The sequence below is a fragment of the Syzygium oleosum genome, unplaced genomic scaffold (genome assembly GCF_021117445.2).
Source record: "Syzygium oleosum isolate NSW1041296 unplaced genomic scaffold, Sole_v2.1 Sole_v2.02, whole genome shotgun sequence".
In the NCBI taxonomy this organism is placed as follows: Eukaryota; Viridiplantae; Streptophyta; class Magnoliopsida; order Myrtales; family Myrtaceae; genus Syzygium; species Syzygium oleosum.
In genome coordinates this window covers 8,460,859-8,521,431 of record NW_026607486.1, presented here as the reverse complement: position 1 = coordinate 8,521,431, position 60,573 = coordinate 8,460,859, and the positions used below count along the sequence as shown (strand labels likewise).

Genomic DNA, 60,573 nt, shown 5'->3' with positions numbered 1-60,573 from the left:
AAAAACCTCAAATTAATACACTTGAAACAAATTTACCTCAAACTAATTTTTTGACCATAAAAATCCCTAAACTGGTATTCTTGTGACAAATTTACTCTCCATTAGTTTCTATTAAATTTTACCGTCGAAGCTGGATGACATGTAGTAGTTGACAGGTGTACCAGTTTGGATTTTTACCTTCCATTTGTCACAGATGTACTGGTTTGTGATTTTTCATAGTATTAATTCAATTTAACAGAAACTAACAGAAAGTAAATTTGTCATAAGTATACCAGTTTGGGGTTTTTTGTGGTAAAAAATTAGTTTGGGATAAAATTATCACAAGTGTACCAATTTGAGGTTTTTTGTGGTATTAACCCTAAAGAGTATCAACTTTTGTTGTATTCAACAATGTAATAATCATTGCAACAATCTTCACATGGTCTATTTACATTTGCGAATCTATTCATGGAGGTAATTCATTTATTTCTTTTATACAGAGGCATGAGTATAGAAGCTTGACTATTTGAAGGTTAATGGAATACCCTGCAATTTCCATGAACCGATTAAGATCATACCATAACCCAAAACAATTTGCACGTAATTGATGAGATTTGACACCTTAATCGACAGTGCCAATCCTAAGAGGTTAATAAACCCATTGCATGCGTTGGCACTAGGATTCGATACGCGATTCTAACGCACGTTGGCTATGAACCAAGGCCCAACTCCACTGGGCTATTTTGTCATATTTGGTAATTCATGTTTTTAGCTAAAGTATAATTTGAATTCTCGTTATTTTTGGATAATTCAAAGGTACGAAAACTTTGAAAGTCTTATCTAGCGATTGCGATTTTGGTTCTCTTTTGGCTAGAGATAAAAAGAAAGAAAGATTCCACAAGAAGAAAAATGTTGGCATGGCAACCTAATGGAGTCGCCTAATAAATTAGCCCGGATGGACTAATTTGGTACCAATGTGAAAATGTTTACGATTAAATTGGCTCAATTGAAAGATTTAGGACTAAATTGATATCAATGTGATAGATTTAAGATTTTTTTCGGTAATTTTTCCACTTTCAAGACTGTCAACTGTACCGTTAGTTATTTGGTGTCCCCGAGACTTCTTCGAGGAATGTAGTGCGGTTTGGTTTTAAGTAATGGCCAGAATTGCAGGTTTGTGGATTTGTTATCGAAGAAAGTTTTCACGCGACTTCATCTTTAGTTTTAGGGAACTTACACTTTGGTGTTTTATATAATTCGAATATTTATTTATTTTTTTCAAAAATTTCAAATAGTAAGATAGAGAGTTGTATAAGGCATGCCCGTGTGAGCTTTATCCAGCAATTCACTTTTCGTGGTCATTTTAGCAAATTTATAATTTTCATCTCTAATTTTTTGCATTTTTTTGGTAATAAATCATTAATATATATTGTAGTAATAAATCTCTAATCGATGTACAAGAAATAATAAGATTATGATATTCTGATAAGAATCTTTAAATGTAATTGTTGAGTAATATGTACATTCTATTTTTTATTGACTTATATAATTGTTTCACAAAAAATCGTTTATGACGAGCTTTTGAAAAAATTTAACAATGTGGGGCTTTCTATTTCATATATCCATAAAATAATAATTATCAAGTAAATGAAAGAACAATCATTACTTTTTATAGTTTATTTAGGGGCCATATCACCTGATTGTACAAGTCCATGAATAATTATGGCTAAAAATATAATTACTGGTGACACTTATGATTAAATCCATCATTTTTTTTCAAGAGTTGAATAATAAGTGGATATATAATACAAATATATGTTTTCACAATTAAGCGACGTTAAACTACCATTAAAAAAATATAAAATTTATAGCCGATATATGGCGAATAAAGGATATTAGAGGATTATATAGATATATTACACCTCGATTCAAAATATAAATAAATGAAAATATTTTTGCAAATATAGAAACAACAATTACCTAATATTCTAGAAGGGATTTTTTTTTTTATATATCTTATAAATTTCCCATATTATATAAATTAATATGACAAACTGCATAATTAGAGATAATTTCCTATTGTTGAATGGATAATTATAGCTAACTCTAATAAGATAATTTTTTGAGATCATTATATTTGAAAAATACACGTCGACAAGTACGTAAAATAAAATAAATTACCATTACTTTAAATTTTTTAATGAATCAGATATGATCAAATGAATCACTAAAGATAATTTCTATTGCCTTGTGGGTCCTTAGGACCTTTTCTAATCTTAGGTTAGTGGCAATATATGAAAGTTGATTTTTGAGTTTTAAAAACAAACGTGTAGCCTGCTAATTGGACCCAGAATCCTAGATAGTATTAGGGAAGATGAACTATACAGGTGCACTTGTGAAGGTGACTTGTCCATCTGCAAAACAATCACTAATCTATGGTCTAAGGGTTCAGTTACATTTGGAGAAGGGTTAGCACCCCCAAGGCGCTTTTTCGATACCACATTTTTTATTGAATCATTTTGAAATTCTTTTCTCATTTAATTTCCTAAAATAAGAATACGATTCTATTTTGTTGAGACGTAATCAGGCAGAAGGTTAGGATCACTTTACGCCTACATATATGTGTTGTGTGTCTTGAAAACATGCATTCATGATAGCGATGTGGCAAAATATGACGTGTCATGTGGTGATATGTATGCATAAGTCCTAATATAATGTGTATGCATGTGTTACGAACTGTGATTCTCTCGTACTCCTATACCCTTGTGAGTGGAGTTTGGGGTTATTGAGTGAAGAGTGAGTGATGCAAAATGGATGAATACAACTTGGTTGTGGGAGTGGTGTTAGGACGGTTGGTACTAGGAGTTCTAAGATGGAACAAATATACATTTAAGAGCTTTGAAGGCGGGGTTGACCTCCCATGCACAAACTGGTCAGGAGCTTATACCGCTCTCCTAGTGAAGCCATGGCAGGCCAAAACCAGTTGTGGTGCCTAAAGTATTATACGTGTTTCGCTCAATGGACTAGACGCCCAAGCTTAGCTGTACATGGTACGATCCGATACAAGGAAGCTGTTCGCTGTATTATTCTTTAGAATAACTACAGAACAAGGGCTGATTTGGTGTGAACGACTCGCCAGGAGCTATATGGGCTATTCCGTGGCAAAAGAACTACCGAGCCGTGATAGATGGTATCAGAGTAGGATCCCTCCAGTAAGTAAGTTGAGTCGGATAAAACTTGTTGATGCGGGAGCATCTAACTTAAGTCCATCAACAAAGTCAGCACCATCGATGCTCATTCAACCTAAAGTAGAATTCGATTATAACTTGCTTCGATAGATCATCGATAAGGAGGCCATCAATTAAAGGGGTTATCAATTCTTCTTCGATCTTATTGGTGAGACTTTTGTTTATCGATAAGACTCTTGTCGATAAACTGACAAAGCCAAAGATGAGGCTTTTCTCTTATTGATCTTATCGGTAAGACTCTTGTCGATATATCTATCTTGCCATTTAGAAATCTAATATCTTCTCGACAAGATTAGTAACAGATTTCAATACAGATTAATAATATATCGATGGGAGGTTGTTTTAAGCAAGTTCCTATGACATATACTGACTTAATGAGGTAGTTATCATCTCATCAAAGCTGGAGCACAAATTTTGGGAGATCAGGTGCAAGGCTTAAGATTTCAAGTCTCCATATGCCATTAGTGCATTTTTAAGTTCCTCAATCTTAATTGTTTTGTAAGTCTCAAGAGTCAAAGTTCTTAGTTCCTAGGTATTTAATGCTTTATAGTTCCTAAGTCCTTAAATGGTTGGGTAATTCCCATGTCTTTTAATGTTCGATTATTTCTTAGTTCCTTTATAAATAGAGGAGAGTCCTCCAATGTAAACAGACTAGACTTTGATGAATGAGAATACAAAGAGATTTTCCTCTGATTGAGCGATTATCTTTGGAGAGTGGATAACTCCCAAATCAGTTTCTTTATCCTTGGAGAGTGGATTACTCCTCAGTTGTGAGCTAAGAAGCACTTTATCCTTGGCTGGTAGATTCCCTTTAGGCCCTAGTGGTGAGCTTCTCCTATCTTGAAGTCCTTTAACCTTGGTGGGTGGCTTGTCCTTTAAGCCTCGGTGGTGAACTTCGTCGATCCCGATCCTCATCCTCGGTTGGTGATGCGTCCTTTATACCTTGGTGTCGATCGTAACCTATCCTTCGGTTTCCTTTTACCCTTCGATAACTATCCCGCAAATACACACCCATCCATACACATAAATTAGAAAACCCCATTTCCGGAATCACTCGCCCATGCACGCATCACATGTGGTCTACCTGGTTCTACGAGGGCAGAGAGTAAATCGTCGGGGCCAAAAGTGCTCGAATAAAGAGCTGCTATCAATCAGCTTCTAGGATGACAATGGGGGCACAGCAAAAGAACCGATTCCTCACTGAATAGGAAAAATATTCCTATATCAATTTAGCAAATCTCAAGATGGGTCTGCTACCATGTTATCAACAAGGAGAGAAACTTCCATTGGTCTGCCGAGATCCAAAGAAACTTGAAGTAGGCAAAGAATGGTGCTGCCAAAATGGTGCAGTTGGCGAAAAATACCACACTTGTCAGGGAAAGCACAAGTGACCGAGGGTGTCGAATGACTCTCATCGAGAAAAGCCACTAGTGAAGTGAAGAGAAGTTGTTTTGTTGGGCGAACGTCCACCACTCGTGTAAGTCCCAAAAAAGTGGCAATAATGGTCAAGAAGTGGCGCAGGGAAGCGACAAAATAGCCTGCAATGAGGGCGTTACGGAATTGAGTGGGGGAGAATATCATGGACCATGATTCTCTCGTGTGCTTGTACCCTTATGAATGGAGCTTGGGGTTATCGAGTGAAGAATGAGTGATGCAAAAGGAATGAATACAAATGGGTCGTGAAAGTGATGTCAGGACGGTTGGTGTTAAATTCTAGGATTGAACGAATATACCTTTAAGAGCTCTAAAAGTGGGGTTGGCCTCCCGTGCATAAACTGATCGGGAGCTGATACCTATCTCCTGATGAGGCAATGGCAGGCGAAATCAGTTGTGGTGCCTAAAGTATTATGCATGTTTCGCTCAATGGACTAGACGTCCGAGCTTAACTAGATGTGGTACGATCTAATACGAGGAAACCGTTCATCGTATTATTCTTTAGAACAACTGTAGAACGAGGGCTGGCCTAGTGTAAATGACCCGCCAGGCGCCGCACGGGCTATTCTGCGGCCAAAGAACCGCCGGGCCGTGACAGATGGTATTAGAGCAAGATTCCTCTAGTAAATGAGTTGAGTTGGATAAAACCTGTGGTCTACCTAGTTCTACGAGGGCAGAGAGTAAATCGATGGGGCCAAAAGTTCTCGGACAAAGAGTATCTCTCAACCATCTTCTAGGATGACAATGGGGGCACAACAAAAGAATCAATTCCTCATTGAATTAGGAACACATTCTTATATCAGTTTGGCAAATCTCAAGATGGGTCTACTATCATGTTATTAACATGGAGAGAAACTTCCATTGGTCTACTGATATCATAAGAAACTGGAAGTAGGCAAAAATTGTGTTGCCAAAATGGTGTAGTTGGCGAAAAATGCCACACTTGTTAGGGAAAGCACAAGTGATCAAGAGTGCCGAGCGGCTTTGATTGAGAAAAGCCACCAGTGAAGTGAAGAGAAGTTGTTTTGTTGGGCGAGCATCCACCACTCATGTAAGTCTCGAAAAAGTGGCATTGATGGTCAAGAAATGGTGCAGGGAAGCGACACAATAGCCCGCAACGAGGACATTGCGAAATCGTGTGGGAAAAAATATTACGAACCGTGATTCTCTTGTACGCCTGTATCCTTGTGAATGGAGATTTAGGTTATCGAGTGAAGAGTGAGTGATGCAGAAGGGATGAATACAACTGGGTCGTTGGAGTGGTGTCAGGATGGTTGGTGCTAGGAGTTCTAGGATGATACGAATATACCCTTAGGAGCTTTGAAGGCGGTGTTGGCTTCTTGTGCACAAACTGATCGGGAGTTGATGCCGCTCACCTGATGAGGCCATGACAGGCTGAAACCAGTTATGCCTAAAGTATTCTGCGTGTTTCACTCAATGGATTAGATGCTCGAGCTTAGATGGACGTGGTACAATTCAATATGAGGAAGCTATTCGCTGTATTGTTCTTTGGAACAACTACAGAACGAGGGTTGGCCTGGTGTGAGTGACTCGCTAGGCGCTGCACGGGCTAATCAGCGGCCAAGGAATTACCAGCCCATGACACATGTATAGATGACTATATGCTTTGGTTGTCTATTTGATCATAAATATATGCATGTTCTGAAGATGAGGAAGCCATTCTCTGACTTGGCTTATTTGGGTGCCTAAACCATTATTAAGGATGCGTGTTATCAGCCTGATTTTCTATAATACATGTCTAAAATAATTTTTATGAAAATATTTATGATTTGAAAGTAATTCTATGGAAAGTATGAGCATAGATGGGTCGAGACAAGCAACTAAGCGGGTTCAACTCAGGAATCAAACTTACCCAACTAGTTCTAGACCACTTCACACGGTGATTGGGTAGGCTCCTAAAAAAAAATAATTTGGGGAACCGACCATAACCAATTTGGATCCTTAAAAGTCTGGTTCTCTAGTTTTAAACATTTTTGAGCTTTTTTCATGTGCTTTTGTTTTTTTTTTAACCCGGTTTTTACTTTGTTTTAGAAGAAAAGATAGATTTGTTGGAGATGTGTTTCTAACCTGGAAGAAAGTCTAAGGAATTATCCCATAAATTTTTGCATGGTATGTCTTACTAATTGTATGATTCTATTGCATCAATTGATTTGATTATAATCTCACCTTTTGTAAAATTTGTACGTTAATCTTTATTTAGATCAAATCACAATATTTGTATTTAATTCTTTTATACTTTCTAAACATTCGATTGTCTCTTCTTGTCATTTTCTCATTTAGAATAGATACATGTCGTGTGGCAATTCCATTGACAAACGTGTGTGTCAAATTTTCTTTTGCCAAACTAATAATCACCTGCCCTCAAAGGACTTGGCAAGATGTCAAAGACTATTGCAGGATTCAAAATCATTCACTTTAAAAAGTAGGGGTGAGCATGGAGAACCGCTTGAATCAGCCAATTTAGACGATTCCAAGGGGTGCCGATTCAATTATCGATTCTATAAAAATGGAACCAGTGATTTTCGGTACTGTTCTTGATTTTAGGGTGAGAATCGGACTGATAAGATCGGAATAATTATATGTATTTTTTATTTTTTTAATTTCTTAAAGAACATAACCTGAAGTTTAGGTCTTTCCTCTCCCTCTTGCCTTTTGAGTCATCTCCTCTCACTCCTCGCTTATTCTAGATGACGAAGCAAATCTTTGTTTCATTCATATTGCTGCATCGATTCATCTAACTTGCTCCTTTTGTTTCTTGCTTCTTTCTTTATTTTACTTTCTTTCTTTAATCTCGACTTTACCTCTCTCGCTCGCTTGCACCTTCCTTAATTTTGTGAGTCCGTCGTTCATGGAAAAGAATCCATAGAATCCTCCTCCTTTTTTCGAGCGTACCCCTAAAATCACGACCCCATCATCTCTCAGTCTTCTTCGTAAATCTTGGACGAAATCCCAGTTTCGAATTGCGACATGGATTGGCAATTCAATTAATCCAAAACTTTCGGCCAAGATACGTGAATCCACCGGTTCCATTGGACCGCTAGGCAACCGAACCGGACGAGTCCCAAGACTAGGTGGTTTCGATGCCCATTTCCATAAACTATAAAACGGTCCTCCTAATCCGATTCTCGATTCTTGGATGAGACCGGACCGGACCAGGAATCGATGACCCCCGTTAAAAAGAAGATTAGATAAAATATCAGATTAGGACTAGCCGAAGCTCAGATCACATGACTCGGTCCGAGATAGGCCGGATCCGAGCCCAATATCCGGACGGACAAGCCCTCCTACAAATTAGGCTGACCATTGTCGCCCAAACGAAAATCAGACCTTTGACTCCGCTTGACTCCAAAAGAATCAAATAACCATATAAACACACGGGAGAAAAGAGCGCAAAACGCATCGAACCCTAGGACTCACCCATCACAGTCTCTCTCTCCCTCGCGGACCTTCACTCATCCCCCGACGATGGCCGCTCTTCCGATCTCCCGCCTCCTCTCAGGCCCCAAAACCCTGACGAACCACCCTCTCTCCCAAAACCCACCTGCCAAAATCACCGTCTTCCCTTTCAAAGCAGCCGCAAGACCCGCGAACGGCCTCCAGGTGCGGGCCGTCATCTCCCAGAACCCGGCGAAGCCCGCCGCCCAGGACCCACAAACGACGACGTTCAAGCACTGCTTCTCCAAGTCCCGGGATGGGTTCCTATATTGCGAGGACGTCAAGGTCCAGGACATCATGGACACCGTCGAGAGAAGGCCGTTTTACCTCTACAGTAAGAAGCAGATCACGAGGAATGTGGATGCTTATAGGGACGCTTTGGAGGGTTTGGAGGGCGCGGTCATCGGGTACGCGATCAAGGCGAACAATAACTTGAAGATTTTGGAGCACTTGAGAGGGTTGGGTTGTGGGGCGGTGTTGGTCAGCGGGAATGAGCTGAGGCTGGCGCTTCGTGCTGGGTTCGATCCCACCAGGTGAAATAGAGTTTTTTGCGCATGCTGTTCTTGGAGCGGTGTTTTGTATTTGCAAGTGGGTATTTGAAATGTGGTTTATTAGATGAGTGGAGAATGGATTTGCGTGTGCTTGTTGGTTTTTTCTTAGTTTTGAGTGTAATGTGGTTAGCGTTAGTCCCAGCACAGGCAAATTTTTGAGAGAGAAATGATTAGGAAGCTGGTGTCTAGTTGGAAATGAGATGAGAGTAATGCTTTGTTCCCCTGAATTTTTGCTGGTCGGAAAAAGTTTTATGCAGTATTATTGAAAATCTTTTGGCTGGTGATCATACCCAAACTTGTAAAGCGAAAATAATACATTAGGCTTAGTATTTGTGGTGCTTTTGTTTCTTTGATATAGGGAGCTGATATGTGGGATCAGCTACAATGTGAGAACGGGATGATTCAATGGGTATCGTTGAGGATGTCAAATGTTAGATGAGTTACTGGGGATGAATCGCAGAAGGGACATTTGATTTTGGATCGTATTGAAGTGACTAATGTGTTAGAGGATTATGTATCAGCTGATAGTGGAGATGATAAAGTCCCTCCAGTGGAAATATCTAATGCTTAAACAACATGTCTGTCTGATCAGTCATGGTCTTTCATTGCAGATTCAACAGGAATGGCTGAATACCTTTTTATCAAAGTTTAGGGCAGTAATATTGCATTGGCTTTTCAAAAAGGTGGATTGTTAAGAAAGGTCTAACATGTGTTCAGGTTGCTATTTCATATTTGTCAAATTTTCTGCTGGATTACCTCGTAAGGGTAAGTAGTTTTATCCATCAGTTTTGAACTACGTATTATTGATGCACTCGGCGTGCAAGTGTGTTTTGACTTTGTGTCTGAATGCTTGCCTTTTCATTTATCAACAACGATCCTTTGAAGAAGAAAATTGTGGGATAGGTTTGCTTAAATTGTGTTTCTGTGAAATTGTTTGCAATTTTTGGACGACAAAGTGAATTAATCTATTTGATTTTTGGAATTGATGATAGATGCATTTTTAATGGGAACGGGAAACTCTTGGAAGATTTGGTTCTAGCAGCACAAGAAGGTGTCTTTGTCAACGTTGACAGCGAATTTGACTTGGAGAACATAGTTGCAGCTGCAAGGATAGCAGGCAAGAAGGTTAATGTCCTACTTCGTATTAATCCAGACGTGGATCCTCAGGTAATTTTTGGTTCTTCCACTCATAAGGCCTTTACATTTCACACCTTACATGCTATTCTCTGTCCAGCTCATTATTTCACAGCATTTGTGTGCAATTCATATGAATAATGGCTGGTGCGTCATTGGTTCTTTCCTTCTCCTGAAAATCTCACGCTAATTCTTTGCGGATTTTCAATTCAGGTCCATCCATATGTTGCCACGGGAAACAAGAACTCTAAGTTTGGTATTAGGAATGAGAAGCTGCAGTGGTTTCTTGATGCTGTAAAATCACATCCAAACGAGCTGAAGCTTGTGGGAGCCCATTGCCATCTTGGTTCCACAATTACCAAGGTATGGTCTTAATCTTGTCTAGAATCATATTAAAGATTACAGCAGTTGTTGTCTAATTATTAGTTTACCTTTGATTGGTTGTACCTAATTGAGTATGAGGATCATAGGAATCTCTTTGTACTTCATGTGTTTGCCCATCTACCCCTCAATTCTAATTTACTTGGCAATCGGCACACTTGTGATATTGAGAGGTTCCTTGTTCTTGTACTTCTCAGGTTGACATATTCAGAGATGCTGCAGTGCTCATGGTAAATTATATTGACCTCATTCGTGAGCAAGGATTTGGGGTTAATTATTTGAATATTGGAGGTGGTCTTGGAATAGATTATTACCACACTGGTGCTGTCCTTCCTACGCCCAGAGATCTTATTGACACAGTGAGGATCCTACCTTTAAATCTTCATGTCATGTGTTGTTTTTCAGAAACAATTCATAATGCTATTGCAGCCCCAATGATTAATTTTTGTTGAGGCAACAAAATTTTGTTGTATTTGATTTGAAAGACAATTATATTTGCAATTATTATTTTTGAACTTGTAATAATTTGCTCATGCTACTTTTTTTATAATCCCAACATTTTTAGGTGTTTCCAACACTTTTAGGTGTCTTTACTGGGATTTATGTTTAGTTTCTGGGCAATCAGATTACTTACTAGAATAAAATTGTTCGGAATCTCTTATTTAAAAGGGTTTCTACTTTATGGCAGTAAAACAAATGTGCTGATTGTTGATTGTACTGCCATCTCATTGCACTGAATTTACATTTGTTTCTGGTTGAATGCAGGTCCGTGAACTAGTCCTTTCACGGAATCTCAAACTCATTATTGAACCCGGACGATCGCTAATCGCAAATACTTGCTGTTTGGTTAATCGCGTAACTGGAGTTAAAACTAATGGAACAAAGAATTTCATTGTGATTGATGGTAGCATGGCAGAACTTATCCGTCCGAGTCTTTATGGTGCATATCAGGTTAGCGTATCTTCATGCATGATTCTCAACCATATTTTAACGGCTCAGCTAATGTTTTGAGTTTTATTTGATGCTGTTTATTCATATAAGAATAAGAATATCAAGTTTGAGTAGATTAGTCTGTCATCATCATACATCACTTTTGCCTCTGTTTGATGTTTGAAAGCCTGGTTTGAGCCTCAGTCCTTATATTTTCACCATTAATTTGTTTAGGTTTTAGCAAAAAAACTTAACTTGTAATTGTTCAGAGGAAAATTTTCTGTGATTATTGTGCATATTTACATGGGATTGCAATAGCGGCGGAGCTTAGCTGGTCCGGGCATTATTGTTGCTGGGACAATGAAATATGTTACTTAAATTATGGTTTAACTTCTCATTTCTTTGTTTAGATCATTTTTAAAATATGTTTTCATTATTTTTATTTGGGTTTTGGGGTGAGAGCGGCTTAGTGAAGTAGAAAACCCATATATTTGCTTTTGTTTTTGTCATTGTGTAGGTGACAGAAAGTAACAATGCTATTTGCTCCCTTAGTTGCAAGATTGACCTTTAATAATGGTTGCAGCACATTGAGTTGATCTCTCCTACACCACCTGATGCCGATGCTTCGACCTTCGATGTGGTGGGTCCTGTGTGCGAATCTGCAGATTTCTTGGGGAAGGACAGAGAACTTCCAACACCCACTAAGGTAACGTTTTTAGTTTTTACCTGCTTTATGATCTGTTCAATGAATGTCATCAGGTTCCTGAGCAAGACTAGCGTTGTTGTGTAGGGAGCGGGCCTCGTTGTCCATGATGCAGGTGCATACTGCATGAGCATGGCCTCAACTTACAATCTCAAGATGCGCCCCCCTGAGTACTGGGTATGGGCCCCTTGCTCATTCATGCTTTGGAACATTATTGTCGTTATCCTGTTTCTCCTCGACTTTGCTTGAAAAAATTTACGTGGACACCCTTTCAGTTTCTTAACATTTGCTAATCAACCCAGTAAAAGAGTTAGTCTGATTAACTTTACATTGCTTTTACCTGTAAAAACAAAATAAAATGAAGTGGCTTTCAATGGAGTACTGTCTTCTTACAGAAATCATTTAATAGTAGTATCCAGTAAATCTAACGTAAAAGCTTTTCCTATCTCATGGGGCGACTAAAGAAAAAAAAGGAAAGGCAACTGGTGGGGAAAAGAGAAGCATCGCGGGTGAAAGACCAGAAGAAATGCACTTTTGTCGAAGATTTTGTCTGACGTGATTTTTTTCCACTGATAAAGAAATCTTAGTTGGACAGAACTATTTTGTACGTCAGAAAAAACAAATAAATTTGATAAATAACTAAACCCAAAACTGGCAAGACAACACTGCGAAGAAGAGATTGGAGCATGAAACCATAAGTGCTTAAAAGCGACTAAAAGTGAAGATGGCAATTCAGATCCTTCAAGTAGTCTTTCATTGTTTTGTATCCTAAATGCACTAACCAAAGACTTGGGTTATAGCAGTTAGCACGCATGGATTTTTGGTTTATGTGATTATGGGAAGCAGTAGTGTTTGTTCTCAAGCCATGTGGAAGTGCTATCTTCTCAAAACGAAGAAGGTCGAAAAATCAATTGATCAAATAACTTTGACCCTTGACTAGGCTTCTAGGTTTGCAAGTATCGACTTGAAACTGTAGCATGGTTCTCTTATCATGGATGATGTCACCATCTTTTCCTCATTGTTATTCTCATTTTCACCTATACAATGATTCTTCTTTTCTTTTGGCCAAAGCTTTTTCGTCGCATCTTTTGTTAGTAGTCACTCTTTAGTGACTTACATAATAGTTGGAGATTGCCTCTGAAGTCATCTCTATTTTGGATTGGCATTTTATCGATGAGCTAAAAACTTTGGAAACTGCTTTGCATTGCAGGTTGAAGAAGATGGGTCGATCCGCAAAATCCGTCATGCCGAGACTTTTGAAGACCATTTGCGGTTCTTTGAAGACCTCTGAGCATGAATGTGCATGTAAGTGGAAGTCCTGCGGCCTTTAATTCACACTGCATGGAGGATCGGTTTGTGTGATTATGGGAAGCAGTAATATTTGTTCTCAAGCCATGTAGAAGTCCTATGTTTTCAAAATGAAGAAGGTCGAAGAATCAATTGATCGAATAACTTTGACCCTTGACTGGGCTTCTAGGTTTGCAAGTATCGACTTGAAACTGTAACATGGTTCTCTTATCATGGATGGTGTCACTTCTTTTTCTTAACATTAATCTCATTTTCACCTATACAATGGTTCTTCTTTTCTTTTGGCCAAAGCTTTTTTGTCGGATCTTTTTTTAGTAATCACTCTTTAGTGATTCACATGACACGGTTGGAGATTGCCTCTGAAGTCATCCCTACTTTGGTTTGGCATTTTGGTTTGGCATTTTATTGATGAGCTAAAACCTTTGGAAACTGCAGTTTGCATTGCAGGTTGAAGAAGATGGGTCGTTCTGCAAAATCCGTCGTGCCGAGACTTTCGAAGACCATTTGCGGTTCTTTAAGGACCTTTGAGCATGAATGTGCATGTAAGTGGAAGTCCCATGGCCTCTAAATCCACACTGCTTGGATGATCGGCATTTCTTTGTGTAGATTGTCTTTTTTTTCTTAGTTTAATTTTACTGTTGCTTCTTTGTAGATTTTTTTTTTTATAGGTTTTAGTGATGGTTTCTTGATTCTTGAAGGAAGACGACTTGTTCTTTCTATCTATTTACTTAATGTTTTGGTAGGAGGAAAAATGCGTTTGCGGGAGGCACCTATGAATCTAAGCCAAACTGCTCGGGAGGATTCAAACTTAATTCGATGATTATTCGAGATCGGCTTTTTCGATTTTGAATTGAGCTTGAGCTCATACTTCTCAAATAAACTCACGCTCATAAATAACCAACTCACAAGCCCAATCGAGCTTTTATTAATTCTTCGTAAATGTTCAATAGTCATAAAAAAAAACCCATATTCGATATATTTTTGTTTTTTCAGATCAAGCTCGAGATCAAATTCCTTTATTAATCTAACGTAGTTTAATTGAGTCAAGTTTGAGTGTCTAGATCTTCTGTTTGAGTCGAGCTCTCTAGCATGAAGTCTTTTACTCGATCAAGACCATGTCGAATTTTGAGCCTTGAGTACTTGAGTCGAGTTGATATCTAGTTTACGATGGTGTCGGCTCAATTTGGCCTGATTTTACATACCCAACGGAAGTTTCTTCCTGGAAGTTCGCGATTATGCTTTGAGATGGGGTAAACATCAATGGCAAGTGGCAAAAAACCATAGAGAAAGACCATGTCTCACGCAACAGCCAGGTAAATAAGAGCGACTATACTAATAGGATCATTTTCGTTGAACATCTTAATTGGCAAATAACAAGAAAAAGAGTGGCGGCGGCGGCGGCATGCTTGATGTTGAAAGCGTTCGATTTTAGAAACTTTGATTACACTTATCCTAAGAGAAATTAATGTAGAAGAATGTTTACGTGACTGTCCTGAATTTATTGTGAAAATAATAGCTTGTTTTGGGCAAAAAATAATAATAATTAAAAATTATTGTGGGGTTCATTCCTTTAAAAATTTGTGGTTAACAACACTCTATAAGAATAACAGTAACCCTAAAACTGTTATTCTAGCAAAGTTCATTAATGTATCAAGGCTAATGAACAATTGTCTATATGAAGACATTTGTTGACAAAGTTTATATTTGGTTGTTTTGGTCTAGCTCAAAATATTTGAAATTGCACAACATGAGAAAAAAAGTAAAGAAATAAATCGATCTAAGAGTGCTCGACTCCGAGGATGTGGCATGTGTGGCCTAATTTTTTTTTTTGGGTCGAGTCATGTGGTCTATTTACAAACTCACAATTTGTTAGTTTTATCAATATAGCTAATTTATTTATTTCTTTTTGTATTTTAGTGCCACGAGCGCAAATGCTCGGCTGCCTAAAAGTCAATGGTACACTTTGCAACTTTCATGAACAGATTGAGACCGGGCCAGCTTGACTTAGATAAGTTTGTACATAATTAGTGGGATTTGATATGGTGACCCCCAATTTTAGATCTAAAAATTCCTAGACACCTGGACCAACCGCGCTAGCCTTGAGATGTTATACAGGTTCAAGGATTCGATTAGTGATTCTAGCGCCAGTAGGATATGGACCAAGGCCCAATTCCTATGGGCTATTGTCATAAAGGGTAATTCATATTTTTAACTAAACTATAATTTAAATTCTTATGATTTTTTTATAATTTAAGGGTACGAGTCCAGAGATATGATTATCTGAAAGTTCATAAAATAACCTACAAGTCCCATGATTTGTTAAGTCCATACTTTTGGCTTGTATAATTTAATTCTTATTTAGTGACTTCAATTTTGATTTTCTGCTTTTTTTTTTCCAAAATATTGTTCAACCTACTTCAACTCTACTGTTCATATTACTATAATGTTACATTATTGGGACTTTCATAAAAAAATTTAAATAATTTATTTTTATAATTTTAATTTTCAGCCTGATTTGTGGAATTGTTTTCATGCCTTTAAAATGTTAGATTATTTTTTCTTGCATTTTCTCATTTAAAATTGATGCATGTCATGTGGGAAACCCTCACTTGACAAGCTTGTGTCAAATTTTTATTTGCCAAACTAATCACATGCCCCTCAAAGAACGTGGCAACATGTCAGAGGCGAATGCAAAATTCACAACCATCCACATTAAAAAGTAAAGAAGATAAGATATGAGATCTGGACTAACCTAAGCTTAGATCATATGACTTGGCCAAGATAGGCCTGACCCGAGCCCAATATCCGGGCGGACGAGCCGAGATAGGCTTGATTCAAGCCCAATAAGTTATGAGATAGGCCCGACCCAGGTTCGTTGACTCCAAAAACTAAGTGTGAACGGTTTTAAGTTCTATTTAGGTTTCACTTGGAACATGAAACCTATCTTTCGGAATAGGTTCCTCATTTTTGGAAACCTAGAACTTATCCTACATACACTGAAACCTCAAATCTTACCCTGTCACAAGTTCTAGGGACCCAGGAACCGGCCATTTTTCTTTTTTCTCTTTTCTGTTTCATTTTTGTTAAGCAAAATGAAGGTGAATGTAACAACAAAAATGAAAGTTTCCCATTTGTCAATAGCAACAATCCATAAAAGACGAACCTGTAAAATAAAATAAACAATAAAAAGTTCAGAACACGTACCATAAAACTTAAATTATTGAACTTCAGACCTCAATCATCCATGAGAAATTGCCCCAAATTATAATCACCCGAAATCAAAAGAAACAATAAACATAGTTAATCACTCAACAATAGTTTTAAATTAAAATTACTATTAATTAAATTAAAATAATTATTACAAAGCCTTACCACATATATTCATTCCACTTCAACTCGTAAACTCTATTTACTAGCAATAATCTCCTCACTAAGTCAATCCTTATTATAAAAAGAGGAGATTAAATAAAACATTAACTTATTAGATATACAAAGGAATTACGTATAGAAAGATATAAACATCACTTATGTCACGCCCCGAACCCCGCGAGCGCACCAACATCCCTCTGAGGTCGTCAAGTATGCAACATCCTAGGATTTGTCGCCGACCCAAACCGAACGCTAACGAATAGCATAAGCAGAAGCAAAACGAACTCTCCATACAACATGTAATCCAACGGGATAATAGAGAGACAATCGAAACACATCAACAAATACATTTTATAAACATAGCGTTAAACACAAATAAGCAATTACAAGCCTTACTAGAGGCCACTATCTAGACACCACTCATAACAAAAAGGATTGGGTGGTGGGTAAGCTTAACTCCTCTACAAAAGGGGTACTTCAAAAAGAGACGAGGAGAATAATCCCATCCTTAGATCATCACGGTACCCTAGTGGCATCACGGTACCCTAGTGGCATCTCCGGATCAGTCATGGTCGTGGGTCTGAAATGTTTATAAATCAACAAAGAGAATAAATCTCAATAAACAACTACCTAAGCCTCGCTTAGGCTAACACGTACCTCCGAACAATCCTAAACGTGCAATTCTAACAAACAACGTGCCATAGACAATCACAGGCGTCCTTACCTCGCCTTGGCACATGCACACGCCCTGCACGTTAGAATACCGCCATAACATGGCAATTCGTTCCTCGAGCACATAATACAACCACATAACGTAAACGTGCATAAAACGGTTATTAATCCAGACATGCTCAACAGCAACACAAGCACATTGCATTCCCTAATGCATAACACACGATTATAAATGTCTAGATTATTAACGGCCCCTCGGGCCACCAAACCCCCGCCGGTCTTCTGGCGTAACCAGGCATCGTCCCGCTACTTCGGCGACGGCAACGTCCGGAACCCCCGCCCAGACGGCATTCCATAAAGGAGCATCGATCCGGCCTCCACCGCGATCGGCAACGTCTAGAACCCCCCGCCTAGACGGCATCCAAACCCCCTTCGGGCATCATCTAGAACCCCCGCCTAGATGGAACGTGTCGTGACCATGCACACACTCAACAACCATTACCGATTCTTATCTTTATGAATTAACCAAATGCCAACTAGGTCTGTACTCATCAATTAAAAAGCCTCGCCTTTCTTTTATAACAAAATCTCCGAAAAGTCCCCAAGAGAGAGAAAAACCGAGTATGCACAGAATCGGGGCCAAATTGGGCAGTTGTGCAGTGACCAAAATCCGCTTGAAATAAATAGTAAATCAACTCCAAAAATTTTGAAATTTGGATATATTGTATAAAACATCTTGATAAACATTTTTTTATGAATGACACAAAATCCAATTCTAACTGTAAATGCCTCGTTTTGACACTCAAATCCGGACAGAATCCGGTTCGCTCGGACAGCCCCTCAGACCATCAAAATACAACTCATTCAGTACCCAAATCACTTTGGAAAGCTTTTAAATTTTTATATGTCATAGAAACAAGTGTTTTTAACAATTTTTGTGAAGGAATTTTGTTGAAATAAGGTCTGGAAAATTTTATAAAAATTTGGAAAGACAAGAAGGTCGGGTGAACAGTAACTCCGGCAGCCCTGAGACGGTCCGAAAACCGACTTCCGAATGACCCCAAACAGCTTCCAAAAATTCTGAATTTAAATTATATTATACTTAAAGATGTTGGGAAAAAATTCCATGTGGAAAACTTCCTTAGATTCGGCCCACAATGATCACCAAAAAAATAACAAAGCGCAGAGGTACAGTAACAACCAGAAATCCGAGAATCATTAAACTTGCACCATTAAGCAAATCAAGCTTATACAACCACTAAACCAACTATCCACAGCCCCTAATCCATCCCTAGACATGCCATTAGTAACCCACTAGCCTAACCAAGGATTAGGAAGTCACTTACTAAGGGTTTAAGCAAGAAAACCGGTGAATAGGCAAACTGAGCTTCGGCGGTGAACAGGGCTGGATGGGAAGCTCCGGCGACTTTCCGGCGACCAGGCTGGGATGGTTGGAACGAGAACAAGATGGTGGTGGTCGGGGTACTAGGAGTGAGGCCTAAAGAGAGAGATAAAGAGGGGAAAATGGGTGTTTTCCAGTTGGTTTCTGGGCTTGTTCAGGCTTTTGCGAACAGTCGGCACTCCGGCGGCCGGACGGGTGGATGGATGGCGATTCAAACGGCGAGTCCGGTGGCGTTTGAACCGGAGAAGTAAGGTGGAGGTGATGGTGCTTGGAGCTTCGGCCGATTCCAAGGAGGGGGCGAGAGAAAGTTCCGGGAAGGAGAAGAGAGAGAGAGAGAGAGAGGGAGAGAGAGAGAGAGAGAATTCCGGGAATGAGAAGAGAGAGAGAGAGAGTGACAAGGGTGAGGGTGAGAGTGATAGACAGATATGAGATGACTTCTAAAAGCCTATCAATGGCCAAGATTGAACTACAATCAAATCAAGACATCCAAGGGCCACAATTGAGTCTTCTAATGCAAGATGGGGAAAATATCCTAGGGCAATTAAGGAATAAGCAAAAAGGAGAGAGGGCATTCTTGTCCAAATTTTCGCTTATGGAGGGAAATGCAATTGTCCGAATTGCCCTTCAATATTTCAAAAGTGCTCAATTAACCGAGGGGCAAAATGGTCTTTTTCCACTCCCGGTCCAAATTTTGATTTTTCGATAATTCTAATCGATCCGATAGTTGGCCACGCTAAATGAGACGACGTCCGATAAATTAGTCGTGGAAATCTTGAATATTCGACATCCCAATTAGATTCTAATTAATGGCCAAAATCCAACAATCGCGACTTTAGTGTATTTCAAACTAACGGGCGTCTTTTAGGAGTTACGCGTATTGACACATGGCCGATGACATCGAGCCACATCCAAGTTTACTTGAGTCATGGCGACCTCGGTTGTCATGTAATTGCGAGGGTCAATCACTAGTTCCGAAGGACACGATCTTTCGGATTAGGTTTAGGATTGTTTGAAACTCATACAATGGTTAAGCGAAATCACCCGCGTTCCAATCGTATAAGATTTGCGAATCGTTCCATAGCCATCCTTGGATCGGTCTATAATGGCACAAAATATTTCCTCGTCAATTCTTATGGTCGAAGTGCCAATCCATGATCAAGTTCTTAGGTCCATGTACTTAATTCCTAGCTAGCCTTTCCCTAACGGTTAGTATCTCGAGAGTGATCAATTTTCGAGTGAGATTTTACTGAAAGTGCATTGAAGAAATATTCATTTCATAAATCCCGAAAATGGGTCGAATTTCAGAATGTCACAACTTACCCAACTCAAACTTTTTTGCATTTTTTATGCACTCTTCAATATCATGGCTCTTAACCAATCTTAAGTGTAAATCAAAACTTTTGTTACTTTAGGAGTCAAAAAACTTCGAACCCGGTCCGGTCTGGTTCAGTTGGTACTAACCTAAAAAGGTACACCCACTTCATTTATAGTTTGACCTCTTCCGGTTGGTCTTTCTTCTTTTGCAACCATTAAATTTAGTTGACTTTGTTTTTTTGGAACAAAGTCAACTTGAATCGTTCTTTTTTTCGCTTAAAAAGTTTAGTTGAGTTTGTATTGCAGCATCAATACGCCACAATGAAGTAGTTGGCAGGCACGTACAGCTTGTATAATATAATATATTCATATTGAATTTGTTTTTTCTTTCGCTCAAAAAATTTAGTTGACTTTGAACACTGAAGTAGCCATTAGGCATGTAGAGCTTGTATAAAAATGACAAACAATCACTGAATTTTGATTTAATGTGCAAAATGGTCCCTGAATTTTCAATCTGTTCAATGTTATTCCTGAATTTTTTGTACATATTCAATTTAGTCCCTGAGCTATATGAAAATGTCCAATGTAGTCCTTCCATTAATTTAGAGTAGGGACAATGTTGAATATTTTTATATAGTTCAGGAACTACATTAAACATATACCAAAAGTTCATGGACTATATTGAATAAATGAAAAGTTTAGGGACCACATTGAATTAGGCTAAAGATCATGGACTACATTAGACAAATTAAAAGTTCAGGGACTACATTGCACATTGAGACAAAGTTTAGAGGTTATTATTTTTTTTTGTTTTTGGTAACCCAGGGAACCCCCGCACGGCCGACAGCCGGGAGGTAAACCCTGGGGGCGACACGTGCTAGCCACCACACACGTGCACCGGTTAAGTCACCCTGCGGCGCCCGGGATTCGAACACCCAACCTTTTTGCGAGAGGAAGAGTGCCCTTTCCAGCAGCGCCACCCAGGCGGGTGGTAAGTTTAGAGATTGTTTGTGTCACTATTCCTAATAAAATCTATCTATATAAAGCGATGATCTTGCTGGCCAACAGTCAACTAAGACAAGATCACATTGAATTGTTTCAATAAATAGAAGTGAGCAGACCAACACTAATGGGGAGGTGGGGAATTCCCCACCTTCTTAGGGGAGCTAGGAGTTGGGACGTTGGTTTGACTCCCACGCATTGCAAAAAGACAGAGCAAAAGTCTGAGAGTGAGAAGAGAGTTAGAGTAGGACAGACAAAAAGCAAAAGGAACACTCCACGTTCAAGCACTGCTTCTCCAAATCCCGGGATGGGGTCCTCTATTGTGAGGATGGCAAGGTATATCATGGACATGCCGGAGGGTTTGGAGGCCGCTGTCATCAGGAATGCGATCAAGGCAAGCAATAACTTGAAGATTATGGAGCATTTGAGAGGGTTGGGTTGTGGGGCGGTTTTGGTCAGTGGGATGAGCTGAGGTCGGCTCTTCGTGCTGGGTTCGACCCGACCAGGTGAAATATAGCTTTCGTTACTGGTCTTTTGTGTTTGCAAGTAGTTTAGGAGATGAGTAGATAATGAATTTGCTTGTGTTTGGAGTTGTATTATAGTTGTATTTTCCGATTATTTTCTTAGTTTTGACAGTAATTTGGTTAGCGCTTGTTGCTGCACAAGCAAATTTTTGAGAGAGTGAATGATTAGGAAGCTGTTGTCGAGTCGGAAATTAAATAAGAGTAATGCTTTATTTCCCTGAATTTCCGCTGGTCAAAAGCAGGCGCTCCATGGTTTTATGGAAAATCTTTTGGCTGGTGATCATGTCCGAACTTGTAAATGTTGAAAGGAAAAGGGAAAAAAATACATTAGGCTTAGTGTTTGTGGTGCTTTTGTTTCTTTAATATGGGGAGGTTATATATGGGATCAGCTTAAAAGTGAGAACTGGAATGATTGAATTACATGCTTGTGTTAAAACTCTTTAACATTAAATGCATGTTCGCTATGGATGGTGGTACGTACTTCACTTACATAATAGAAAAAAAGAAAATACAGATAAGAAGGTGGGTGAAAAGAGTAAGATTGAGGATGCAAACCGTTAGATGAGTTACTATGGATGAGTCGCAGAGGGGTCATTCTGATTTTGGATCATATTGGAGTGACTAATGTGGCAGAGGATTAGGTTTATGCTGATAATGGATCTGAGGATGGTCCTCCAGTGAAAACATTTGCTTAAACATGTCTGTCTTAACAAACATGGTCTTTCATCAAAGATTCAACAGGAAGGTTGAATACCTTTTTATCAAAGTTGACCTTTCCAAAAGTAGATCCTTAAGAAAGGTCTAAAAGGTGTTCAGGTTGCTATTCCACATTTGTTACGTTTTCTGCTGGATTAGCTTATAAGGACATGCAATTTTGTCCATCGGTGATTTTGAGCTTTGTATTATTGATGTGCTGAACGTGTAAGTGTGTTCAGACTTTGTATTCGAATGCTGGCCTTTTTATTTATCAATGATGGTCCTGTGCAGATGAAAGTTGTTGGATAGTTTTGTTTAAATTGTGTTTTTGTGCAATTGTGTGCAATTTCTTTTATATCTTGGACAACAGAGTGAATTTATTTGTTTATTTATTCTTGGAACTGATGATGGCTGCATTTTTTTATGGGAATGGGAAACTCTTAGAAGAGTTGGTTCTAGTAGGACGTGAAGGTGTCTTTGTCAATACAGCAAATTTCACTTGGAGAACATAGTTGCAGCTGCAAGGATATCAGGCAAAGAGGTTAATGTCTTACTTGGTATTAATCCAGATGTGTCCTCAGGTAAGTTTTAGTTTTTCCACTGCAATTTGAATGTCATTGTTACCTGATAAGGCCTTTACATTTCCTACCTTACATGTCATTCTCTGTTCAGCTCATTTTTTTCACATTGTTTGTTCTACGCAATCATATGAATTATGGCTATTGTGTCATTAATAGTTCGTTCCTTCTGCTGAAAAATATCACACTAATTTTGTGGGGATTGTCAATTCAGGTCCATCTATATGTTGCCACAGGAAACAAGAACTCTAAGTTTGGTATGAGGAATGGGAAGCTGAAGTGGCTTCTTGATGCTGTGAAATGATATCCAAATGAGCTGAAGCTTGTGGGAGCCCATTGCCACCTTGGTTGCACAATTACCAAGGTGCGGCCTTGTCTTGAGTCATATTAAAGGTTACAACTGTTTATAGAGATACATTCAGTCAAAACTTTTCTTGTCTAACTCTTAATTTACCTTTGACTGGTTGTACCTAACTGAATATGAGGATCATATGAATCTCTCTGTAATTCGTCTGTTTTGCGCATCTGCCACTCAATTCTAATTTACCCCGTCAATTGGCACACTTCTCATATCTCGAGGTTCCTTGTTCTTGTACTTCTTTGGTCGGAATATTCAGAGATGCTGCAGTGCTTATGGTAAATTATATTAACCTAATTTGTGAGCAAGGATTTGAGGTTAATCACTTGAATCTTGGAGGTGCTGGGATAGATTATTACCACACTGGTGCTATCCTTCCTACACCCAGTGGTCTCATTGTCATTGTGAGGATCATACCTTTAATTCTTCACGTCATGTGTGGTTTTTTAGAGGCAATTTGTAATGCTATTGCAGTCCCAATGTGGATTAATTTTTGTTGAGGCAACAAAACTATGACGTATTTGATTTGAAAGACAAGGATATTTACAATTATTATTTTTGAACTGGTAATAATTTGCTTGTGACATTCCGAATTTCGACCCATTTTTGGGATTTATTAAACGTGTATTTCGTCGGTGCGCTTATAGTTAAATCTCGCCCAAAACTGATCACTCTCGGGTTATTTTTAAATTTGAGATTTTGCTAAAATCGCACTCGATCGAATTTGGCCGTTATTTAGAGCCCGAACTTGGATGTCGAATTTTTCGGAGTTTCGTGACGAATTTAATTGGACGGTGTCGATATTATTGTGGCCAGCGTTGATATGGCCAGGAATTATCGAAAAGCGAAATTTCGACCGGGTGCGGATTTGGACTAGTAGACCTCCCTCGTAGTGTGTTTTATTTGGTGTCTGTTGGTCTTTTCTTTATTTTGAATTGAGATTTTTGGGACCGTTAGATCAATCAACGAGATCAATTTATGGCCGTTGGATCACACTCATTGTTTGACTTTTCTCTCTCTCTCTCTCTCTCTCTCTCTCTCTCTCTCTCTCTCTCACTCACTCACTCACGCTCACGTCCCCTCCCCCTTTGCCCCATGTAGACTGTCCTTCTCTCTCTCTCTTTCTTTTCTTTTCTTTCTTCTTTTCTTCTCTTCTTCTTCTTCCTTTCTCCTTCCTTCCCGCCGTTGCTCCTGCTTCCCTGTTCTTGTTGCCTGACGCCGCCCGCCGCTCGCCGAGACCAGCCCAGCCACTGCTTGCCGTCTGCCTTATGCTGCCGTTGCCCCGACAGATTTGCGCCGCCGATCGTCGCCCGCGATCCGCTGCCGGCTTGCCCATGCCGCACGCGAGCAAGAAAGCCTTGTCGCCTGCGGTTCGGCTGGGCGCCTGGCCAGCCGCGGTTCGGGCGCCGCCTGGCCGCCGCCGACCCGCCCTCCGTTGCCCCCGCCACCCGCGACGCCGCCGTGTCGCCTCCGACCGCCGCGCCACCTCCCCTCCCCCTGTTTCTCTCTTTCCCGGCTTCTCCCTTGTTTTGGCTCCCCGACTTCGCCGCCGCCGTGCGCCACTGTTCCGGCCGCCGCCGCTCCGCCTTCGCCACCCAGCCTCTCCCCTCAGCCACCTCCGCCACCCAGCTGCCCCCCTTGGCCGCCACCACCTCCCTCCTCTTGTTTTTCCTCTTCCCCGACGCTTCCTCCGTTTTGAGCTCTCCCTGGCTCCGCCTCGTCCAGCCGCCGCGCGCCGCCGTTCCAACTGTCGCCACTGCTCCGTCCGCCCCCACCAAGCTGCTTCTCTCTCCCCCTCCTCCTCCCTGGTTCAGCCGAGCTTCTTATTCCAGCCCTTGTTCCAGCCGCCGATTCGTCGCCGCCGTGAGTCGCCGTGCGTCTGCCGGAGACGCTGCTGTGCCGACGCAACTGCTGGTCCATTTCGACGACCTTGCTGCCACGTGCTGGCCCCCTGCTGCTGCTCCTTTCCCCTGTTCCTCTCTCTCGCCGCCCTTGTCGCCATTTTCGTCGCCGTTGCTGCCCAGCTGCCGCTGGAGCTGCTGCTGTTCCGGTGAGGCCCCTGCTGCCACCTCAGCCGGAGCTCCCTTGCCGTCCCTGTCGCCCGGCTGTGGCCGAGAGCCTCATTGATCGCCGTTGTTGCTGCTGTTCCGGCGAGTCCCCGCTGCCCTTGCCCGTTTCTTGCTCAAGTCGAGGTAAGCGACTTCTTAATCCCGACTTAGGATGATGGGTATTGCTAGGCTTGTTTAGGGGTTCAGGTGTGGGCTGAGTGTAGTGGATATAGGGGCTGTTCGGGGCGGATTTGGCGACCGTTCAGCGAAATTTGGTGGCTGAATTGTGGGCTGGTTCGGGGTGAACAAATGGGTCGGAATATGGGCTGAATCAAGGTGGTTTATTGCTGATTTTATGGCTGGTTTGGAGGTCGTATAATGCTGGAAATTTATGTCAAAGTTTATTAGTTGTTCGCTTGTGATTCAATGTTCGATTGTTGATTGTTCGTGTTGGTTTGTTTGGGCCGACCTAATGAGAAAGTGTAGGCTGAGTTGTGGCTGTCTAAGGACCAGCTTGGTGTGATTGAATGAGGAGCTGGGAGTGTTTGAATGGCAGGTTAACTTGTGATGGTCCACGTGCGATTTAATGCTTGAATGTGAATTTGGTGGATTTACTTTGGCGTGTGACTGAGTATTATATGAGTTGAGTTGGCGGATGATTGAGATTTGTCTAGTGGCGATGGTATGTACTCAATGGAATGTGGCGTATGTGCTTGTCTAAATGGCCTGAGGCGTGTTTACGCGGGTCTGTGGAAGAAAAGTTGGGCCTGAGGCGTGTTTACGTGGGTCATTGGAAAGAAAGTTGAGCCTGAGGCGTGTTGACGCGGGCTGTGAGAATGGGCCTGAGGCGTGTTGACGCGGGCTGTAAGAATGGACCTGAGGCGTGTTGATGCGGGCTGTGGGAAAGAACCTGAGGCGTGTTTACGCGGGTCATGAATAGTTGGATGAACATGCATGTGGAATGTGCTTAATTGAATTGGGTGAACGCACGTGTGTATGACGCTCAAGTGATTGTGATGTGTTCTTGGAATATTATTGCTTATAGTGATTTGACTAATATGCATAGTTGGCGCATGATTAGAAGCGAGGTAAGTATGTTTATGTGATTTCTAATACGTCGATGGTTAGATTGCATGTTGAGACTTGTCTGGGTACCCATTGGCCTAGGTGGGGTTTAGGTTGTCTGCTTATTGAGATTTATCCCATTCCCGTTGTTAAACATTTTTCAGGCTTGAAGTGGCGAACAGTCGTCATATGCGGTTCGGAGACCGGAAGTGGTAGTGGACATCGATGTTGCTTCCCTTCTTGTATGCCCCCTTTTTATATAGTGTAGTAGACTATCCAACCACCGTCCCCTTTTGCCGAACGTGATTTATTCATTAGTAGCCTGGGTTGTTATGGCGTAAATGAAATTATTGTTTTGCGCTATCCCTCTGTCATTATCTTTTGTCTGGGTTGTTTTATTTCCGCTTCCGCTTGCGTTTGTTTTCGCATGTTTTGTTTGGGTCGGCGACGTGTCCTGGGACGTCGTGTTCAATACGACCTTCGAGGGATGTCGCGAGTCCGTTGGGGTTCGGGGCGTGACATTGTTCATGCTATTTTGTTGATAATCCCACCATTGTTAGGTGTTCCCAACACTTTTAGGTGTCCTTACCCGGTTTTATGTCTAGTTTCTGGGCAATCATGACTTGCTTGAATAAAATTGTTCAGAATCTCTTACCTACAAGGTTTGCTAGCTTATTGTAGTTAAACAAATATGTGCTCATTGTTGATTGTACTGTCATCTAATTGGACTGAACTTGCATCCGTTTGTGGTTAAACGCAGGTCCACGAGCTGGTCCTTTCTCGTAATCTTAAGCTCATTATTGAATCAGGACGATTAAACAATGAAATTCTTTGTTCCATTAGTTTTAACTCCAATTACGCGATTGACCAAAGAGAAACCGGTGTTAAGACTAGTGGAACAAAGAATTTCATTGTTATTTATGGTAGCTTGGTAGAACTTATCTATGCGAGTCTTCATGGTGCATATCAGGTTAGTCTATCTTCACTCATGCCTCTGAAACATATTTAATGGCTCAGCTAATGTTTTTTTCTTTGATGTTGTTTATCCAAACAATAAGAATATCAAGTTTGAGTCGATTCGTCTCTCGTCATCAGACATCACTTTTGCCTCTATTTGATATTTGGAAGCCTGGTTTAAGCCTTGATCCTTATATTTTCACCATCAATTTGTTTAGGTTATAGCAGAATATTTTCACTTATAGTTGTTCAAAGGAAGAGTCTCAGTCATTATTGTGCATACCACATGGATTGCAATAGCAACGGAGCATAGCTAGTCTTGGCATTTTTGTTGCCAGGAAGATGAAATATATGTTACCGCAATTATGGTTAAACATCTCATTCCTTCCTATAGATCCTTTTTTGAGAAGTTTTTTTCATTATTTTTATTGGGATTTGGGGTTTGAGGGGCTTACTTTTTGGAAGTGAAGAAAATTTGACACTAGTTTGTCAAATGAGGGTTTGCCACACGACATGTATCGATTTAAAATGAGAAAATGATAAGAAGAGACAATTTATCGTTTAAAAGATATAAATCAATAAGATAAAAAATATTGTAATTTGAGACAAATAAAGATTAATGTACAAATTTTACAAAAGGCATGATTACAATCAAATCAACTAATGCAATAGAGTGATGCGATTAGTAAGACATACCATGTGAAAATTAATGGCATAGTGATCAAGACATAATTTCCTACACTTTCCAAGTTGGAAACACATCTCCAACAAATTTATCTTTTTTTAAACAAAATAAAAAGAGCTAAAAACTGGTTTAAAACCGGTTCTACCTGAGAACCAGCGTATTAAGGATCTAAACCGGTTCCGCAATTTTTTTTTTCAGGAGCTACTTGATCCCCGTGTGAATTGGCCTAGAACTAGTCAAAGAAGTTCAGTTCCTGAGTTGAACTGGCTCGGTTGTTTACCTCTATCCGCCCGTGCTCATACTTTCAATAAAATTACTTTCAAAATTATAAATATTTTCATAAAAACTATTTTAGACTTTCCAAACTTGTATTATAGAAAATCAGGCTAATAGGAATCATGCACATCCTTAGGAATGGTTTAGGCGCCTGAATAAGCCAAGTAAAAGAATGACTTCCTCATCCTCAAAACATGCATATATGTATGATGAAATAAACAACCAATTGCACTTTCATGACAAGTTTTAAGACTTCTAATGCGTTTATCCCTATTTTTAATGATAGTAACTTCATTTAATTGTGAAAACATATATTTGTATTATGTATGCACATATTATACAACATTTGAAAAAAATATCTAAACTAAAACATGATGAGAATCTTTGATTATACATTTAATCAGAAGTGTCCCCACTATTTATTTTTTTAGCCGTAATTATTCCTTAACATCCACAATCATGTGATATGGTCTCCTAAGCATACTTCAAGAGTTTTGTAGTGACGAGGTCCTTGACTTGATAATTACTATATTATTCATATATGAAATAGAAATCCTTACCTTGTTAAATACTTTCAAAAGCTCATCATAAACGAGTTTTTTTAGACATTTATATAGGTCAATCAAAATAAAAATTGTTGACACCTAAATTTTGCTCACCCAATTAAAATTTATTGCACAAAAATTAGATATTAAATTTTTAACCTCCAAAAAAAATATTTTCATTAAATTGCATGGCATATAAATGTTAGGTGCCTCTTGCATTATTAGAATGTATTTTCTTTAATCCAAGAAAATTTTAAAAAAAGAAAAAAAACTAGTATCGGGCCGGGTCAACCCGGCCCTCTCTTTTTTTCCCCCGGGGTCCGGCCCGTTTTTCTTTTTTCCTTCTTTTTTTCCCCCGAGCTGGGCTGGCCTAGCCTGCCTTCCCTCTCCTTTTTCCCTCCGGCCCAGCCCTCTCTCTCTTTTTTGTGACATCCCAGAGCGTCACATACTAAGGCGTTCTTTAGTTTTTTCACTTATAGCACAAGTGGAAGACAATACACAATCAAAGTAAACATTTCTCATTCAGTAGACACACACACAACATGCAAATACCACATCTTCATTTAATATTTGGATTCATATACAAGGGTGATTTGGATGACATCATCTTTAAACACGACAACAAAAGACCACATTTAGGAGGTCAAAATAGTGTCCTACTCCTCTAATGCCATCCAAGTGAAACCCATGGTTTCTGCTATTTCCAATCACCCATCCTCATGGTCATAGCCAAAAAGTAACGATCGTGTCACCAAAATAATTCCACTATATACAGCAACATCTGCAACTCCACCCCGCTACTCATCGTCACCACCATCGTCACTGCTGTCACTATCAGGATAAGGGATCGGCGGCATGTCTAAAACTCTGTAAAAATGAATATCAATAGGAGTGAGCTAACGATCAACAAGAGATGAAAACAAGTTCATAAACTGACCTATCTATCATACTCTTGATTCCTAGGACACACCTACATGAAGTGCATTTTAGACAAACAAGTAAAATTGGTATTTCCTTTGAAAATCATGTGAATCAAACAATCATGTATCACATATGTCACACAAATCATATTGCATTAATGTACATGTCATTGGGTCCACCCCCATGTCACGGTACAACCGGTGGCAAGCTGGCCCGTGCGGGTCACTTCCGGTGCGCAAACCGGACTTCCATGGCACGCTGGCCGTAGGCATCCCACTCTCCGGGGCATCTTGATTTCTTAAAAAACCAAGGCATTCTCTTCATGACAACAACAACCCTTCGCCGAGGCATCCACGGTTCATCAACCGTAGGCATCACATAAACGTTGCCAAAGATCTCAAACATAACCAGTACATGACAACATGCAAATATGATAACTCATGTGTACATAACAACATGCCACTACCATAATATCACATTATTTTAATCGTAGTAGCTTTTACACCACATTTCGGATTCTGCCATCAGATGAATAACCTCATTTGCCCCATCATTTGACCTCCAAACAAAGTCTAACATATCTCATTAGAAAGCTCAGAATGTGCACATTATATCTCCAGAACACATCAAGTCAAGATTCTAATGTTTCCATGTGAGAAATGGCGTATCTTTGAAATCGGGTAAATTTGAGCAGTTTTGCATAGTAACGGAAATCCTTTCAAAATAAATAGTAAATGGACTTTGAAAATTCTAAATTTTATATATGTTATAAGAAATACCCGGATAAACATTTTTCGTAAGAACTCAAAGTCCAAATCGTTTTGTAAGTACCTCATTTATTAGCTCAAAGACAGACTAAAAATTGTTTGCTGGAACAGAACCTTTGATTCTTAAAATCAGCTCTTTACTGTATCCAAATCATCTCTAAGGCTGCGCATGGCAACCTTTCTGTGCCCGGGAACAGATTCTGGTCAGAAATGATTTTTTTTATTCTGTGCCCGGTGTCGCGCCACGCTCTCGCGTGCTAGAATGGAGGTATTTTTCCATGCGGGCCTCTCCCAGACCATACCTCACATGACAACGAGGTTTATTTGATCTAAATTTGAACTTGGAGTCGCCACTAGTCATTTACGGTAGGTTGACTAGAAACCTAATTGAGGTACGGGAGAAGTACCGCAATCCTACGAACCAGAGATTCTGAATAAGGAACTTGGTTACGTTAATGATCCCAAATCCAGACCATTAACGCCCTTTCGGTACCTAAGAGCGATATGGCATGTCTAACGTGTCACACGGATCCCTAAGGTCAATTCACTAATCTAATCATGAGCAAACAGTTAAGCACCCAAGAATTAAATGCACATCCAATGGCAAATCAATCATAGCAACCCTAATTTGGCCACTAAAAATGAAAATCTAGTAAACACCCAAACCCTGATAAAGCTCTAATAGCTTGTTCATTTCATGGTGTATTTTTTAGGTTTAGGGTTTTTTAGGAGTTTTATCCTTAAATTTAGAATTTTCCAAAAAATGCCACTTAGGCATTTCGGAAAATTCAAATTTTACTTTTTATGACTGGCCACAATGATTTTGAATCATTATGTGAATTTTTAAATTTTTTGATTTTTTTTTGATTTTTTTGATTTTTTTTAAATGTCATTTGGGCACTTCAAAAATTCAAATTTCACTTTTTATGGCTGGCCACGGTGATTTTGGACATTTCTGTGAATTTTCAAATTTTTTGAATTTTTTTTGAATTTTTGATTTTTTTTTGGAAAATATTTTTAACCGAGGAATTATTTTTTTGTGATTTTCTGAAATTTTTGTGAATTTTCCAAATTTTCAATTTTTATTGATTTTTCAAAATTTTCAAATTTTTTTTATTTGTATTTCCAGAATTTTCGTAATTTTTATGAATTTTCTGAAAATTTTTTGTATTTTTCTGAATTTTCTGTAATTCTTTGAATTTTTATGAATTTTCTACAAATTTTCGAATTTTCTAAGAAAATCTAATTTTTTTTTATGATTTTTGTGATTTTTTTATTTTTTTATTTTTTTGAATTTTCCCGCAAGGGGACGAGCCGGACCGGACCGGTTCAGCCGAGGCCGGACCGGACCAGTTCAGCCGAGACCGAACCGGCCGGCACCGGTGCCGGTCGCCGGTCACCCTCTCCGGCGGGCACGGTGCCAAAACGGCACCGTTTTGGCCTTCTTCATTGGGGAATTTCCCCGTACACTTGGTAGGCATGAATTTGTATTTAATGTTTTCGAGGCCGCCGGTATGAACCTTTCGCCGGCGACCTTCCGGCGGCCTTTTGGCCATTCTGATTGCACCAAAGTGATGTCTATACGTTCGAGTATCTATCTAGTCCAATCACATCGCCGCCGGACCTTCGCCGGCCGGCGAAAAACCGATAGGAAAATCCTAACCTAAACGATATTTTCCAGAACACTAATTCTAAAACTATCCATCCTAGCCGTCTAAATCGGTTCTAACAACTATCAAATCATCAAACAAAGGTCAAAGAATACTAACCTGAAAGGCTTAAGGCCATGGCAATGCTCCGGCGAGGGGGTTTACATGGGGGGCCAACTCGGTTTATGTATTTTCCATGCCCAAAATGCGATCAAACCACATCAAAACTGAGTAGAAACTAGTTAGAAGCATCAACGAACTCAAATTTGCAAAAGAAAACACACAAACATGCATATTAAGATTGAAATTGAATTCTGGAAAATTTTGAAAAAATGGTTCTCGGCCGACTTTACCTGCTTCGTTCAATCTTCAAACGAGATTGTCGAGTTGATCGGCGACCTGAGAGTTGTTCCTTGATGTTTAGTCGTCCTCCTAGTGCTTCTGGATTCGCCGGAACAGGTCCGGATGCGCCGGCCGAGATTGATTTTCAGACCTTCGCGGTAAGCTTTGTCTGGTTCAAGCCGTGAGGGGAAGATCACAACTCCTTCACGATTCGCCGGCGCTCCGCCGTATATGGCTGCGTCGGACACTCGTGAGGCGATCCTCAACCCTCTCTCTCTAGATTTTGCGTTGTTTCTCTCCCTTTCTCTCTCTTCTCTCTCTCGGGAAATTCGTCCAACATGTTCTCCTCTATTCTTCAGTTTTTTTTTTTTTCTGTTTTTGTTCTTTGATTTCCCGCTCGAAATTCGGTTGGAACCAAATTCTAATCGGTTTTAGTTGTTAACCAGTGCCAGCTGGACATTTTCCAGCTGGAAAAATCGATTAGAACGTGCTCAAATAACTGGAACATGATCGATGAAGTCGCGGGTTTGAGTCAGTTTTTTTGGGTTTATCGCGGGTTGGGCGACCGGGCGAAGAAGATGAACTGTTTGGGTCGGGTCGGGTCGACCTGCCTGACCCGGCAGTTCCGATTTTATGTAAATTCGCAAATTAAGTTCGATTTCCACCAAACCCCGAAATTGAATTTCCCATCATATTCCGAACCCAAACATATAATTTTCCCCAATTTTTATTATAATTATGCCCAAGATTTTCTCATTTTTATATTCGAGTTAATAGGGTTTTGTTTAATTTGATGTCCTAATGACCTGATTAGGCAAAATTGATGCAAAAATTGAATTACCCACCCCTGATTAACCCTAGAAATGATGGTCTCACATTTCAACAATTTCATTTTGGGCACGATTCCCAATTTGGGTTTAAAGTTCTTAATTTTCAATCAAATTTCGGGGATTTTTATTTTTATGTCAAATTGTGCAATTGGACTGACCATTGTGCAATTCAAGGTCCCAGAATCAATTGTTGTGAAGACACTGACTCAAAATGTCTAGAAAAAATTTAATTTCATTTTTAGTTCAATTCGGGTTTAATTTTGCCCAATTTTTGGAAAAACATATACCCGATTGAGATTTTCTAAAATTGACAGTGTATTTATGAAATTGGATTTAAAAGAAGACTAATGACTATTTTTATGGAATTTTATGATTCCATTTGCTATTTTTCTTGATTTTCTTGCTTATTTTGACTAAAAGAAATTAAGAAAAAATGCAGAAAAATGCTAAAAAATTATTTTTTGGTTTAGAAATAGGTTTCAAGGCTTGGCCAAGATTCCTAGACCTAATTTTGAAATTTTTGAAAATATAAAAAAATGAGCTAAAAATTAGGTGTCAACAGCTGCCCCTATTTGAGATTAAGCTCGTTAGAGGTTGATGTCAAAGACAATGTGACACCTGAATTTTTAGTCGACTCACTAAACAAGATGGAAATCTCATAACAACTGATTAGGGTCTTGCTTTTGGAATTCGTGATCTAATCCAAAGGTTCTCTTTTTAGAATATATTTTGAAAGGTTCTTAATGATTGAGAGAGAGAAACTTACTTGTTTGTGAGAGTTTTTTTGTTGCTCATCCAAGGGCATGAATTGATGGTAGTGATGATTATGATGATTATTCTGATTTCGCGGTTTAAAGACAAGCTCACGAACCATGAACGCCCGCAGCTCTTCGCTTTAGGACTTGAATTTGCCTAGTGGTTCCTCACTGGTAGGACTTTGGATATTTGCCTAATGAATCCTCATCAAATAGAACTTTGGAATTTGCCTAGTGGCTCCTCCCCAGTAGGACTTGAAATTTACCTAGGGGCTCCTCGCCTGTAGGACTTTAATTTGCCTAGTGGTTCTTCGCCTGTAGGACTTTAATTTGCCTAGTGGTTCTTCACCAGTAGGACTTGAATTTGCCTAGTGAATTCTCGTCAAATAGGACTTTGAAATTGCCTAGTGGCTCCTCGCCAAATAGGACTTTAGAAATTGCCTAGTGACTCCTCGTCAAATAGGACTTTAGAATTACCTAGTGGCTCCTCGCCAAATAGGACTTGTGTAATAGTTTTCTGAAGCTACGGTTTGCGATCACTTACGGGAGGGTCAATTCTCCAAGGCTACAAATCCGCGATCACTCAGAAGAACTATAACGAGGCCATGCTTTAAGCCCAAAATGTCATCCAAAGCTACAGGTTGCGAACACTCGGAGGGTGATGGCTCCGAAGCTACAAACCTGCGAACACTTGGTAAGACCATAAAAATCACCATGAATAGGCCATTCTTTGGGCCAAAAAGTCATCCAAAGCTACATGTCGCGAACACTCGGAGGGTGATAGCTCCGAAGCTACAACCCGCGAACACTTGGCAAGACTATAAAAATCACCATATTCAAAGTTGCAAAATCGCGATCACTTATGAGAATCATCACTCAAAGGCTACGAAGTGCAATTTGCTTTAGAATATCTGTTTTGCCTAGTGGCTCCTCGCCAAATAGGTCTTTGGATGAGGCCATGCTTTGGGCCAAAAAAGTTATCCAAGGCTACAGGTTACGAACACTCAGAGGTTGATAGCTGTTAACATTGCTTCAAGCATTGTTCATTTCTGATCGAAACGATACAACCAACCTCTTATTCATCTTGTCTTGATCATTCATGAAAGACTATCTCTTTTGATCTCTTCTCCCAGTTTCCTTGGAGATGATAAAAGGGAAAAGTACGTTAGAAAGCAACATTGAGAAAAATGAATTTGAGAATGACACTTCCCTTTGTGTTTTCCAACTCCATTGAAAGATTTTAGAAGTCTTGAGTCATCTCAGATTTCCTTTTGTCATATCCTGCAAAATGAACAAACATGTTCTATGGAATGCATGATATGCATGATATGCACATATTGTAAATAGTGCCAATTTTTCTTGAAAGTCCGTCTTCATTTCGTGGGTAGAAAATCTTGACAGCATCTGCATTTACAGGATAGGCTAGTTCTGTTCCCGCCATATCTACAAGAATCAGTGCTCCTCCAAGAAGAACTTTCTTGACAATGTATGGGCCCTCATAATTCGGAGTGAATTTCCTACGTGGGTCTGAATTATTGGGAATGACTTTCTTCACTACTAGATCATCCATTTCAAAACGTCTTGGTTTTACCTTTCTGTTGAAAGATTTAGCAATTCTTTTCTATTAAGCTTGTCCATGACATATAGCCCTTAATCTTCTTTCATCAATCATGTTGAGCTGTTCACATCTTTGTTAGCTCCATTCAGCTTCTGAGAGTTTCAATTGGGATAATATCCTTAATGAAGGAATTTCTACCTCGATGGGCAATACTGCTTCCATCCCATAAACTAATGGAAATGGAGTTGCCTCAGTTGATGTTCAAATTGAAGTTCGGTATGCCATCAGAGCATACGGCAATCTTCATGCCAATCACGATAGTTCTCAGCTGTTTTGGATAATATCTTCTTGATATTCTTGTTTGCTGCTTCCACTGCTCCGTTCATTTGTGGGCGGTACGGAGATGAATTCAAGTGTCGAATGTGGAAGTGTTCATGCAGATCATTTACGATTTTGTTATTTAAATTTGAACCATTGTCGGTAATGATTGCTCCTGGAACTCCATACCTAGCGATAATGTCTCGCCTGATGAATTTTGCCACATTCTTAGCGGTGACATTTGTATATGAATTCGCTTCGATCCACTTGGTGAAGTAGTCAATTGCCACCAAGATAAAGCGATGTCCATTTGAGGCCTTGGGGTTAATTGGACCAATCATGTCAATTCCCCACATTGAAAATGGCCATGGCTCTGACATTTGATGCAGCTCATTCGGCAGTGTATTGATTCTGTCTCCATAAACTTGACATTGGCGACAATACCTCACATGTTGAATGCAATCTGTTTCCATTGTCATCCAATAATATCCCAATCTCATGATTTTGCGGGCTAGGAGATGGCCGTTCATGTGCGGACCACATTCGCCTTCATGGATTTCTCTCATGATTTGTTCAGCTTCTTTGCTATCAACACATCTTAATAGAATCGAATCGAATGATTTCTTATAAAGAACCTGTCCGCTGAGAAAGAACTTATTGGCTATCTTTCTGATAAATTTTCTGTCACCTGTCTGCCTTTCTTCAGGAAATTCTCCTGCTTGTAAATACTTCTTGATATCATGAAACCATGGTTCATTGTCAAATTCTGCTTGAACTACCATGCAGTGTGCTGGTTGTTCGAGAATATTGATTCTCAATGGTTTTATATCTATACCATCTTCAGCTTGGAGTAAGGATGATAAGGTTGCAAGAGCATCTGCGAAATGATTATGAGCTCTTGAAAGATAATCAAATGTTATTTCTTCGAATTCCTCCATCATTCCTTCTAAGTATTTGTGATAAGGAATTAGCTTTGCATCACGAGTTTGCCATTCTCTAGTTGTTTTCAATATAATGAGCATAGAATCTCCATATACTTGCAACCTTTTTACCCTCATTGAAAGGGTTAATTGTAAGCCGAGAATGCACGCCTCATATTCAGCAATGTTATTGGTGCATGGGAATACCAGTTTTGCGGATACTGGATAGTGTTGGCCTTCTGGGGAGATCAGTACTGCCCCAGTTCCTGATCCGGCTAAGTTGGTTGCACCATCAAAATACATGGTCCATTTGTCATCGACTAATGTCAATATGTGGTCATCAAGTCGTTCTTCAGAACTGGCAATATTTTGCGAATTTTCTGCCAACATGTCTTCTATCGCTCATCGTTTGACTGACTTTTGGGATGAACTTCTGATGTCGAACTCAAACAACAAGACTTGCCATTTTGCTAATTTCCCGATCAAGGAGGATTTCTCAAGAAGATACTTGATCGGGTCATTCTCGGTCACTAGCAAAATTTGGTGATGAAGGGTGCACTGTCTTAATCTGTGTAATACCCAAATCAATGCAACATATGTCTTCTCAACTGCTGGGTAATTCACTTCTGATGTTGTGAATTTCTTGCTCAAGTAATAAATGGCTTGTTCTTTACCATCATTTGGCCTTCTTTGTACAAGCACCACTCCTAACGACTCATTGTGAATCATCATATATAAGATCAGTGGGACTCCATGAATTGGTGGCACTAACACTGGTAGGCATATCAGATATTCTTTGATTTTGTCAAAGACTTGTTGACATTCTGCATCCCACTTTACTTTGGCGTTTTTCTTCAACAGCTTGAAGAATGGTTTAGCAGTCTTAGAAAGCTGATAGATAAAACGGGCAATAAAGTTTAATCGCCCCAACAAGCTTCTCACTTCTTTCATCGTAGAAGGAGTCTTTAAGTCATTTATCGCCTTGATCTTGGAAGGATCAATTTCGATTCCCCTGTTACTGACCACAAATCCTAGTAGTTTGCCAGATTTTGCCCCAAATACACACTCGTTGGGGTTTAGCCGCAACTTGTACTTTCTAAGTCTTTCGAACAACTTGTGAAGTACCTCAACATGATCTTCTCCTTGTTTGGATTTTGCAATCATGTCATCCACATATACTTCGATTTTTTTGTGCATTATGTCATGGAACAGAGTTACCACTGCCCTTTGATATGTGGCACCAGCAATTTTTTAGACCGAAAGCCATCACCTTATAACAAAATGTGCTCTATGGTGTTATGAAGGATGTTTTCACCTTATCCTCTTTCTTCATGAGGATTTGATTATATTTTGAGAAACCATCCATGAATGAAAATATTTCGAACCCAGCAGTGCTATCCACTAATACATCAATATGTGGAAGCGGGAAATCATCCTTTGGGCTTGCTTTATTTAGGTCACGGTAATCAACACATACCCGCACCCGACCATCTTTCTTCATCACGGGTACTATGTTGGCAACCCATTCTGGATATGGCACTACTTCGATGAAACCGACTTTGAGTAATTTCATCACCTCTTCTTCTATTTTCTTTGCCAATTCCAGCTTTGTTCGCCTCAATTTTTGCTTCTTCGGTGGAATACCTGGATCAATTGGCAAAGCATGTTCAACTATACTTGGATCAAGGCCTGGCATGTCGGCATAGGACCATGTGAATATATCTTGATATTCCTTGAGCAAATCTGTTATTCTTTCTGCTTCTGCTGAGGGAAGACTTTCTCCAATCTTAACCTCTTTGGGGTTCTCTTTATCACCAAGATTAACAGTAATCGTTTTCTCTAACGTGAGTGGCTTTGATTCTTCATGACGGATCCATTCTCTTTTTATCCATTCCTCATCTTCATTATCCCCTTCAATATCACAAGTGATCTCCTCGGAGAGATTTGGGTCACCTATGAACCTATTATGAATGTGTGAATGCTCATGCTTGACATGTAACAAATATGATTAGTAATTGCATATGCAATGAATTTATGCATGAGGTTTAATGAAAAACCATTTTGGAAAATTATTTTGAAATCTGTTTTGAAGAGATCAAGAGAATAGAGCTAATCCTCATATCCTTGGACATCCTTGCTCTTAAAACCATTTTCGCAATGAGGAGTCATATGGAAACCCAAAGCCTCAAGCCTCACGTGTGAGAGCAATATTCATCATTGGTTTGGTTTTGTTTCCATACGTCCTTAACAAAACATTGAACAATTTTATTGAATTTGAAAAATGCAATTACATCTCTATTGAAAAGGAATGTAAATTGCAACTGAATTGAAATTGCAAACAACATCAATATGAAACAGACAAATTGTAAAGGCAACAATAAGGAAAGGGTTCAAGAGAATCTTCCTACTCCAGTGCGTAGGTGTCTTCGTCTTCAGTTATAACGACGCTGATAATGTTCTCTTCAAATAAGCCCAACAAGACAGGCTCTGCTTCTGCATGTAAATTTTCTTCTGAAAGCAGTTTGGGAGGCCCAGGAAAGTTTTCTCTGATATGAATCTGATGATAGGGTGACTCTCTAGCCTTACCCTTCCATGTTGATGGGTTAATGGTTCGATCACCTCGGCTTCTACGGCCTTCATGATTCTTTTGACCTTGGCCTCGGCCTCCTTGGTGATTACTAGTGACTTCATACCCGACCCCATGCTTTTTCTTTGTGCCAAATGGGATAATGGATTCTTTAATTCCTTGCGCTTTTGTCCCAAGTCCATCACCAAGGTTGAATCCATATTGGCATAATACTTTTCCAGACATAATAGACGATGCCGAAAGTTCCGAAGACTTTATGACACTACCAGCGGGAATTTGTATCATGGAAATCATCTCAAAGGAATGATAGCTGGGCTCTTCTTTTATCTCAGGCTCAACATAAGGTATGGCACTTTCCTTGTAAATGGTGAAGTCCATCTCCCCGTGCACGGCAATCATTTTACCATTAATAACAAATCTAACCTTTTGATGAAGACTAGAACGAATGGCGCTAGCCATATGAATCCAAGGCCTCCCCAGCAGTAGGTTGAAAGTCCTTGGAATGTCTACCACTTGAAAATTGGTCAGGAAAGGCACAGGGTCTATAGTTACTTCCAGCTCGATGTCACCGATAACATCTTTCTTCATCCCATCAAACGAACGTACATTCACCTTTAAAGGTTTGATAAGTTCTTCACTAATCCCCAAGCGATACAGTGTGCTTAGTGGACACAAATTAAGTGCGGAACCATTATCGATCAGCACCCGTGACACCTCCTTGCCCAGGCATTTGACGGCAATATACAGGGCTTTATTGTGGGAACGCCCATCAATTGGGAAATTTTCATCAGAGAAAGCAATTTGATCCTTTAGAAGAATGGCACCAACAAAGTCTTCCAATTGTACCTCATTAATCATCTCCGGGACATGCACATCATTAAGAAGCTTCATAAGTACTATTTTGTGGCTTTCTGAAGTCTTGAAAAGATCTAACAAAGAAATCTGTGCCGGCATCTTCCTCAATTGCTTAATTACCTCATATTCACTTGTCCTCATGACTGACAATAACTACTTGACGTCTTCTTCAGTTACTCCTTTCGTGCTCACCTTCTTTTGGGACATAACATCTTCCCGATCTGGTTATTGCATCAACTTCTTTAGGCGTGTAGTCCCATGGTACACATTTGGTATCAAATTTCTCCTTTGGAGGCAAAATGATGATAACAGGCTGAACCTCTTTCTCTTCGATCCTTAGTTGACCAATTGGGAGCTCAATGGTAATTGGTTCAATATGATCCTTCTCTTCCTCAAGCCTATCCACTTCATCAAGATTAATCAACAGTGGTGTAATCATGGACACCATGCTTTTGTCAACTTCAATAGTATCCATTCCACCTTAACCGTCAGGTACGATATTTTCATCTTTGGATGCCCACGAAGGTGGTGTGTATTTGACACGGTAGTTATACCGGCCACTGTCTTGTCCCAGATAATCCACAATTTCGCCTTGTTTTCGTGCTTTGCGAACAAATCGTCTGTCTCCTTGGCGAGCCTTTTTCTTCATTTTCTCGTCTTGATCTTCTTTCTCCTCAAGACTTAATTCGTTGATTGGGATTTCATCTATGCCTCCCCATCCATCAGGCACAATAGTTTCGTTTTTAAAAGCCTAGGGTGGAGGTGTGTACTTAACACGGAAGTTGTATTTTCCACTGTCTTGACCAAGGAGGTCTACAATGTCACCTTGCTCAAATGATGTTTGGGTAAATCGCCTTTCACCTTGCCGAATCCTTTCTTTTTGTTCTTCAAATTGATCCACTTCATCACCGGATGGAGTTTCATTTTGTCTGTTGAGCTCATCATCCATGCCGCCCCAACCATCGGGCACAATCACTTCACTTTTAAAAGCCCACGGTGGTGGAGTATATTTTACCTGGAAGTTGTATTTACCAGAATCTTCTCCCAAGTTGTCTATATTTCCTCTTTTAAGAATGCTTCACGACGAAAGCAAACATCTCCTTGTCGGGCAGTCTTTAATTTGGCCTCATGCTCATCTTCATCGTCAGGTCTTATTATTTCTGCTTCAGTAAGGACCATATTTACCACATTGTGCTCAGGAAGAAGGTTCTGATGCACATTTGGCTCTGGCTCTTGAAAACTTAATATCTTCTTGTCTATAAGTTGCTGAACTTTGTATTTCAAGACTACACAATTGTCCACATCGTGTCCTCTTTCTCCCATGTGATATGTGCAAGTCTTTGACTCATCATACCAGGAGAACTTTGCAGGATTATCTCTTGGCACTTCTTTGGCCACCAAATGCCTTTCCAGCAGCATTGGTAGTAATTTCGACAGGGGCCGTGGCAACGGAGTGAATTGCCTTACGGGCCTTTTCTTCGGCTCCAACTATTTTGGATTTCTCCAAGGAACGTTAGACTGTTTTGGGAATGAAGCCTGATTAACATTGGGGCTAGATACCATAGCCACATCACGTACATGGTCTTTATCCTTTCTTCCAGGATACGGTCTCCTTGTTGTCACTTCTTGAGATTTCCTTTCCTTCAACGACCATTCGATTCTTTCACTGACCTTCACCAACATGATGAATGTTTGGCAGCTCGATATATGCAGCTTGTCGTAATACTCAGTTGGTAATGACTTCAAAAGGAGTTCAATAAGCTCATCCTCACTTATAACCGATTTTACTTGTGAGGCTACAGCTTTCCACCTTTGAGCGTAGGCTCTGAATCCTTTGCTTCTTCGTTTCTCGGTTCTGACTAAGTCCTCCCGGGTTGGAAGTACTTCGACATTGAATTTATATTAGCGAAGGAATTCTCCCGCCAAATGATCCCATTCGGCAAAATCTTCTATATCGAGAGCGGTATACCATGCCAGGACTGCTCCCTTCAAATTATCTTGAAATATGCTAATAAGAAGTGGCATATTGTCTGAATATCTTGCCATCTTGCGGAGATAATATTTCAAATGGCTCTTAGGATAGCCAGTTCCATCATACTTGCTCACGAACTCTGGTTCTTTGTAGTTTTCTGGAACAACCACCTTTGCGTATGGCGAGAATTTGTCGAACCTTTGAAGCTTATAGCCTTGACTTGCTAGGCATTCTTCAATTTTGGCCAATCTCTTGGCCTCTTCTTCATACTTGGTTTTGGATGCTTTTTTGGTTTGATCATCCTATTTCAAATTCACTATCTCAGGCATAGTCCTTGGACGATTTTCTTGAACCGGTTCTTTGTTTCTGACTGGGTCTTCAACTGGTGTTTCAGTAGCATTTGAAGTTCCTACATTTGGAGTAGTAGGATAAGACCCTCGAGATGCAAGAATAAAGGCCTTCATTTCCGCCATCATGGCAGCCATTTGCGTCATCTGGTTCTCCACTTCAGCTAGTCGAGTGCGAGTTTCTTCCTCGGCCATTTTAATTTGTAAACGGGTTCGGGGTCTTTTGCCTTCCGTTGCTAGAAAACCTGTCTGCTTGAAAATCATCAGGATATTAGAATTGGTGAAATGAATATGAAAACCCAAATTCTTTTAATTGTATGGTTTCTTGTGATTTACAAGGATAAGAACTTTTACACAAGCCTTAGCCTTGCATAAAACTTCTCATCAATATTTTTCTCAAGGAATTATACCATTCAAAGAATTGTAATCCATGGTGATCCTTCTTTTTTAATCATGTCTTTGAATTTATCCAAACGGATTTTGAAAAATGAGTATTTCATATAAAATCCAAGATTGCTTTACAAAAATGATTTTAAACTCGAATGGGAATTCTAAATCATCCAAGTCTAGGCTTCTTGCTAACTAAGGTAGCTTCCGCCCCATGGTAATCCTTCCATTCCTTGATTCGAGATTCCCATTCTTTGACATCAATCACGACTTCTTCGGGGATGTAAGGCTCAGCTCCAAGCACGTGTGGGACAATGTATTCTGGGACATACTCTTCCTCGGGATCCGTTATAATGCTCAATGGAACATATGGCTCCACATCAATTGGTCGTTTACTTTCCATCCACTTGATGTATTCCTTGGATGTCATATAAATCTTCATGTCTCCTTCCAAGTTCTTTGGCCATTCCACTGCTTGTGAGGGTGAATTATCCAAAGAAAGGATAATTTGGTGAACCTTGACTTGAAGGTCTTTCTTATCTTCTTTGGATATAATCCCATTTGGAATGTCAAAAGCAAACTCTTCAGGGTTTCATGCCGGTGAGACTTATTGAAGCATCCCAAATTATCTGACAACTCTCAAGGGACAATAGGCAGCTCCCCTACTCAACCCGAGTAATGGTACCACGTTCCCTTCTTGGCTTGTAATCCTTGTCTTGCTAATCCTTGGCCAATTGATCCGCCATTGGATTTGACTAGGAGTTAAAGCTTTAATGAAATTGGCCCAAACTAAGAAAGATTGCTTGGGCAATTTATGTTGAATTCGAAGGTATCGTTCTATGGGATTTATCGTCGGACAAATCTCTCGAATACTCATGGAATGACACCATGGTCGAATGTGTGAGATGAACCATAGGGATAGGAGACCCGTAGAAGCTTGAAAGATTCCCTTTCCATGATTTTGATATGTGTTCAACGAAATGATGGTTTGGGCAAGAAGCATGTTAGAGAAATCCCATTTGAGACATGCTTGCCTCGTGATTATTGCAACTAAAGGATCGAATCCCGTTCTAGATATGGGGAATAGAACGAAGCCAAAGAAGGCTAAAATGAAAACCCGAGCCGAAGTGTTTCCCGTTTGTCGAGGAAGTTTGGAAAAATTGGCTATTAGAAAGGATAATGGAAATCTACCGGTGTTTGACTTGATTAACTTTTCGATTTTGGAAGCTTTAAGGTTAAGGAATTCTGTAAGAATGCTTATGGGATTAAGTTCAACGGGTGGCTCTACGACCCTAGGCTTGGAATCAATTCCAATGGCGACTTGATATTCTTCCAAAGTCGGTGTCAACTCATACTCTCCAAATTGGAAGGTGGCGGTGGAAACTTCCTAAAAATGCGCAAATGCTTGGATCAAACTGACTTGATGTTCCACATGGATCAAGTCTAAAAGGTATCCCAACCTATCTTGTACATAAACTTGGTTATCTTTTGTCATGTCCTTCCACCAAGCCATGAGCTCTTTTCGTGGAATGGGAACCACTTGGATGTCTAGTTTTCCCATCGAGCCTACTCATGCAAAAAAGGTTCATTATTAATCCCCATGGATTACACATCAATTTTAAATGCCCCCATTTTAATTATATGTCCTTTTATGGAAAAAATGGAGGTAAAGTACATTTGCATTCTCATGATGTAATACAAATGCCACTTCTAATCCATTTATACCTTAAAAGAGCATATACCTGAAAATGTGAATGAAACCAATGTTTAATGCAAATGCCTTTTGTCATACTCCACTTTGACCATAAAGTCCTATCTTATGGTTTACAACTTTGAATACATCAAAAATAGACTTTTGGCAAATGGAATTGTACGTGTCACATCTTGAGCACTCAATCTACTTGAATTACATTGAAAATCACCATGGACCTATACATTCCATCTAAAAATGAAAAATATAACCAAATGGAGCATGTCACCCTATTCATTCACTCTAGTATAAAAAGGCATTTTGATCAAACATTTATTGTCATTTGGGCATTTTTTTAACAAAATTGTGTCAACTAACTTTGCATAATTAAAAAAGATGAGAGAAGTGGAACGACACTTACTTACCGATACATTTTTGCTTGGTTTTAGGTATACCAATCACAAAGATAAGTATATGCAACAAGTGAGGTTTTGACACCTAAAAGGGTGAGATATAATAAAGGCTCAAGGTCACCACCTTAATGGACAATGGATTCCATTCCAATAGGCGATCGGCCTAAAGTAATAGAATATTATTCCATCTCGATGGTCAGTATTGTATTTAAATGATCCCATGAGCAATCGGCTCACAGTTTCGCCTAAACACATACCTCCTAAAGGTGATCCTAAATGTAGCCGGGGTTGGGCCACGGGTGGTGTGTGCGAAAGGTGTAGTGCTAAAGCAATTTAAAGGCAAGCACAACAATTTATAACCAAACAGCACTTCTAAAATTTGGTGGAATCACATTCAATCTCAACACCATCCTGCAAAACAAAGGTAAGCACAAACTACACCCCTTATACCTCCCACCTGCATCACCATTTAACACGTCATTAGTGGAACGTACCTAGGATCCTTGCGAGCACAAACACATTCATATCTTTCTATTTTAGGCCTAAGTCCACTTAGACACCCAAGGTTCCCCAGCGGAGTCGCCAAGCCTATCGCGCCACGCTCTCGCGTGCTAGAATGGAGGTATTTTTCCATGCGGGCCTCTTCCAGACCATACCTTACGTGACAGCGGGGTTTATTTGGTCTAAATTTGAACTTGGAGTCGCCACTAGTCATTTACGGTAGGTTGACTAGAAACCTAATTGAGGTACAGGAGAAGTACCGCAATCCTACGAACCAGAGATTCTGAATAAGGGACTTGGTTACGTTAACGATCCCAAATCGAGACCATTAACGCCCTTTCGGTACCTTAAGAACGATATGGCATGTCTAACGTGTCACACGGATCCCTAAGGTCAATTTACTAATCTAATCATGAGCAAACAGTTAAGCACCCAAGAATTAAATGCACATCCAATGGCAAATCAATCATAGCAACCCTAATTTGGCCACTAAAAATGAAAATCTAGTAAACACCCAAACCCTGATAAAGCTCTACTAGCTTGTTTATTTCGTGGTGTACTTTTTAGGTTTAGGGTTTTTTAGGAGTTTTATCCTTAAATTTGGAATTTTCCAAAAAATGCCACTTAGGCATTTCGGAAAATTCAAATTTCACTTTTTATGATTGGCCACAATGATTTTGAATCATTCTGTGAATTTTTAAATTTTTTGATTTTTTTTTGATTTTTTTGATTTTTTTTAAATGTCATTTGGGCACTTCAAAAATTCAAATTTCACTTTTTATGGCTGGCCACGATGATTTTGGACATTTCTGTGAATTTTCAAATTTTTTGAATTTTTTTTGAATTTTTGATTTTTTTTTGGAAAATTTTTTTAACCGAGGAATGATTTTTTTATGATTTTTTGAAATTTTTGTGAATTTTCCAAATTTTCAATTTTTATTGATCTTTCAAAATTTACAAAAATTTTTTTATTTGTATTTCCCGAATTTTCAAAATTTTTATGAATTTTCTGAAATTTTTTGTATTTTTATGAATTTTCTGTAATTTTTTGAATTTTTATGAATTTTCTACAAATTTTCGAATTTTCTAAGAAAATCTAATTTTTTTTTTCTGATTTTTGTGATTTTTTTATTTTTATTATTATTTTTTTAAATTTTCCCGCCGGGGGACTAATCGGACCGGACCGGTTCAGACCGGTTTGGCCGAGACCGAACCGGCCGGCACCGGCACCGGTCACCGGTCGCCCTCTCCGGCGGGCACGGTGCCAAAACGGCACCGTTTTGGCCTTCTTCATTGGGGCAATTCCCTGAACACTTATTAGGCATGAATTTGTATTTAATGTTTTCGAGGCTGCCGGTTTGAAAGTTTTGCCGGCAACCTTCCGGCGGCCTTTTGGCCATTCTGATTGCACCAAAGTGATGTCTATACGTTCGAGTATCAATCTAGTCCAATCACATTGCCGCCGGACCTTCGCCGGCCGGCGAAAAACCGATAGGAAAATCCTAACCTAACACTAACCTAAACGATATTTTCTAGAACACTAATTTTAAAACTAGCCGTCCTAGCCGTCTAAATCGGTTCTAACAACTATCAAATCATCAAACAAAGGTCAAAGAACACTAACCTGAAAGGCTTAAGGCCATGGCAATGCTCCGGCGAGGGGGTTTACATGGGGGACCGACTCGGTTTATGTGTTTTTCATGCCCAAAATGCGATCAAACCACATCAAAAATGAGTAGAAACTAGTTAGAAGCATCAACGAACTCAAATTTGCAAAAGAAAACACACAAACATGCATATCAAGATTGAAATTGAATTCTGGAAAATTTTGAAAAAATGGTTCTCGGCCAACTTTACCTGCTTTGTTCAATCTTCAAACGAGATTGTCGAGTTGATCGGCGACCTGAGAGTTGTTCCTTGATGTTTAGTCGTCCTCCTAGTGCTTCTGGATTCGCCTGAACAGGTCCGGATGCGCCGGCCGAGATTGATTTTCAGACCTTCGTGGTAAGCTTTGTCTGGTTCAAGCCGTGAGGGGAAGATCACAACTCCTTCGCGATTCGCCGGTGCTCCGCCGTATATGGCGGCGCCGGACACTCGTGAGGGGATCCTCAACCCTCTCTCTCTCTAGATTTTGCGTTGGTTCTCTCCCTTTCTCTCTCTTCTCTCTCTCGGGAAATTCGTCGAACAGGTTCTCCTTTGTTCTTCAGTTTTTTTTTTCTGTTTTTGTTCTTTGATTTCCCGCTCGAAATTCGGTTGGAACCAAATTCTAATCGATTTTGGTTGTTAACCGGTGCCAGCTGGACATTTTCCAGCTGGAAAAATCGATTAAAACGTGCTCAAATAACTGGAACATGATCGATGAAGTTGCGGGTTTGAGTCAGTTTTTCTGGGTTTATCGCAGGTTGGGCGACCGGGCGAAGAAGATGAACTGTTCGGGTCGGGTCGGGTCGACCTGCCTGACCCGGCAGTTCCGATTTTATGTAAATTCGCAAATTAAGTCCGATTTCCACCAAATCTTCGAAATTCAACCCCGAAATTGAATTTCCCATCATATTCCGAACCCAAACATATAATTTTCCCCAATTTTTATTATAATTATGCCCAAGATTTTCTCATTTTTATATTCGGGTTAATAGGGTTTTGTTTAATTTGATGTCCTAATGACATGATTAGGCAAAATTGATGCAAAAATTGAATTACCCACCCCTGATTAACTCTAGAAATGATGGTCTCACATTTCAACAATTTCATTTTGGGCACGATTCCCAATTTGGGTTTAAAGTTCTTAATTTTCAATCAAATTTTGGGGATTTTTGATTTTTATGTCAAATTATGCAATTGGACAGACCATTGTGCAATTCAAGGTCCCAGAATCAATTGTTGTGAAGACACTATGACTCAAAATGTCTAGAAAAAATTTAATTTAATTTTTGGTTCAATTCGGGTTTAATTTTGCCTAATTTTGGGAAAAACATATACCCGGTTGAGATTTTCTAAAATTGACAGTGTACTTATGAAATTGGATTTAAAAGAAGACTAATGACTATTTTTATGGAATTTTATGATTCCATTTGCTATTTTTCTTGATTTTCTTGCTTATTTTGACTAAAAGAAATTAAGAAAAAATGTAGAAAAATGCTAAAAAATTATTTTTTGGTTTAGAAATAGGTTTCACGGCTTGGCCAAGATTCCTAGACCTAATTTTGAAAATTTTGAAAATATAAAAAAAATGAGCTAAAAATTAGGTGTCAACACCCGGGAACTGATTCTGAGCATTTGAATGTGTTTGGTAACCGCCCAAAATTTCTATTCCTGAAATAGTAAAAGAATAGAAATGCGTTGGTAACGGCATAAAATTTCTTTTTATTAATAATATTTTAATAACATTTTAAATATTTTAATATTTCTTTCTTTTCTTTTTTTCTTCTCCTCCTTCTTGGCCATGGCCGGAAAAATATTTTTTAATTAATAATAATTTTATTAAAAATCATTTATTTATTTTTTTTGACATTGGCTGGTAAAAAATTTTCTTATAAATAATTTTTTTATTAATAATTTTTTTAAAAAATATTTTACTAAAAAATATTTTTATTGAAAGTATTTTTTTATTTTTTTTGCCATGGCCGGTAAACTATTTTTTATAAATTTTTATTTATTAATACTATTAATAAAAAAATATTTTTATTGAAATTATTTTTTTTATTTTTTTTGCCATCGCCTGATCGCTGGCCATGGCCGGTAAAATATTTTTTTATAAATAATTTTTTTTATTAATAATATTTTAATAAAAAAAAATTTATTGAAAATATATTTTTTATTTTTTTCGCCATGGCCTGGTCGCTGGCCATGGCTGGTAAATTTTTTTTATTAATAATATTTATTTATTAAAATATTTTAATCTCGCCAGATAGGGCAAGGGTGGCCCTTGCACCGGACATTAGAAGCTATATTAAAAACCAAGAAAAAGAAGAAGAAAAAAAAAACTGATTCTCATTTTTGTTCCCAGAATCAAGAAGCTACTTTTTTTTTATTCTTGATTCTGCTCCAAAACTGATTCTGGCACAAATTTGCAAGAATTTGTGCCTAGAATCAAAAAATTAAACAAACGGATTTCTATTCCCAAACTGATTCTGGGAACAAAAGAACAGAATCAAACACTATTTGACAAGTTGCCATGCGTAGCCTAAAAATTCTCAAAATTTTATATGTTGTAGAGGAAGAAGTACTAAAGAAATTTTGTGAGAGATGTTTGTTCAAAATCGTCCTAGAAAATTTTATGGAAAATCAAAAATGTGTAGAGGTCATAGAAACAACTAATTCTGGGTAGTTTAGCTCGGTTTGAAAGTAGGCTTTCGTACTACCCAAATCAAGTTAAAAAATTATGAAATTTAATTATCTTAAACTTCAAGATGTTTGGAACAACTTTGAAGGGGAAGTTTCTTAAAATTATTTCCACAAAAATAACAAACCGAAGAGGTACAGAGAACTCGAATATGGTTTTCCAAAACAAAGAGTAAGAAATGAATCCGAATGGAAAACCATCAAATTTGATTCAACAAAACTCATACCCAGCAACTTGAATGGACATGAACACCCATTTCCACCTCTATTCAACATCCTTTACCCATTTATGTCACATGCACCACAAGTTCTTGTCATAGAACACAAATGCAAGACCATTTAGGGCTTAAACTATAACATGCGAGGCCAATAGGGTCTTGTACACTCAAATCAGACCTAAACAGGAACATGCACGCCCATCTAACATCACAAAACCAACATGCAAGACCAAACAAATCATCCATAACAATAAACAAGCAAAACCAAGGGCATAAAGAGATGGATAGGCTTAGGAACAAGCTTCATCTCCTTGCCTTGGGCTATCTAGGACCGGCAACTCTTCCTCTAAGGTGCTGTGTAACATCCTGAATTCGATCCACTTTTGTGATCAATGAAATAGATGTGTATTTTTCATTTCGTTTTAGTGAGTCTCGCCCGGAACTGATCATTTTTGGGATACTGACTAATAGGGAATGGTTAACTAGGAAAACGGTACGTTGACCCAAGAACTCGACCGTGAATCGAACTCCGATTCCAAGGAGCGACGAGGGAATATTTTGGGCCAATGTGGGCCGATCCAAGGAGGGCGACGGAATTGGTTTGCCAACGACGTGTGATCGGATCGCGGGTGATTCCGCACGACCGAGAGTACGTGTGACGAACGGTCCTAAACCTATTCCGAACAATTGCGACCTCCGGAACTAGCGATAGATCCTCGCGTTCTCTTGGAAATCGAGACCGTCACGACTCGAGTAATCCTAAGTTGATACGCGTAACCCCTAAACAGCCGCCCGTTAGTAAGAGACGCTAAAATCGCATTTGAGTGAAATTGATCGTTGAATTGAATCCGGACTTGAGTGTCGAATTTCACAGACGTACGCGACTATTTTACAAGGACGACGTCGTATTAGTGTGGCCAATCATATTTGGGATTGGTATAGTCGAAAAATGAAATTTTGCACCGGGAGTGGAAAATACCATTTTGCCCCTAAGCCCCATGCCTTAGTTCTGAATTATTGGAGGGTAAATTGGTCTTGATCAGCCCTAAGAGTGCCGAAAATATTGGACCATTAAGCCCCCATCACTCTTGCTCATTCCCCAAATTGCCCCTAGATATTTTGTGTTAGAACCAATCTTGGCCATTGATCTTGGATGTGAATGATGGATGTTTAAATTGTGGCCATTGGATCAAATTTTAGTGGGGTAGTTAGTTGGGTAATTGTGAGTGGAGTGATTCAACCACTCCCACTCAAGCCTTTGACAAAAACACACACACACTCTCTCTCTCCCCTCACTTCCTCATTCGGCCACTCCCCTCTCCCTTTCACTCTCTCCACCTTTCTCTCCCCTTCTCCTCCTTTGGTCGCCTGAAGGCCAGCCCCACCGGAGCACCACCGCCGCGGCCACGCCACCGCTCGAATGCCACCGCCGTCCACGTGACTAGCTCGTCGCCACCACCACCACCACCACTCGACCGTCCCACTATTTCCATCTCTCTCTCTCTTCCTTGTCGGCACCACCAGCCGACCAGCTCCCTTGGCCGCGCCGCCGCCGTCCGAGGACCGTCGGCCGCCCGCCTCACGCACGCCACCACCGCCACCCTCACCTTCCCCTTTCTCTCATTTCCGCCTCACCACCATCACCGTCACCATCACCATCACCCTCCTCAGCCGCATTGTCCAGCCGTGAGCCAACCCACCGATCGCCGCCGTTCGCTGCTGTGAGAACCGCCGGCGCCGCCGCTGGTTCCGCCGCGAGCTGATGACCGCCCAGCCCGTTTTTCCCTCTCTATTAGCCCACATTTGGAGCTTAGGACATTGTGAGTGGAAACCCTAATCCTTAATTAGGATTATGTGCATTTTGGACAAGTTTAGAGGTTAATTAGGGTGTTTTAGGGGTTGTTTAAGTGGCTAGTGATTAGGCTTGGTAATGTGGTGATTATGGTGGCCTAATGTGATGATCTAAAGGTGATTTAGTGGCCTAGAATGGTCTGATTAGTGGCTGATCATTGTGAGCTTAATTGGACTTTGTGCGGCTAAATCATGGTTTAATTGTGAATTACCGTGTGTGCCTTGAATTGCCGATGTGGTGCCTGACTTGTACATGATTTGTGATTAATTATGTGATGCCATGTTGAGTGCTTGGTGTGGCCGAGAAATGAGATGCAGTGTGGGGCATTGATATGTGTAATTTCAATGACTAATGGCATGATATTGTGCACTAATTGGTGGGCCGTGGCTGAATTGGTCTAATTGATTAATTGGGTATGTTGATATGTAAATTGAATGATTATGGTGGATTCAATTGATGCTTGAGTTGTCACGCCTCGAACCCTACGGCACGCGACATCCCTACCGCGGTCGATTTTAGTGCGACGTCCCAGGACGCGTCGCTGACCCAAAATCCAAAACAGAGCATAATACAGATGCGGAAGCAACCATACACCCGTACACAATGAAACATGACCAGGGATAGCAACAATCACCATGAGTACATACTTACATTAATCAAAGGGGTCTACAATATTAATTAACAGCGATATACATAAATCAAAACGGGTCAACGGCCACTAACATAAAAAAGGGGTATGTGGCTCAGAGCGGTCAAGTACTATCTAAAAGGGCTTATTCCAAAAAGTGTCGGCTCTAAACCTAACTACGGTCAAGGCTAAACCCTAGGGTAATCAGTCCGGGTCGGATCTCGAGGACTCGGATGAATCATCAGACGACTCGGACTCAAAATCCATAGACTCCGGCTCGAACTCGACCTCCACTGGCTCCTCTTCGGGATCATCCTCCAGCTTTGACTCCAGCTCCATCGGCTCCGGCTCAGGATCGGACTCCCACTCCATCGGCTCCTCCTCCTCAGGATCGGAATCCATCTCGAAGATGACTGGCCGGGGGGTCAGAATCCTTCTTGGATACGGCATCGGGGCTCACTATCTCCCTATCGGCAGGATGTGGGTCCCACTAGCCTAGCCCGTTGAACGAGATGTCGAAAGTCTTAAGGGGTCCATAGAAGTCAGTCTCGTTCCGGTAGTACTAACCAAGATAGGGATGGGCCTTGAGCTGTGGCCCGCCCTCATCGACCCAGACAATGGTATAATATCTAATATATGCCTCCCCGTTCCAACCGGGGTACTCGGTCACCGAACGGTCTATATAGTTCGGGATCCCAAAAAGTATTGGTACGCCTGCCATCCTCAAGGTCGGGGGTCTGAAATGTTGGGTTTTAACAACAATGAGAATAAATCTTAGCGAGTAGGCCCCATAAACCTAAACTAGGCTAACATACACCTCCAGAACAAGCACTAACCAAACAAACAGTCCAGTACACATACGACTTAGGCCCTCGGGCCCAAATCAAATCTATCAATGACCCTGCAGGTTAGGCACATAATAGTAACACCGAGAAAATCAATCATGGCACATACGCATTATCAATTGGCCACAATCACTTGCCATGCACATGCTCGCAATCATTAATGCATACTTTACACACGAGCCAATTTCTCATTAATCACCGACCCGCGTTAAACGCATCAGGTCTATCACTTTTCAATCGATCTCCGGCCCGCGTTAAACGCATCAGGTTCATGACACAACCCGCGTGAACGACGCCTCAGGTTGGCCATCTTCCGGTAATCCGGACATCGTCCCGTGTTAAACACCTCAGGACGGGTTCAATACCCCGTGTAAACGACGCCTCAGGGTTTATGTAATCACGCGTACACATCCACCAATTATTATCTGAACCCCGCGGTAAACGACGCCTCAGGGCATTTTTAAGTGATCACATGTTCAATGCCATTCGTGAACACTCGCATGATTCACATGTTATGCCGACATTCAATGTGTACAATTCATGGCCATATCATCCAACACTCAGGCATCAATTGAATCCACCATAATCATTCAATTTAACATATCAACATGCCCAATTAATCAATTAGACCAATTCAGCCACGGCCCACCAATTAGTGCACAATATCATGCCATTAGTCATTGAAATTACATATATCAATGCCCCACAATGCATCTCATTTCTCGGCCACACCAAGCACTCAACATGGCTTCACATAATTAATCACAAATCATGTACAAATCAGCCACCACATCGGCAATTCAAGGCACACACGGTAATTCACAATTAAACCATGATTTAGCCACACAAAGTCTAATCAAGTCCACAATGATCAGCCACTAATCAGGCCACTCTAGGCCACTAAATCACCTTTAAATCATCACATTAGGCCCCCATAATCACCACATTACCAAGCCTAATCACCAGCCACTTAAACAACCCCTAAAACACTCTAATTAACCCCTAAACTTGTCCAAAATGCACATAATCCTAATTAAGGGTTAGGGTTTCCACTTACAATGTCGTAAGCTCCAAATGTGGGCTGATCGAGAGGAAAAACGGGCTGGGCGGTCACTGGCTCACGGCGGAACCAGCGGCGGCACCAGCAGCTCTCACGGCAGCGAACGGCGGGTTGACTCACGGCTGGACAAGGTGGTTGAGGAGGGTGATGGTGATGGTGGTGGAACGGAAATTAGAGAGAGAGATGAGGTCGGCTGAGGTGGTGGTATGAAGACGGGTTGCTCGTGGACCGACGGTGGCGAGCGGCTCCGGTGGGTGGCACGGCCGCGACTTGGGGCTGCTCCGACGGCTCTCACGGCAAGGAAGAGAAGGAGAGAAAATGGAGAGAGTGAAAGGGAGAGGGGGGCCGGCCGAATGAGGAAGTGAGGAGAGAGAGAGAGAGAGAGAGAGAGAGAGAGAGAGAGAGAGTTTTTTGTGCAAATGGATGAGTGGGGTTGGTGACCAAACCCACTAAAATTTACAAAACTAACCACCCCACTAACACATTGATCCAATGGCTACAATTTGAAGGTCCATCTAATCTATCCACAATCAAGGGCCAAGATTGAATCTAGATCAAAATATCTAAGGGCAATTTGGGGATAAGCAAAGGTGATGGGGGGCTTATTGGTCCATGATTTTCGGCACTCTTAGGGATGATTAAGTCCAATTTACCCTTCACAACTTCGGAACTAAGGCATGGGGCTAGGGGCAAAACGGTAATTTTCCACTCCCGGTCCGAAATTTCATTTTTCCACCATACCGATCCCAAATATGATTGGCCACACTGATATGACATTGTCCTTGCAAAATAGTAGCGTACGTCCGTGAAATTCGACACTCAAGTCCGGATTCAATTCAACGTTCAATTTCGCTCAAATGCGATTTTAGCGTCTCTTACTAACGGGCCACTTTTTAGGGGTTATGCGTATCGACTTGGGATTACTCGAGTCGTGACGGTCTCGATTTCCAAGACAACGCGAGGATTTATCGCTAGTTCCGGAGGTTGCGATCGTTCAGAATAAGTTCAGGATTGTTCGCCACGCGTACTCTCGGTCGTGTGGAATCACCTGCGATCCAATTGTACGTCGTTGGCAAACCAAATCCGTCGCCCTTCTTGGATCTGCCACATTGGCCCAAAATATTCCTTCGTCGTTCTTCGAAATCGGAACTCGATTCACGGTCAAGTTCTTGGGTCCACGTACCGTTTTCCTAGTTATGTAACATCCTGAATTCGACCTACTTTCGTGATCAATGAAATAGATGTTATTTCTCATTTCGTTTTAGTAAGTCTCGCCTGGAACTGATTATTCTCGGGATACTGACCAATAGGGAATGACTAACTAGGAAAACGGTACGTGGACCCAAGAACTCGACCGTGAATCGAGCTCCGATTCCGAAGAACGACGAGGGAATATTTTGAGCCAATATGGGCCGATCCAAGGAGGGTGACGGATTTGGTTTGACTAACGACGTACGATCGGATCGCGGGTGATTCCGCACGACCGAGAGTACGCGTGGCGAACAATCCCGAACTTATTCCGAACGATCGCGACCCTCGGAACTAGCTATAAATCCTCACGTTCTCTGGGAAATCGAAACCGTCATGATTCGATTAATCCTAAGTCGATACGCGTAACCCCTAAACAGCCGCTCGTTAGTGAGAGACGCTAAAATCGCATTTGAGCGAAATTGATCGTGGAATTGAATTTGGACTTGAGTGTCGAATTTCACGGACGTACGCGACTATTTTGTAAGGACGACGTCGTATTTATGTGGCCAATCATATTTAGGATCAGTTTGATCGAAAAATGGAATTTCGGACCGGAAATGGAAAATTACCGATTTGCCCCTAAGCCCAAAGTGTTAATTCCGAATTTTAGAGGTTTTAATTGGTATTATTCATCCCCATTAGTGCCGAAATTAATGGACAAAGAAGCCCCCCCATCTCCTTTGCTAATCCCCAAAGTGCCCTTAGATATTTGTGTCTAAAACCAATATTGGCCATTGGATCAAACTCTTAGTGGGGTGGGTAGTCTAGACATTTTTAGTGGAGTTGGCCACTAACCCCCACTCACCCATTCTCTCTAAAACTCTTGCAATCTCTCTCTCCCCTCATTTCACCACCAACCGGCCATTCCCTCTCTCTCTCGGCAACTCACTCTCTCCCTTTCTTTCCTTCCTTAGCCACATGAGGAGTCGCTGGAGCAGCCACCGCTGCTCACACCGCCGCCCGCCGGAACCGTCGCTCATGCCGCTCGTCCGCATGAGTGTCCCGCCTTGCACCACTACCACTCGACCATCTCTCTCTCTTCCCTTCTCATTTCGGCGCCACCGACCAGCCCTTGGCTGTGCGCCGCCGCCCGAGTGCCGCCGTCGCCGCTGGCCTGTGGCTGCCTCGCCACCACCTCAGCCGACCTCGTCTTTCCCTCTCCATTTCCGTGGCACCACCACCATCATCGTTGCTCCTTTGCTGTGTGAGATTAGCTGAGAGCCACCAGCCCGCGTTCGCCGCCGTGAGAGCTGCCGGCGTCGCCACTTGTCCCGCCGTGAGCTGGTGACCGCCCAACCCGTTTTCCCCTTGACCGACACCCTTTGGAGCTTAGGAAATTTGGTGAGTATAAACCCTAAACCCTAATTAGGCTATTATGCATTTCTAGATAGGTTTAAGGGTTAATTAGGGTGTTTTAATGGTTGATTAGTTGGCTGGTGTTTAGGCTTGGTAATGTCGTGATTATGGTGGCCTAATGTGCTAATTTGGAGGTGGATTAGTGGCCTAGAGTGGGCTGATTAGTGGCTGGCCATTGTGGATTTAATTGGACCTTGTTAAGCTAATTTAGGGCTTAATTGTGGATTGCCGTGTGTGCCTTGGTTTGTCCTTGTAATGGCCTAATGGTGCATGGTTCGGGATGGATTGTATGATGCCATGTTGAGTGTTTGACGTGGCCGAGAATTGAGAGGCATGGCGGGCCTTGAATGTGCGTAATTATATTGATTTAATCGCATGATTCGGATGCCGATTATATGTTGTGGCTGATTTGGATTAATTGGTTCCTTGGGCATGTTAAGATGTGAATTGAGCATGTTGTGGCATTAATTGAGTATGTGGCCAAGTTAAAATTGAACACTCAATGTGGAAATTATGGATGCCGAGTGTGGACGTTATGGCCATGAATGTGCATATCGAGCATTGGCATAACATGTGCATTATGTGAGTGTGCACGAATGACATGAGCATGTGATCACCTAAATCGCCCTGATGCGTCTTACGCGGGGTTCAGATAATAATTGGTGGTATGAGTACGTATGATCACATAAAACCCTGATGCGTTTTACGCGGGGTATCGAACCCGTCCTGATGCGTTTTACGCGGGATGATGCCCGGACTACCGGAAGATGGCCAACCTGATGCGTTTTACGCGGGTTGTGTCATGAGCCTGATGCGTTTTACACGGGCCGGAGATCGATCGAAAAGTGATAGACTTGATGCGTTTTACGCGGGTTGGACCTGATGCGTTTAACGCGGGTCGGTGAATAAATGGAAAGTTGGCACGTGTGCAAGTGTGCATTGATTAGTGCAAGCATGAGCATGGCATTGGCACGTGTGTAAGTGTGCACAATTGAGCATGTGCATGGCATGTGTACGTGGCCAATTGATATGTGTATGTGCATTGTTGGGTACGGTATTATTATTATGTGCCTAACCTGCAGAGTCAATAAATGCTTGATTTGGGCCCGAGGGCCTAAGTCGTATGATTGCTCGATTGTGTGTTTGGTTAATACTTGTCAGGAGGTGCATGTTAGCCTAGTTTAGATTTAAGGGGCCTACTCGCTGAGATTTATTCTCATTGTTGTTAAAACCCAACATTTTAAACCCCCAGCCTTGAGGATGCCAGGAGTACCGATTCGTTTTGGGATCCCGTACCGCATAGAGCGGTCGGTGATCGAGTACCCTGTTGGGAACGGGGAGACTTACGTTAGATATTTTACTACCGTTTGGGTCGACGTGGGCGAGCCGCAGTTCCAGGCTTATTAGTATCTGGGTTGGTGTTTTCGGGATCCGTTCGGCGTTTATGGACCCCTTAGGACTTTTGATGTATCGATAGATGGGTTAGATCATTGGGATCAACAGGCAGCAGACAGGGAGGTGGCCAGCCTTGAGGCCGTGTTTGAGGAGGATTCTGACCCTTGACCCGTCATCTTCGAGATGGATTCCGATCCTGAGGAGGAGGAGCCAATGGAGTGGGAGTCCGATCCCGAGCCGGAGCCTATGGAGCAGGAGCCAGAGCCTGAGGATGATTCCGAGGGGGAGTCAGTGGAGGTCGAGTCCAAGCTAGATTCGATGGATTCCGAGTCCGAGTTGTCCGACAATTCGTCCGAGTCCTTGGGATCCGACTCGGACTGGTTACCCTAGGGTTTATCCTTGACCTTAGTTAGGTAGGGCCGACACTTTTTTATAGGAGCCCTTCCTAGGTTTAGTACCTTGACCGCCCGAGCCACATACCTCATTTTTTACGTTAGTGGCTATTGATCCATTTTGGTTTGTGTATATTGCTGTCAATGGATATTGTAAATTCTCCGTATTAATGCAAGTTGTATTTATCGTAATTATCGCTATCCTTGGTCATGTTGTTTTATTATGTACAGGTGTTATGTTGCTTCCGCATGTGCATTGTTCTCTATTTTGGGTTTTGAATCGGCGACGCGTCCTGGGACGTCGCACTGATTCGACCGCGGTAGGGTTGTCGCGTGCTGTAGGATTCGGGGCGTGACATCCCTCGTTGATTTGGTATCAGAGCAAGGTCAGCTCGATCCAACTCGGTCGAAACCTGGAGTGATAAGAAGCGATGACCTTGGGTAGCTTAAGAGAGAGACTTGTGTGCTACGTGTACCTCCAGACTGTTTGAATTGCGTGATTGAGTGATTGTTGTGATTGACCCGTGAAATACAGGTGAGGCAGGACCCGAAGTAAGTACGCACATCTCTTTGGTTGAGTATTCATGCTGCTCGTGTTTGACTACCTGCTGAATGATTGATTGTTATGATTCTTGCCTAGGACCTTAGACTTGTGTAGTTTGGCCTAGGTCTCTAATTCCTAAATGGAATTATAGTAGGTAGGAGAGTGGTGAGGAAAACCGTTGGGATGAGTAGAGGAATGGGGACAAGAGGATAGTCGAGTGCCATGGGCCAAGAAGCAAGAGACCCAAGGCTTGATGCGGTCATTCAGACGCTGCAAGAGATAGGGAATTTGATGGGAAGGCAGGCTTAAGAGAGGGCCGCCAATATTGCCCAAGCTGCTGAGGCCGCAGCAGCTGCTGCTGTTAATGGGAACCAAGCCAACTAGGGGCAGGCTCAGGTAGTTGGGAATCAGCAAATGCATCAGTTGGTAAAGCAGTTCTTGAAGTTAAAGCTGCCGAAGTTCGACGAAAAAGGTGACTCGAGGCCGCGCCGCGTTGGGTGGAAGAGTTAGAGAAGGCCTTTGAAGTTTTGGGGTGCACCGAGGCCGAGAAGGTGACCTAGGGGTGTATCAGTTGCAAGATAATGCTAGTGATTGGTGGAAGGCAACTAGGGGGAAAGTGTTCCCCGAGGGTACCGCCTAGACTTGAGCCGTGTTTTCTAAGAACTTCTATGGAAAATACTTCTCTGAGAGTGCTAGGGAAAGGAAACTAGCAGAATTTATGAGACTCCGTCAAGAACAGATGACCGCAGACCAGTATGAGGCGGAATTTGCTAGGCTGTCTAAGTTTGCGCCAATGATGGTAGATCATCCTGAGGACAAGGCGCAAAGGTTTTGGGATGGACTGAGAGCCGACATTCGCAGTCAGTTGATACCGGTGAATTTGAAAACTTATGAGGACTTATATGAGAGGGCTCAGGCTATTGAACGGGATCAGGTGGACAGGGCAGCCGCTTCTGGATCGCGATTTACCCCGGCTAAGGACAACCGCCGCTTCGGGAAGAAGCCGATGGCGGGAAACAGACGTTTTGTCCCTCCCGTAAAGAAAAACATCGGGAAGCCGAACCACCCGCAGAGCAGGTTTGGGGCATGTTTCAAGTGCGGGAGCATGGACCACCAGATAAGGAACTGCCCTCAACAACGTCCAGCATGACCGCCGATGCAAGTTCAGCAGCCCCGGGTTGGGAATCAAGCTGGGAATCTCCCACCGGCTATTTACGGTAAACCGCCAGCGCAAGGAAGGGTGTATGCAATGGCGCGAAGGAAG

At 40.9% G+C, this 60,573-nt stretch overlaps 1 protein-coding gene, 1 long non-coding RNA gene and 1 pseudogene across 2 annotated transcripts; all 3 read left to right on the top strand.

The window, feature by feature from the left end:
* The first annotated feature begins 8,029 nt into the window (after positions 1 to 8,029).
* Positions 8,030 to 13,414, top strand: LOC115688504 (diaminopimelate decarboxylase 2, chloroplastic-like). The gene is made up of 8 exons (XM_030614333.2): positions 8,030 to 8,650; positions 9,661 to 9,835; positions 10,016 to 10,165; positions 10,381 to 10,542; positions 10,949 to 11,134; positions 11,697 to 11,819; positions 11,904 to 11,993; positions 13,027 to 13,414. The coding sequence occupies exons 1-8, from the start codon at positions 8,148 to 8,150 to the stop codon at positions 13,105 to 13,107; spliced, it is 1,470 nt and encodes a 489-aa protein (XP_030470193.1). The 5' UTR covers positions 8,030 to 8,147; the 3' UTR covers positions 13,108 to 13,414.
* Positions 13,415 to 13,516: 102 nt separating this feature from the next.
* LOC130137415 (uncharacterized) lies at positions 13,517 to 14,033 on the top strand. Its single transcript, XR_008815863.1, has 2 exons — positions 13,517 to 13,666; positions 13,868 to 14,033. It is a non-coding gene; the product is annotated as an uncharacterized LOC130137415 (long non-coding RNA).
* A 4,599-nt stretch (positions 14,034 to 18,632) lies between these two features.
* Positions 18,633 to 27,161, top strand: LOC115689063 (diaminopimelate decarboxylase 1, chloroplastic-like; annotated as a pseudogene).
* The last annotated feature ends 33,412 nt before the right edge of the window (positions 27,162 to 60,573 follow it).

Bases quoted from the DNA above. Each gene is read 5' to 3' on its own strand.
- LOC115688504 (XM_030614333.2), top strand. From the start codon at position 8,148: ATGGCCGCTCTTCCGATCTCCCGCCTCCTCTCAGGCCCCAAAACCCTG. The intron at 10,166-10,380 runs GTATGGTCTTAA...TGTACTTCTCAG, and splicing joins TTGGTTCCACAATTACCAAG to GTTGACATATTCAGAGATGC. The intron at 11,820-11,903 runs GTAACGTTTTTA...GTTGTTGTGTAG, and splicing joins AACTTCCAACACCCACTAAG to GGAGCGGGCCTCGTTGTCCA.